Below are 72,089 nucleotides of genomic sequence, written 5' to 3' on the forward strand. Positions count from 1 at the left end.
TGATTTTACATTTTATCTAGTTAATTAAATATTCCACCATGTGAAATTAATGGAGCAAGGGAAATTTGCAGACTCCTAACCCTACATTGCGAATACGAGTAACTCAAATAGATGTATGTAGTCATGACCAGCACTGACCAGTACTGGGTGTTTGAGTCCCTACTGACCAGTACTTATTAGGTGAAGTAATTTGGACTTTTATAAGTGATATTAAGCAAGTTCCTAATTGCGTAGTCTTTTTGGTATTCTAGAGCAGATGTGGCTAATCATGTTTTCTGTACGTATTTCTTCACAAGGTACGTATTTCTTCAGTGCTCCATACTCAGACTCATTGTTAGTATTCTTAAAACTGAATCTTAGAGCATACACATACAGATGGTCGACCATATAATCATCACATGCATGATCCGGGGAAGTCAGGATCGAATTGGAAGAGGCCGGCTGGTCTGCATCGCTGATATATATTCTTGTTGGAAGATACATCGACACCAATCATTGATACCAAAGAAGAATTGTTCTTTCTATTCCATGGTTTTTTAAATTATATGACAATTTGGCATTTCAGACACTTGATGTTGTTGGAAGACATCATCAAAAGCTGTTTTAATAAGGAATATTAATGTAACCGACACACGCCAGATGATTAGATGTCCATTGGGTATAATTATATGCAAAAATATTTCATTATAAGACAGAAACATATGTTTATAATTCAATCAAATTCTGTGCATTTGAAAAGGCCCCACAAATTGCAACCACCAATTGCCACTGAGTCACCATCCATTGGCTTTGACATCCTGTCATATGACATTTGTCATGATGATGAGATAAAATGAGATGAGATGAGACAGTACGTGGTTTGAATAATGAGATGAGATGATATGAGATAATTTTAGATGAAAGTTAAATAAAATATTGTTAGAATATTATTTTTTAATATTATTATATTTTATAATTTGAAAATTTTGAATTTTTTATTATATTTTGTGAAAATTTGAAAAAATTGAAATGATGAGATAAGATGAGATGAAATATTTTCACTATCCAAACTGGCCTAACCAATTTTCTTCCACATTTCTGAATTTTTAGTTCCCTCTCATCCACAATCTCTGATCACAAGATTATGAGTATTTTGAAGTACTTTGGTTTGGCAATTTTCTATGAACTTTCACTGATCATTTTCCTGATCACCCCCACTAATTGCATGACCCATAAAACTGGTAATGATCTCCTCAAGATATTGAAGCATGTGCTGTCCCTTTTTCCTTGATCACTACCTCCACTAACTCCTTATAGATTGCTCCTTTTTTTCTATCATGCATAAGGTACTGAGGAGGGTCAACTCAGTAACCCAATTACTACTCCAAATTTAAACTCCAACCAAATGATAATGATTATGTTGGCATATAAGGAAGGAGAGGGAGAGAGGGAGGGAGGGAGAGAGAGAGAGAGAGAGAGAGAGAGAGAGAGAGAGAGAGAGAGAGAGAGAGAGAGTTTTTGTAAGACTTGCATGCATGCCTCTTTCTTAAGGAACAATTAACATTGATAGAGACCTAACCAGTTTAGAGGAATGAAAGGGTAATTTAAAATTCTCATCAGTTAAGGCAAACCACAGATAAAACATTTAAATTATATAATTGTTTTGGAAAGGAGGTCAATAAACTACTATTTGAAGTGAGTTATGACTTAATGAGCAGAAGGTGGCTTGCCTGGAAAGAGGAGTTTATGGTGGTGTTTCCACTATCATTTTTTTTTTTTTTTTATTGCTTTGAAATTCAAATCTTTCTATTACTAGTACTCTATGTAAGTCTGATTCAGGTCAATTCCCATATGCCTTTTGATTTGCCATTCCTCTGCTGGTTTCTTATCCTTTTCATGATGTTTTTAATTACTTGGCCGGTACTGTAGAAAAGATGATCCAACAGCTGAGCACGATCGAGGCTCCACATACTTCCCATTAGTGATAAAGTAGAAGTTCATTTGTTTATATTAATTAAACCATTTTGGTTCTCTTGTGCATTCATAGTGTTGGAGATCAAAATATCAATATTTATGTGAGTAATGCTATATACAGTCGTAGAATGTGTAAATACCGTACAATCACTTTAAAAAAGAGTGAGGTCCACTATTAAAAAATTAATTTTTATTTTTTTAATATAGGTCCTATCTATCATCTTTGTCTGTCTTATTTTCTAGAGATGGATGACCCCGGCCAGCTCGGGATCTTCATATATTATTATATTATAAAGCATCTTCTATTCCCTTTACTTGTTTTATCTTTCGGTGGCTTCTCCCTTATCAGCACATGTGGCTTCTCCCTTTTCTTTCGGTGGCTTCTCCCTTATCAGCACATGAATGCTGTACACATAGAGTATTCCACTTTATATATGAGATTTTTCATTTAGATTTTCAACAATTATGTTTGCAAGCCGACGTGAAGAATACACCGAGCCTTCATATCATCTATTTGGCAAGATTTAATTTGCAAAAAAAAGTTTAAAATTAAATTATTTTGCAAATCAAATCTTACGTACTATGCATGCAATGCAGATGTTGTATATATATATATATATTCTTCGTACCAGTAGAATTATAATAATTTTATTTTTATATATCCTTGGTTTATTTTTATGCACCCTTTGATTATAAAAGACTCCATCTTTCTAAAGTTCTTGAGGTTAAGCAATATCTCAAAATAATACTTTAAACTAGAATTTCATAAATTTTGCAGCTGAATTTCGTAGTTTTCACATTAAGTTTGTTATTGGTCTCTTTAGATTTTGGGCCTTTTTTGGCTTTTTCTATATGCTTTATTTTTTCTTTTTTTCTTTTTTTTTTTTTTTATAAAAGTGTTTGTTGGGTAGATTATGCAAGATCTCATGGAGGCAACCTAAGCCACAAGGCTCCAAGCTTTGAGCAAGTTTTGAAAGATATTGCGTGTAAAGAAGGTGACGGCAGAGAATAACATCTTTAATAGATGATTGTGTTTAGCATGCATGGAATACTCTATTGCCAAATAATATGATGAATCATACAAAGTTAAGCCAATATGGTCATGCAAAATATAATAACTATCAAATTATTAAGAAAAAACTATTCATCATTTCTTAGGTGCGGTTTGGATAGTGAGACGATATGTAATGATTTTTTTCATCAATCATTATTCACCACTCTACACTTTACGTCATATGAAAAATATTTTCATATCCTATAAAAAATATTCTTACACTCTATAAAAAAAAATTATAAATATAAAATATAAAATTGAATAGTAACTAATCCATAACATTTTTCTATATAAAAATAACGAAGAACTTTTTAATCGTTTGACTGATATCACGTTAAAAAAAGATAATTAATAGGACGATGAACGATAATATTTTTTATTAGGTAAGGTAGACACGTAGCCATTGTGCCTTTAACTCACCCTAAAGTAAGAAAAAATATACGTAATTTCTTGCTATTTATATAACTTCCATACATCATATTTTTTTTAATTTTTATTATTTTTTTCTTTTATCAAATATTTAATATATAAATAATTAATAGAATAATTAAATTAGTTTAGAAAGAATAAACAGAAAAAAAAATTAAAATTTTTTAAAAATATATAGTGTGTGAAGGTTGAGAAAATTGTGTAGCATTACTCCTAAAGTAAACCCAAACTCGGAGGTTTTCTTTTATGAAAATTGATAGATATATATTATATATTTATTGTTATAATTATATTTTAAATGTGAGATATTTTTTATAAAATAATGTATAAAAATAATATTATTTTATAAAAATACTCAAAATTTAAAATATGATTATATAAAAAGTAACTTTATACTCCATACTCTCATTATATTTTCATCCAACCATGTAAGATATAACATATTTATCATCATTAGATGATAAAAAAATTATTTAATAAAAAATTATTCAATAATGATAAATATGTCAAATCTTACAGAGTGATATAATAATATAATGTATAAAATTTTCCTCATATAAATGGTTATAAAAATAGTTATATGCGTATCATTATTCTTTTCTTTCACTGTTGGAATGCAAATGGGAGAAAGAAAAGAACCGAGCAAGCGAAATGCAAAACAAATATGTTCAGGATGAGAATGAAAATGGACAAAAGGTGATGAATAAACGGACAAAATGGGGATTGATTAGTAAGACAAATTATTATTTCTTAGAATTATCTTTCCAAATTAAGGAAAGTTTGAATTGTTCAAACAGGTATTTGAAACAAAAATGTATCTATTGAAAATAATTTAATTTTTATCAGTTATTATTCACTATCTTACACCCTACATTCTATGGAAAAAAAATTATCAAATATAGGATACAGAGATAAATAGTGACTAATGTATAACAAAATCCATTGAAAATAATAGGATATGTATCATGTGTGTCTCACATTGACTGTCCAAAAGTTTTACCATTCAAGAGCCAATTATAAAACTTTACTAGGGGTCGTTTGCAATCAAAATCCACTTCAATTCATCTCAATTTATTTCATCTCATCATTACAACTTTCTCAAATTTCTATAATAAATAATTTAATTTTTTTAAAATTCTAAAATAATTTTTTCAAATTCACACACAAAATATAATAAATAATTCAACTTTTATTCTACTATTCACAAACCATCTCAACATATCTTAACGCATCTCTGAATCCAAACCACTCTAAAAGAATTCTTAACAATTTTCTTTCACACATTATTTTTTTATAATTATTTAATGAGAAATATTTTAACTATAAAAAAATTTCATAAAAATAAATCTACAACTTGACGTTGTTTAATATAGTATATTAGATTATAAAATTATTTTATTATAAAATAGATCAAATATATTATATAAAATTACGTTAATTCATAAATTTACGTTATATGAAATTACGTTAATTCATAAATTTACTTTTATAAAATCTATTTACGACGGTAACACTTCCCTTTAAATTTTTATAAATCAAATATTTATCTTTAGATTTTACTCCCTAAAATTTGTAAAAAACAAAATTGTAGGAAAACCGCCCTTCCCTCTGCACTGTGCCTGTCGTTTTTGTTATATATATATTAAAAATTTAAAAACAGCAAAAAGTAAAGAAACAAAACAAGCATAGACCGTCTCTATCGCTCCCCCGAACTCTTTATTTTCTGTGTACAGAGGCTGCTCACTGCTAGGCCTGTCTATCGGCCAAATCTGGAGCAACCCATTTCATCTTCTTTTTTTCTTTTTCCTGCCATTTGAAGGGAAATATTCTGCACAGACAGTTTTCTTTCCTACTCTGTATTGAATATAAACTAATTCTATTTTCCTTGATTTATCATTCATGTACGTTAAATCTAGAGACTTGGGCCAAATCTGGCGAGACTCATTCGGTCACTGACTGTGGAGGAGTTTTCAAACAAGGTATACTCATGATGGGTTTTCTTTTGGAATTGTTTTTACTCTTTTTTTTTTTGAAATTATTTTCTGTGTTTTCACTGATCTGTCTGTCTCTTTTATGTGTGTTATTGGTTTAGTTGTAGTTGTTGATGTTATTGCTTTTTAGTTATATGGGGTTTTGATGTTTGATTGACAGATCTCTGTGGTCCAATATTTGCCTACCGAACATCATTTAATAATTTTAAATCAGAAATTTCTCTTCGAGTATAATGTTAAGAGTACGGTGAAAGATGTTCATGAGGAAAGATCACAACTTGTGCTTGGACTGCTTAAGGCATTGCGGGGAGAAATTTCCTTTTTGTTGCGAGAAATATGTTATTTTTATTTTCCGGTTATTGTTCCTAAAGGTAATAAAATCTGGTTTTTTGTTAACAGACTTATGTTTTTCTTAATTTCCTTTATGTGAAATACTTTCCCCTCCGAGCATGTACGTGGTCTCTGATTAGTTGTTTCAATTTGTTTATTATTTGTTTAGTTTTTTGTGTGTATGCATGCAATCTCTTGTTTGGTTAGTTGTCTGAATATGGTATTGTTCCTTCTGTTCATGACAACCTTCTCAGGATATCTGAAAAATATGTCCTGGGATGTTGAATTATTTGTAGATTGTCAGGAGCTGCAGGGTTTTTTTTCTCATGGTTCATCGTCTCTGTTTGCCTGGCTTGTAATAAATGATGTTTACATTTTGTTATCATTTTTTCTTCATGTAGAAGGTATGGAGGTAATTTAAATTTGTTAGAGAATGGAGATGAATCCATAGTTCATGTATTGTAGACACAAATTGCTTGTCATGTCTTAGGACACCCTATTAATTCTAGAAACTATGAATCTGAGATTTTGGTTACAAAAACTACTACCAAGGTTCAATTTCGCTTTTGATCTGTACTACCGAGATCCAAATATAAAGTTTTAACACCTTTGGTTATAGTTTTTATTTTTCAAAATTAATCCGAAGATTCAATCCTTTCATATTAATAAAGCATTGATGAGTTCCTAACATTTTTCATCTGTATGATCCACTCACCAAGAAAGAGGATAACAGGTTGTGGTTTTCTTAATCTAATACAAAATATTTGCTTGATGGGCTCTTGTGAGGGTGATGAATCACTAAATTTTCTTGTATGTGTGTGTGTGCTCTTAATGTTCTTCCCATCTTGTGACTTTTGAAAATGATTTATGGTGCCTTTCTGATTACATTTTATTTTGATATATTCTCAGATGCTCTGACTTATAGTGGTCCAGGGCTCCATGCCTCGGTCATATCTCTTCTTATATAATAATGTATTCTCAGGAGCCATGATTTATTACTTGTTTAATATCAAGAGGCGCTGATCTCATTTCCTGCATTACATAATTAATTTATTTTTCTTGGGCTCAGGTTGTTGCTTTTAACTCCTTTTGGTCATGGAGGGAGAATCATCGTGGATCAATCATCGCCTTGATGACATCTCTGAAGAGATTGGAGAGTTTGACGGCTGGGTTTGGATACAAAGTTAGTTTCAACTAATCTCATCTCATCTAATCACTACAATTTTCTTAAATTCCCACACAAAATATAATAAACAATTCAATTTTTTCAAATTTCAAAACAATAATAATATTAAAAAATAATATTTTAACAATATTTTATTCAACTTTTAGCTTTCATCTCAACTCATCTCATCTAAACTCACCATTCAAACCTCACCTCATTTTCAGAGCTTAATGATGAAGGCAATAACGAAACTACTGCAGTTTCTCTGGAGTTGATCCTGCCTGATGACCTGTTGGAACGGATCCTTGCCTATCTCCCGATTGCAAGCATTTTTAGAGCAGGTTGTGTGTGTAAAAGATGGAATGAGATTGTTAGTTCAAATAGGTTTCTATGGAACTTTTCACATGTACTATCACAAAAACCATGGTATTTTATGTTTACTGGCTCTGGTGAACCAAATGGTTATGCATATGATCCGATCCTTCGGAAGTGGTATGGCATTGAACTTCCCCACATCAGGGCACCCGATTGGTTCATTGCTTCATCATGCGGATTGGTTGGCTTCATGGACAATGACAGCAGACGCGAACTTTACATCTGTAACCCTATTACCAAGCGCCACAAGAAGCTTGAGGAGCCCCCAGGTTGGAAGTTTTCTGATTACATTGCCCTTGCAATCTCAGTGAACAGGATATCACATGGTTATCTCATCACAGTAGTGAAATCTAAGCAAGTCCCTGAAAATTTTTTCCAATGGGATATCTCAATTCATATTTATGATTCAGAAACGATTTTGTGGACAACCTCTTTGACAGAGGTTTTAACAGGTTGGAGAGGTGGTGATGAAAGTGTGATCTGCAATGATGTTTTGTACTTTTTGATTTACTCAACTGGGAGTGGTGCACCGGAAAATCGTCATGGCCTAGTGGCATACAATCTCTTTAGCCGCTCTTCCCATGGTTTATTGGATAGGTGTTTTATTCCAGTACCCTGTGCTCTTACATGTGGCCGCCTAATGAACCTAAAGGGAAAACTGGTGATGGTGGGAGGAATTGGCAAACAAGATCGGGCTGACATAATTAAGGGAATTGGCATCTGGGTTCTAAATGGGAGGGAGTGGCAAGAGATTGCACGTATGCCTCATAAGTTTTTCCAGGGATTTGGGGAGTTTGATGATGTTTTTGCTAGCAGTGGTACAGATGATCTCATATACATCCAGAGCTATGGAGCTCCAGCACTTCTTATCTTTGATATGAACCAGAAGCAATGGAAATGGTCGCAGAAGTGCCCTGTGACAAAGAGGTTCCCACTTCAGCTCTTTTCTGGTTTTTGCTTTGAGCCCAGACTTGAAATTGCTCCATAATTTGTTTCACTTTAGATTCATGTGGTGCTATTGATGAATGTGTCTTTGATTACAGTGGCTTTATTTTGTTTCCATTTACCTTCGCCTTCACATCGAGTCATTATGAAAATGTGTTTTGAAAAGTTATAGAGAATGTAAATGCAGATAAATCTGGCTCATTCATGATCATGGGAATATTATTATTTTTTTCTTTTTGCCTTCAGAAAAACCGCATAGATTAAAGTACTTCTTTGAGACCCTTTCTTACGATGTAGATTTATGGGCTTATCTTTTTATAAGAAGCATTGCTGTCACTTTCTGCTTCAATTTCCCTAAACTTATTCTTTTTATTTTTTCTTTAAACATACTGTTCAAGTGTTCTTCTTTCACATAGCTCAAAGGGGCGCTTCTGATAGTCCTTGGACTGAAGGAGGATCTCTTTCCATGCCCAAGGAAATTTCGAAGATGGTTCTCTTTTTCTTTTTCAGATTGGTAATTCTTCCTTCTCCATATCAAAATCTTTGGATTGGTACTTTTTTCTCTTTGACGAGCTTTGCTGTAATCCCAAGTTTTGAGATGAACTCCCATGCCAAATGGATAGACCATGACGGGATTGGCGAAGACAAGCTTATTTGGGCCCCTTTTAAAAATAAGATATTCAAGGTTCATTTGTCCCTATTCCCCATGATAACATCACCTTTCCTTGAAAGAGAATACGGCAGATTAAGGTCTCTTTGAGAGCTACATTTCTTGTCTAGGCAATCCTAAGAAAGATTCTCACCATGGACTATATGAGAAAAAGGCACAATGTGAAAGATGTATGAAAAATCAGTGGATCATCTTTTGCTTTATTGTGAGATTACTACTAATTTGTATTTAGGAGTGAATTTGGTCCAGTCTAGTCGGTCCATAAGAGTTGTTTAAGACCGGATCGGATCCTTTCAGTCCAAGATTTTCCCACCCTGGACCGAACCGAACAATCTTTGGAGTTGGACCGGACCGGTCCCTTTTAATCCAGTCAGTCTAGTCGGTTCGTCGGTCTGATCCAATACCAAATGGGCCAATCCTAACATCCTTTGTTTTTCGGCCTTATAGTGAAAATTCTAGTACGTTTTCAGTCCACTAACATTTTATCAAATTTAAGCTAAAAAATAGCAAAAAAGAACTTGAAAGGAAAATGAAAATTCACTACAAAAAATTAAAAATTGTCTATTTCCATTCAAACAACTGAAACAAGGTTATCAATTATAGACTCATAATAATAAATTTAAAAAAAATAGAGATAAAAAAATTTTAAAAAAAAAATCCCTAATCAGTAATCATCCAAATTGCAAACTCCGAATAAATAAATAAATAAAATAAAAATAAAGACAACTAGCCATAGGCCCATAACAATGTAACACAAACTCCAGTCCACAACTCCAAGAGTCCAAATAAAAGATAAAAAAAAATTAAAAAACCAAAAAAAGTAAAGTAAATGACACAAAAATTATTACAATTTACCACGCATCTAGGCTCTTAGCCATGGCCCACAACCCACCTACTAATAAGGCCGAACACAACTTTGTAAGGATGGATCACCAAACGGCAAATACTACTTGATCTCCTCGCAAGCTTTCAGCACCAAACGGAAACATTACTCCAAGTCTCGCTGTGGATCAAATAATTAATTAAGCAATATTCAACAAATCAATGCCTTCGTGTTCGTGCATTGTACATATTACATGATGCATGTACACTTGATCATATATATATATATGGCATTGAAGAATATCATAAACTATTAAATTCCAATATTCCAGACATTGAAGAATATCATAAACTTCAATCTACATTGTAGTATATTCTTCTGAAAATTAATTCAACAAATTATTGGGTGTAGACATTGGAGTAACAGATTTTCTAACTAACAGATTTTCAGCAACTACAGTCTACTGTGCAAGGTAAAATCTGAAATGATGTAAATATAGTAAGTTTTTTTTTTTTTTTAATTAAACCTCCTTTGTATTACTTATGAGATATCTGTATACAAACTTTCCTGTAAAACAATGCTTTGGATTTCTGGTGGAACACTCTCCATCAAGATTTTTTCCTCAACTATAGAAAGAGACATTTTTGCAAGCTTATGCGCAACTTGATTACAATCTCTAAACGTATGTTGTACTATCCAACTTGGTATGTTCTTCAATACTCCTTTCACATCTTCAACCATTTGACCAAACCATTCCCAACTTTCCTCTTCACTATTTACTGCCTTCACAACCATTAAGGCATCTCCCTCAAAAACAACTCTATCCATATGCAGATCTGCACATAGTTTCATTGCTCTCCACAGAGCTTTTGTCTCAGCAACTATTGGACTGTAGTAACCTCTCTTCGAACTGCACAGGGATACCATAACCTCCCCCTTATCATTCCTTGCAACAATACAAATTCCCATAATACCTTCCTTTTGATTCAAGCCAGCGTCCCAGTTAACTTTCACCTGATCACAACGTGGGGCCTTCCATTTGCTACCTCTTCTTCCTATTGCAGAAACCACGTCCATTCCCTTCACAGATACCTGAGCCATCTGGAAATCTTCTAGTGTTGCTGCAGCTTGTTCAAGAATTGCACCAGGGTTAGCAAACTTTTTTTCAAAGATAAGATTATTCCTTCTCAGCCATACCCCCCTCATCACCACTGTCACCAACTCCAGCTCCCCTTTGAGTAACTTTTTAAACCACATATCCCACAACTCAGTAAGTTGCAGCTCCTCACTCGACCATTTCTGCAAGGGACTCTTCTGTTCAGCCCAGACATCCATTGCTCCTCGACAACTCCATACAGCATGAGTTACAGACTCCATCTCTGATTCACACACAGGGCAGCAAGGATTGTCCACCACTTTCCTCTTAAACAAATTCCTTCTAGTTGGTAAACAATCATTTAGAGCTTTCCAAAGAAAAACTTTAACTACTCCCGGCACATTTAAGCTCCAAATCTTCTTCCAATCAAGCTTTGCCCCTTCTAACTGTTCCCATTTTTCCCTCCTCTTCCTTCCCACCTCTAAATAATAGGCACTTCTCACACTAAACAGCCCATCTTTTGTAGATCCCCAAATCTGTTTGTCAGGCATACCAGATTTACTCAAAGGCAAGCTGCACACAACCATGGCTTCATCCTCATTAAGAACCTCCCTTATCAGAACTTCCTTCCATTCCCCACAATTGGAGTCAATGAATTCACTAACTCTCGCCTCTCTGCTAAGAACAGCAACAGGAGATTGAATACAGTTAGTTAACAAAGTTGGAATCCATTTGTCACCCCAAACCTTTATATTCTATCCAGTACCAACTCTCCATACCAAACCTGCATTGAGAAGTTCCAAAGAGCTCCATAAACTCTTCCAGATCAGAAAAACCTGGAGAAGTTCCAAAGAGCTCCATAAACTCTTCCAGATCAGAAAAGGTCTGTGGCCTAACTTTGCATGCAGTAACTCAGAGTGTCTGAAGTACTTATCTTTCAGAACCAAAGCAGCCAATGACTGAGGATTTGTGAACAACCTCCAACATTGTTTGGCTAGCAGAGCAGAATTAAATCTTTCTAGCTCTCTAAACCCCAAACCCCCCTCAGCCTTTGACACACCCATTTTTGACCAACTTCTCCACTGAATTTTTTTGTCATTTTCCTTAAAACCCCACCAGTATTTTGCCATAACCGCTGCAACTTCCTTACAAAGTTTTCTAGGTAACTTGAAAACATTCATATAGTAATTAGGAACAGCTTGGATAATTGCTTTCAATAGAACCTCTTTCCCAGCAGGAGATAAAAACTTGTTCTTCCAGTTATTCACCTTCTACCACACCTTATCCTTTATACCTCTAAAGGAATTATATCGTGACCTGCCAACCATAATTGGCAGACCTAAATACTTCTCACAGTTTGTAATCAGTTTTGCCCCAAGTTCCTTTAACACACCTTCCCTCACAGTTGACTTTGCATTAGGACTGAAAAAAACAGTGGTCTTCTTCTTATTCAGACTTTGACCCAAGGCCTTCTCATATAACTCCAGGATACTCATAATTATCCTCCATTCAGACCAGCTTGCTTTACCAAAAATAATACAGTCGTCTGCAAACAAAAGGTGAGTCACTCTTGTACCACCCCTAGCCACGGCCACACCTTTTAAAACCTTCTGTTCCTCTGCCCGATTGAGCATAGCACTCAACCCCTCAGCACACAACAGAAAGAGGTAGGGAGAGAGTGGATCTCCCTGCCTCAGACCCCTTGTAGGCTTGATCAAATCACCCGGGCTCCCATTTGTCAAAACTGCATAGGATACAGTAGACACACAATCCATTATCAACATCACCCATTTCTCACAAAACCCCAACTTCCTCATAACCTCCCTAAGAAAAGACCACTCTACTTTGTCGTATGCCTTAGAAATATCAAGCTTTAGGGCCATACTTCCCACCTTATCCTTTTGCCTTGTTTTCATAGAATGCAAGACTTCATATGCAGCTATAATATTATCAATAATAAGCCTTTTACGGACAAAGGCACTTTGGTTTCTTGAGATAACATTCCCTAGCACTCTCTTCAACCTATTCGCAAGAAATTTTGCAATGACTTTATACATCACATTGCAGAGACTAATAGGTCTAAAATCATTTACTAATTTTGGCTCTTTAACCTTTGGGATAAGGGCAACAAAGGTATGATTCAGTCCACTATCCATCCTTCCCCCATTTAAAAAATTCAACGCAACCTCACACACATCATCCCCAACAATACCCCAATATGCCTGTAAAAAACATGCCCCATAACCATCAGGTCCTGGGGACTTTAGAGGGCCCATCATTTTTAAAGCTTCTAACACTTCCTCCCTTGTAAAAGACAGCTGCAGGTAATTGTTCATATCTTCAGTAACTCTGCCCTTTACAGCATTTAAACAAGAATCAATGATGCTGCTAGAAGGGGCAGCAGTAGTATATATCTCAGAAAAATGGGATCTAAAAGCATCAGCAATCCCTCTTTGATCCAATCTCAGATTTGACTTTGAATCCAACACAAACAAAATCCTGTTCTTTTTTCTTCTCTGGTTAGTTCTTATCTCCCATGCAATTTCTGTTTTGCTCGTTGCTTCCACTTCAAATCCTCTTGCTCTAATAAAGACCCCACATTTTTCTGAAGGGATCTGAGTACCTCTACATTCTGTGGCCCTTATTGATCCTGCACCTCTTGAATTCTTTTAGTGAGCATATCTATATCTCTTACTCTTTCTTTGTCTTTTCCCCTGAACCATCCCACTAGATCCCCCTGCAAGCCTCTAAAAGAACTTTAACTCTCTTTATAGGATCTGCAATTCTGCCCTCTCTGTTCCAACCTTGTCTTACCAGCTGCTCACAACCCTCTTCTTTTATCCAGCTTGCTTCAAACCTAAAAGGAAAAATCCTTCTACCTTGTCTTTCCACAATTCCCATTATAGATAATAGGATAGGTAAGTAATCAGAACTTCTCCCTGCAAGTCCCTCCACCCTAATCTCCTTAAACAAAGCCCTCCATAGGTTATTTGCCACACATCGGTCCAATCTTTCTTTAGTAAAAGAACTGTCAGTGTGTCTGTTGCTCCAGGTAAAGAAACCACCCTGACAACCCAAATCAAACAGACTGTTACTCTCTAAGGCCTCACGAAAATGGGTCATTTGACTCTCACATCTCTGGTTTCCCCCACATTTCTCTGCCTATGTAAGAACTTCATTAAAATCTCCAGCAACACACCAAGCAGCCTGGTTTGAAGGCCTTATTTTGTTCAGTAAATCCCACGAGAGCTTCCTTTTACTCACATCCGGGTGCCCATAAAATCCTGTAAAAAACCACTCACCCCTTTCCCCTTTCTTCCTTATCAAAACACTAATGTGCCATTGTGAGAAATTTACTAGCTCCACCTCCTCCTCATGCTTCCAAAACAAAGCTAATCCACCCCTTCTTCCCAATGGATCCACACTTACACAACCATCCATTTGTAACATTCCCTTCAACCTCTCCAACCTTCCTCCTTTCACCTTGGTTTCCATTAGGAAAACCACATCGGGCTGCTTGTTCTTCACCATGAGGTGAAGATCTTGAACTGTCCGAGGGTTCCCAAGCCCTCGGCAGTTCCAACTGATGATTTTCATAATGCCTAGTGGGGCTGCATCACAGCCACCACCTCACAGAGATCCTCCGCAGGCTCTGCACCCTCATTCATTCTTGCCTTCTCTCCTCCCACAACCATCGCCATTTCATCAACTTCATCAATCAAAAAACGTTTATAGTTAAGGTTCGAAAGACATACCAAACTAGCCTAATCCTTTTCCCTTGCTCTCCTTTTCCAGCTCCTTCTTCGCTCCTTAGACTGACCTTTGACATTTGAGGTTGGATCTACTTCTAGCAATTGATCAACCCGAGAAGAGTTGGAGTTCAAATTTGGAACTGAGTCCTCCCCCTCCTCTAGCCTTTTTGGACCAATCCTCCCACTAACATATGATTCTCCCCTATCCAAACTCTTCTCCTCCTCCTCCTCCTTTGCCTTAGTAATAACTTCCTTAGAGAAAATTATAGGCTCCCCCCCCTTCTTAAGTCCCTCCCCTTTCATACCATCCACCCTCTCCTCCTCTACCTCCTCAGAACTTTTTTCCTCTCGGTTAATGTTCCTCTTTCTCTTATTATGTTTTCTATTCACCACCCTTGCTCTCAACCAGGTCCCATGTTGTGCTCCTTCCCCATCCCCTCTCCCAGTACAACCATATTTCCCATGAACAATGCATCAACAACTGAAACACAGCTTTGGTAACTTTTCATATTGAAAAGGCACCCAGATCATTTCTCCCGAAATATTGACAATTCTTCCTCTGGCCAAAGGAGCCCTCAGATTGCACTCAATCTTCACTCTTAGATAACAACCCCATGCCATTCCATCATCATTTACATCAATTTCTCTCACCCTTCCAATCGAAGACCCAATCTGCTTCCCCATCCATTTATTCATGTATCCTAACGGCAGATTGTACATTTGAACCCAGAGTTCTGCAGAATCAAAGTCTATTAGATTTGTTTGAGTTTCCCCATCATAAACCTTTAGCACAAACAGTAAATTGTCAAAAAGCCAGGGGCACCCCTCCAGTACTCTCGCACTTGCTAGGGTAATAGCAAAGCAATTGAAACCAATCTCTTCAAAATCTAGAGGTTTCCCCACCCTCCATATCTTCTCCATTGTCGCCTTTACTATTTCTTTCCCGATCCTTCTCGTCGAACATATTTTCCCCACCAAACTTCTTTCTCCCCTTCTCCTGATACTCTCATCCTCCCCTCCATTTACTTCGATAGGAGTATTTTCTTCTTCATTAAGCCTTAGTCGACTCCAAACCTCCTCTATCTCCTCCATTTCTCCTCTGCAACCCACCGTAGTGAGTACTGACTCCGCCCTTTTCCTCCCACTGACGCAGGAAAAAAACAGACTAACAAACTCCACCTTCCAATCGCCCTTCAGCAAACGGTTGAGAGAGAAGACTTGTAAATATAGTAAGTTAGTAACTACATTTTATCCAACATTAATAAACATGTTAGTGGATATCTATCATTCTAGTCAGCAACTACATTTTATCCAATTTTCGGCCCTAGTCCTTATATATAGTAATATCAAAGCATATGACTTTAAAATGACATGAATTTCAGCTTGTTTTTCTTGGCCCATCCATAAAATTTCAAGTGTTCAGCAAATTAATTCAAGTCTTTGTAGTATATTCTTCTCACCTCATTAATCTGCATTAGGTGTAGACATTGTATTTAACGCCTCTATAGAGTTTTCAACCTCCCCAACAAGTTCTATGCATAAAAGATTAAAAAAAAATTATATAAATTTACATAACATATATATCATAAAAGATATAAAAGGAAGTAAATTTGTTATATACGCATATCTAGCTACTTCTCAAAATCCTTCACCTCATCCATTAAAGTCCAAAGACTGATTGGAGTAGAAGAAGAACAAAGCCAATTCTGTGCACAAATGAGACCCTCAACCATCATCGGAGTTAAACTACTTCGAAAATGATTAAGTACACAACTCACTATGCTAAATGCAGATCTAGAGGCCACTCTTGATACCGGCATTGCAAGTACATCGTGTGCAACTTTTGAAGATACACGATATCCAGCTGAATTAACTTTCTACCAATTTAGAATGTCAAAACTCGCATCTTGTTCCTCACAACTTTCAACTAGGTATTTATCAACCTCTAACTTGCTTTCCAAAGAGTTTTTTTACTGTAACCGTTGCTTAAATATTGTCAATCTCTGTGCCTTCCTATCTTCAAATCTACTAACTGTAGGATTTACATCTTCACATGAGAAACTTGTGCACTGCTGTTGTTGAACAGAATTGTTTTCTTCTTCATTTTCAACATATGCCTCATACATGCAGGCTAAAGCATTTTTCACCTTCCAACTCTAATCAGCCACTTTTGTTATATCATGGACATACATTGATTCCAATGCAAAGTCAAGATATCGCATATTATACTGAGGATCAAGGATTTTCCCAACATACAACAACATATTCATATTATCCATGTTGCCCCAATATTTGTAAAATTGTTTTCTCATATTTATGGTCATTAATCCCACCAAGGGGTTCCTTCTTCACCGGAAAAAGAGTTACAAGTTACATACTGACCCCCCGAAAAAAGTAAAGTTGCATCGTGAAATAGTTGAACAAACCTCACAAACAACATTACCTTCTCTCAATCGATATTATTAGGAGACCCTAACTTCTTCAACGTCCTCATATTCACCACATCATCGTCATCATCGTTGTCTCCAATATTACTAAGGAACCCCAAATTTTCTTCCTCCAACCGTTCAAAAGCTTTTCAAAAATTTCTAGCCCTCTCCAACATAAGATAGGTGGAGTCCCACCTAGTCGGTATATCTAGACAAACATAACTTTTGCATGTAATCTCTTCCAACTGTACACATTTCTTAAATGTACTCCACCTTTGAGAGAAAGATTTAGCATATTTCACAACACCTCTCACATTTGCAATAAACTCGTCAAATTCTTACAATCCCTTATAGACGATTAAGTTTAAGATGTGGGCACAACATCGAACATACAAGAATTCATGTTCCAAAACAGTGTCACTCATATATTTTGTTTTTTTTTTTCAAATAAGAAATTGCTCCTTTATTAGAACTTGTATTATCAAGAGTGATTGCTAGTACTTTCAGTCGTCCATAGTCATGCAAGCACATCCCTATGGCTATACCAAATGTATCACCCTTGTGATTTTCAACCAAAGAAAAAGAAAGAATTCTCTTGTGTAGATTCAAATCATCATCAATAAAGTGTGTGCAATGAGAAACATATAATTGAGATTTTGTACGGATGTCCATGTATCCATGGTGAGGGAAATTCGTTGCCCTTGAATATCACTTCTCAACTTATTTTTTCCCCTCATATACATACTAAAACAATCATTTGCAACCGTAATACGAAATGAAATCTCTACCCACTTAGGGCAAACAACAAGTATAAACTTCTTAAAACCACCCTCCCCTTCAACTAACACAAAGGGCAACTCATCAAGAATAATCATCTCTGCTAAGGCTTGTCTGCAAGCCTCAACACTAAATGCTATGGGCAAAAATCCCCCACTACCACTTCCTTCATCCGCCTTCCAACCTAGAGTAGTTTGGTACTTATCCGTCTTATTAAACGGATGTTTATTACATTTTTTTTCAATATGATACTTCATGGACTTTGTATCGTTGGTTTTCGTATCACATGCATACGATGCACCACATTAATTACACGCAGCCTTAGGTTTAGTTGGATTACCTTTTGGTATTCTTGTAAAGTAATGCCAAACCATTGACCTAGCTCTACCACTAAGTGGTCCACTAACACTCGATTTAGTATTTACATTGGGTGGGAGTGGAGGAATGCCCTGTGTTGACTCGTTCACGTCATCTGTAGTAGTCTTTTGAAATGGTTTCTTTTGTAGGGCAAGGGTCCATCTAAAAAAATAATCAAACAAAAATTAGATTAAATTTAAAGTCCAGATTCAAGAAGAAAATGAGAAAGTTCAGCCTAAGACGTGTGCTAGTGTGCATTTTGTGTGTGCTGGTGTTGTTGTGCTTGCTCATTAGTGATTCTTTCCATGTCTTTGTTGCCAGCAGAAAAATTAAAACATAACTAGGTAATAGTATTGTGGTAGTTTGAACAAACTTGTTAATGAATTTGACATCAATAATAATATGTTGAGCGGTTTGAAAGCAATTGCAAACGATTTTCTCTTTGACAAAGGGATGGGTTACTACCTTTTATATATCCAACCACTAGAAGAAAGCGATGGATTGATAATTAACACTGACCAGTTGTTGCAGTACTCATGAATATATATATATATATATATATAAAGTAATCAGACCAAAAATAAATAATAGTTACACATGAGACTAATAGTTACTATAGTTTTGGGTCATTTTGGGCCCAGAAATCAGAACATTCACTCGAGCGAGGTTTCAAGCACCTGTCGAGTGGACGTTTAGGGCAGACACTTACTCGAGCTGATTGTCGAGCGAGTGTCGAGCAAACTCACGGGTTGGCCTCCTGCTCGAGCTGACTGTTGAGGGGTGTCGAGCGAACTCACGAGTTGGCTTCTTGCTCGAGCCAAGGTCGAGCCACAATCGAGCAGGGTCAAGCTAGGGTCTAGCAACAGTCAAGCCAAGCATAAGGTCAAATTGAAGTACTAAACTATATCTCCTCCAAATCAATCCCATTAAACTATAGATTAATAAAACATATACACCAAAATTTAGGTAAGAACTTTAGAAACTTCATCCACAAGCATATATACCATATATAATATGTATATATAATTGATGAGATGAACTAATATGCGGTTCTCCTTGTGCTTGAAACTGAGAACATGCATGTATCCATTCAATTTGGTATTTGGTGCATGGTCTAACCAACAGGCACCAATCATGCAACAAGATAGAGCAAATGGATAAATGAGTTGTTAGTTGACAATATTCTGACTCACAAATCAAGATATGGGAATGAACAAATCTAACAATTTCTATACAAATTTATCAATGATTAATTATAATCACTACACTGTAAATATGTAAATCTATTCAAAGAGAAATTTCACTACATTAGGAGAAATTTGAGAAAAGAAAATGGGAGAATCAAGATCATACCTTAGGTCCTTAGGGGGCGGGGCTGCAATGATTTCGAAAAGGGGCTGGAGTCTACTTTGCTAAGGTTTTGCCGTTTGCATGATGACTGAGAACTGAGAAGGAGTATGAGAGAATGGGAGGGAACCAAGATTCCCCCCGCAGGGGTGGGGGGGGGGGGGGGGGGGGGGGGGGGGGGGGGGGGGGGGGGGGGCGGGGGGGGGGGCAGGGGTAATTATGTTGAAAATGCATTGTTAGGATTGAAAATAATTCTACACGGCATCATTTCAATAGACGGGTTTTTTAAAAAAATTGAGTTGATTCAGTTTTAATTTTGCTTCCCACTAGACCTAAACGTGCAGGTCTAATTTTACACTAAACCGGCATATATCGATTTTGATATTTGAATAACCGATACCGCATCAGTTACACCCCTAAATCGGTACTTTCGATTTTACCAGTTCCGGTCTAGTTCAATCCGATTTTTCTAGTATATTATATAATATATATTATAGTTATATTATAGACTATAGTGATATATTATAATATATAATGATATAGTATTAATATAACTACTAATACAATAGACTATAGTAATAATATATAGTTATTATTTAAGATTTTAAAATTTAATATTGTATTAATTAGTAATTTATCATATAATACAAAATTATTTTATATAATATATAAAAAAAAACATATAAAATATAAAAAATATTTTATACAATATAGAAAATTAAAATATATATATATATATATATGAATCTGTCCGGTGTTAGAAAAATGAAAATAGAAACTGAACCAATTTTGATCGGTTTTGAGAAAAATGAAACTGATACCAGACAAACCCACCGGTTCGGTTCGATCTGGTTTACCAATTCTTTTTTTCACCTCTAGCCATGAGAAAATATTGGTTCAAGTAAATATATTCCAGCAGAATCTAATATTTGGCATTGTGATTTATTTATTGTCATTGCAAAGCTTAATCTAATAGAGAATTGTGTTCTTTTAAATAGAAAGACATTACTTCCATTTATATCTGGCAAGAATGAAATTCTAGGTATAAAAACCCTTTCCGCATTGATGGCCAACTGAAATTTCCGCATCAATGATATTAAAACTAAAGTTGCAACAATTTTTTTTTTGTATAAATAAAAAATTATATATATCAAAAGGAGAAACCAAATACACTGAATGTATACAAGAAAACACCTTGCCCAAAATGACCCAAAAAGTCCGTGAAAAAACAATCCAAAATACACCAGACCCGACCTCAACCCCTTATTTCCCGTAGAACTAAAATTGCAACAAATTAACCGTGTACCATGGCATAAACCTTTAGAAGAATTTATATTTCTAAATAACATGATAGGACATATTTCTTAAGCAATAATTCGTGTGGTGGAAGACAAAACTGTGCCTCATTCAGCATTACAGGCAAAAATTAAAAAAAAAAAAAAAAAAAAAAAAAAAAAAAAAAAAAAAAAAAAAAAAAAAAAAAAAAAAAAAAAAAGAACACTCGATGGACAAGTCTGGACATGACCCGAATTTCCTCCCCATGAGCAAGGAGGAAAACTAGAAGAAAACAAAGCTGTAGTCAATAAGACAAGGCGAGAATCAGCCTGACCACAGAAAGGTTTGAAGTCGGTTAATTTGGCACCATTGGTAAACAACCTGGTCCAAATTGATGTACATCCTGCACCATTTGTTAACCCTCTTTTGATCAACATGAAACTGGTAGAAAGGACACCCTTACTGTCTCATCCATAGATTTCAGCAGCCTTGCCTACATGAGGATTATGACCTTTACTCCAAGCATGACTAAAACCTTGAGATCAAACTCCAAGTACCTTACCAGGCCTTGAAAATGTCAACCAAAGCTCACGGATGGATGCTCACATAATTATCTCTTCCAAGCTGTCTACCTCCTAATTATATAGGCTTCTAGAACAAAGGAAAAATAAAATCTCATTGTTCTTAGTAGTATTTACCTCATATGGTACAATGCACCTAGCTATTGTCATCACTGCTTAATTCAGATTCATCATCTTCTTCTCCATAAAGAGTTTCATCAACTTCTTCACCCTGATCTTCACTTTCATTTATTTGGCTATCATATGCCGAAATCCGAGTTTTGTTCTGCAAAGCCCTGTCAATCTGTAAAAAGAGTATGAACGGTGAACTTAAAAACCAACAAATTCATAAGATAATAATGCATTAACGAGAGGATGCGAAGTTAAAAACCTGTGCCATCACAAGTTGCAAACGACCCGATAATTGTAATAAAGGTTGGATGGCAGCACCTCTGGGTTTAGTAATCTGCATGAAGAAAAACATGATTTAAACATGTCATCCAATGTATGACAACTTTAGATCAAAGCTTGCTTCTGAAAAGATATTTTTACTCCCCCACGTTAAGACATTAAATAATCAGATCCAGAGAGTATGATCGCCCATTGATCAATGACCCCACATTTTTATCTTTATTCCCATTCAGCGAAGTTATAGAAATGAAATTTTTTTATGAATCTTATGGCATATCAAATATCCTAATTAAATCAAACATTAATTAGGAAAAAAAGGCTTATCCTTGGGCCTTTCTAACACCTTATAATCCTCCCCTTCTACAACCATCCATCAAATTCAATTTGTACCACAAAACTGTAGATGAAGACATATCTAGATGTATAATCAAATGTCTATAATATAAGCACAAGCACAAGGTTGTGATCAGAGAAAACATGACTGATCCACTATTTCATATTTATAAAATTAAACTCCAAAAAACTAGGAAGAAATTCACAGCATTTCACCTTGTATAAGGAGTTGAGTATCTGGCTTGTCGGCTCCTGAGACATAACATGATGACTGTGATTCAAAAGTATATGATATATCCATGGAAGGGCATACTTTCCACTGCATGTCCTGTTAAGACAACAAGAATATTCTTATCATCTGGAAAAATGGCAATTTGAATCTCAATAAATATCAAAATTACCTGGTGAGAAAGAGTTCAAAATAGAAGAGGCTGAAGAGCTAAGAGGTGAAGAAACCAAACGGATAGGTAATGAAGAGTCAATGCTACAATAAGATGAATAGTCCTTTTTTTATTACTGGAAAGTAATAATAAAGTGATAGAAGAGTTAAGTGGCAGGAAAGCCAAAGAGACAAGAAATGGGTATTATAAGATGAAAAGTCTTTTTTTTTCTCTCAATTGAATTAGTAATCATAAATGGTAAGAAACCTTTCATCTTCAAACCTTTTTATTTTAAATATTAATATAAAAAAATCGAGAAGATTAATTGTGGTACAATACAATGAAAGGCCTTTTTAGTATGTTAAGGGTTGGGATAGATCAATAAGATAAAATAAAAAATAAAATCAAGAATGAGTTGGCTCAGTAGAATACAAAGAAGATGCTTCAGAAATTATATGGTTAATAGATTTCTACATAAAACCGATTAAAATATATTTACAACACCATCAATAGAAGAGAAAGGACTAACCTAAATTGCCACTTGGACACGAACACTTGCAGTAACTTGTATGCATCACTAGGGTCCATAGATAGAACAGATGCCCTTATCTGGTAGAGGAAACATATAAAGAGTAAATAACAATGGCTGATGGTTTCCCCTTTGTTTACAGGGGATGAGGAGTATGTGTTGTTGAGTGGGGAGACAATGATATTTAGTTTCTGACTTGATAAAAAAAAAAAACAATAGAAATCAAACAAACCTTCTTCGGTGGCATTTCAGATTCAAGATTAACACCCTTGAATGTTGCAAAATCAACCGTACAGTCTAATGTTAGGTCATCTCCATTACTAAGTATCCCTAATGATCTCAGCTTGTCCTCCATGCAAAATGCTTCAGTTTCCACTTCTACTTCATCCATGTCATCTGCACAGACCAGCAGGCATATAGGGCCAAGCAGGAGTACCATTAAAAAAACTTTCTTTTACTCTTCTAAAAGGAAAAGTTGGTAACAAGCAGCATATATCGGTCACAGACCGATGAAATAGAAAGACATATGCCACTTTATCGTTTCCTTTTCTAAAGAGGAAACCCATATTTTGGCCAAAGGCCACTTGGTCCATGGCCATTGCCAGAAGTTCAGTTGAAATCACACCAACCGCAATTTTACCAAATAGAGTAGATTATGCTGAAATATAGAGGAAATTTCACTTTAAGAAAGTTTAACTTCATGATTTACATCATAACCTGTGAAAAATATAGAAAATTCCACATTAAACCCTTGTGCAAACATGCATCGATTGGCATTACTTCCACAACCCACCCAATATGGCAAAACCACATACAACATCAGGCTGTGAAACACTAAAGGCTCTTTACCAATAGTCATAGATAGTGAGAGATCGCTGCAATGGAAAACCCAAACCCATTTCCATGCCCATGCTTTTGTCTGGTGGCTACTCCTCCCTTTAGTCTGCATATATCCTTTCCTCCACTTTTTATCTGTAAGAGGCGAGCTTTTTTCCATCCAAAGAGATTTGTGTGGATGATTTACCAGAGTATATTATTCAAAACCACTCAAATTTAACCTTTAGTGGACGAGAAATTGTTCAAATTATCAGAAGAACAAGCACTTCCTAAAGAGTCATTAAAAGAATGTCCTGGCCCCAAACTGATAAATTAAAAATCAATTTATAAACCATATGAGAGACTAGTATAAGGCAAAAATATAAAATGTTACAAGATTCTGGAAAGTATATTAGACATACCTTCACTCTCTACAAGCTTGACTTGACTGTTACTGCCACTCGAATGAGCCGTTACCTCATCAGGCTCAACAATCATATTTGTATATGTTTTCTTTTTTTCATGAGAATAAATCTTCGGAATAGGAAGTACGGCATCCTCCGCATTTGCGCGGTCTAATGCAGTAACTGTTTTATCACCAAACAAGTTTTTAAAATCAACACAATAAAATGTAACTAATGAAGGAACTAATATCAAAGCAGATCACTAAGCATATGAGAAATGATTTGTACAAGCCCCAAATAGACAAGCCCTTGAAAAAAAGTGGACCCCACCTTAAAAAAGTTTTAAAAAACTATTCTTTATTAGTGGGACCCACTTTTTTACAAAGGGCTTGTATGGGGCTTGTCCCTAGCATTACTCGTTAAGCACATACACTGTTATACTTGGTGAAAATAGACAATATACATCGCATATGTGCATTATCCAACACCAAAAATAAAGGAAAATAAAATAAATGCAAGCAAACTGTAGGAATTAAAAACGAAAATAAAGCACTAATAGTAAATTCAGTCACAACATGGTGGCTACACTAAAAGAGTTTCCATGTGAACCAATATAGTCAGACCATCTACAATAATTTTCGAAGCAATAGCTTAGCTTCTGTTGAGCCACTCCATCAATTCCGGAATTAAATAACAGTAAATTTAAAGAATTTGAAAGGTCATGGAATTTTAAATGTAATGGACAATTATTTTTGTTTCATCTATAACATTTCATCTTCTTTCCTATTTATAAATTCATTAAAAGTGGTAATTGAAGAAGTCAACATTCGAACAAGTTCACAATCAGGTTATAAACAAAATTAAAAATATAATGGAGTTAAAAGTCAACAATTTATTCCCACACATCGTGCAGGTGTGACTATTTTAATAATCTTCAAACTTCATTATGGAAAATGAAAGATAAGGAGGAGCAACTAAAAAGTTTCATATAAGATTATTGTGCAACTGGATTTATCAAAGCAAGAAAACACTCAATCCCAAGGACCTACTTTATTTTATCTATTATATATCAATTGTTTTCATTTTCTTTTCAAGAAACATCATGACTTTGCATTAACAATAAATAGAACAGGGAATATTTTTCATTACGGACTCATACCTCTATTTTGAAAATCTAATCCTTTCTTAGATTTGATGCGAGATTGACTAATTGGTAGAAGAACCCCATCATTGGAGATATTCAACCTTATATCTGAGCCAGAATGCACTAAAATCTTCTGAAAGGATGGCTTTACTGGCAACCCATAAGCAACAAAGATCTGCCCAGACATAGGTTTGGTAATGGCTTGTAATTTTGCAGCAAATATTGTAGGTAATGCACCCTTATGATTTATAGATAGCATGTCCTCAAAAGACAATGAGACTTTTGTGGGCTTGTTATTGCGTAGCTCCTCAATGTTCTGACCGAACCAAAGATAACAAACCCCAGCTTCTGAAATAGCCAAAACATATAGACCTGCACCACTGGCTTCCCCATTATCAATGCACCTGCTGTCAAGTACTACAGCAGGGTGCTCCATTGCAAGAACACAGCTCGCTGACTGCTTTTTGCTGCCACTTATCCTCCATACTGCTATATATCTTTCACCAACAGCAGAGGAGAGAATGTACTTCCCATCTTCAGAAAAAATCATACAGCGAACAGCCCCCTATGAAGAGTTAAGAAATAAGATCAGAAAGTTGGAAAAGATAACCACACAGACTAAATATTCACTCATCTAAAGAGAATAGGAAAAAAGTGTTGACACAACAAGAATATAGAACTGCATCAGACTTACAGGATGCCCAGAAAACTTCTGCATCTTTTTGTAATCAGAACTATTGAAAATCTTCAACTGTGCAGATGCAGTTGCTAATATCTTCCCATCTGAGGAATTTGCATCCAAGGTGACAATGTCAGAGGATTAATAAGTACACAATAATTTATTTCTACCTAACACATGGAAAGTATTCTCCCTGAACACTCAGCAGTTACTTCATTTATGTTTAACGTTCTACAATTTCTTTTGTTGTTGTTGTTATTATTATTATTGCCATCATCAGAGTTATGCTAGATGCTATCCCCACTCTTATCCAACTATACTGATGCGGCACTACGTACGACGCTTAAATCAATTCTTGTTTTTTAAAATATATATTCAAAAGTTGATAGGAAATGTCACATCAACATAGTTGGATGAGAGTAGGATGATGGTATAGTATATAGCATTTTTTCTTATAATATTATTATTGCTATTACAACCACTACCATGTAGCCAGACAAGATATTTCATATGACACGTGGTCTCGTCTAAAGGGGCTCTAGTTCATACAGCACAACCTCCAATACCAAATGATTGAATAAGACCTGACTGAATCCCCTAGATTAAAGCATCACTGACCATCTGAATTTTTTAATGTCATATTCACTACACAGTTGACTATATATTCACTTAACCACAGCACCACATTCTAACCATACAACTGCATTATTCCAGATAAAATACTTCGGTAAGATTTTTTTTTTTTTTTTGATAATTAAAATACTTCTGTAAGATATTTATGTGCACATACAACATTACTGTTCTCAGTACAATGTGTTAACTCACCACCACTTTAAGGCAAGAGTACCACCAATATGTAAAGAATATTTACCTGACGAAACAGATATACGGGAAATTGCCTTTGTAGAAGCTCTGAACTTCTGCAACAGGTTTCCCGACAGAGAATCAATTTCACATAACATGCCATCAGCACCTGCAGTATAAATACAGGAACCATTCGTAGGAGATGAAATGGCATTAACACCCCTGCACATGAGCGAGAGAGAGAGAGAGGAGGGAAGGAGAGGAGTGGATTAGGTCCACCAAATATAGATAAAAACATTACAGCTAAACTAAAATCATTCATTGTTAATTTCTTCCGTAATTAATTACATATTAAAAGATTCTTATCGCATGCCATAATAAATAACTATTCATATCACATATTTAAGATCTTTTCTGGTGTTCCCTTGAAAATCTAGTCTTTGACCGCAGAACTTTCACCACATTACCAACGTCGTGTTTCTACAAACAGTTTCTAGTTATATTCATTTTCCATTCATTTTCCTATGAATAAAATCTCTTGATTACCTATATAAAAAAAAAAAAACTACGTGTACCTGTTGTATACACCCTGTGTACTTAGATGGAACCTCTGTGCTCACTAATAGAATCATCTTACCATCAACAAAAAAAGTATCTCTTTAGAGACTTACAACTATCAAGAGAATGTTCCAAAACATAGGATGTCTGCCTTGTAATTTATTTGTCAGTTATGTCGACAGTGCTGGTATCAACAACCAAGTCTACTGATATCAGCAACAGCTCCAGCATATTACCCAGTTTTGGGGGTCTGTCTAGGCCTTGGTCAACCAAGGTCCTATGGATCAAGGAAAGAGGTGAAGTGATTAAGAAAAGAAGAAAGAATGTGAAACAGCATTCAATATTTGTCAAAAAACAAAAGAAAAAAAAAAGATGGAATGCGGTCTACTCTAATCGTGGGTTACAACAGAAGCCAGCTAATCTAAACGCGGGGCTTCAAAGATAAAGCTGTCATGATTTAAAGATAGATGGGAAAAAATTATAGCTCACTTATAAATCTAATATGATCGTACAACATATGCAGTAGCATATCAAATCATGGCGCAAATAAACTTTATCATTAATCAAGTATGTGATTTTCACGATAAACTCACCCAGGGTGGCAGTCGCTAATTCTCCATTTCAATTGACCAGCAGAGACATCCAGTGCTAAAATATCACCACTACCTGTTCCTAAGACTAACAACGAGTAACCAAGCTTCCTTTTTCTCTTTCTGTCCAAAGATAACCACCTCATGCATGTATAATCAACTGAAAGGTGCCCTCTTTCATGTCTTGTTAATATATTTATCTCATCAGTTGAGGTGATGTCTGAGAATTCAGTCTGTATCTGGCCCTTCAAAGTTTCCCAGATCTTAATTCGACCATCTCCAGAGCTTATGGCAAAGAAGTCTAAAGAAGGACTAAATGATGTCAACAAATCTCTGATATTTGATGATCCCATAACCCTGAAATGTGCACTTAACTTATCAGTTGCACTTAACTTATCAGTTTACCTTACTATGGAACAACTAAGCAAGCTTTAAAGCAAATAATTCCAAGATCCCTTTTCTTCAATTTGGTCGCTAAATTAGAATAGGGAAAAAACAGCACATTTCGGTAAAAAAAAAAAAAAAAAAGAAATGGTGAAAAACATAGTAATAACCATCGAACATTCTAAAGTTATCATCTTCGGGTTCATAAAAACAACCAAAGTATGCACACATGAATTTTTTTTCCTTGGGGTAGGTAGGGCATAACTTACGCACATCAGAGAAAAAAAGTACAAGCAAGCGAACCCACAAACATGGACGTAAAAACAAGTTCAAAGTGAAATATAAATTCAATAGTAAATATTTTCAAGGACTCGTTAACTGATACCTAAAGACAGTGCTCTACAGGGGTAACCTTAGGCTTACAAAAAGATGAGCTTCCAATGTTTACCGACTTAGAGTCGTCTTTACAGCTTAAACCCCCTTAAAACCCGTTGATCCTACAAGTACCACGTATTGACAAATTTTACAAATGGATAGTTTATGATCATTGATTCCAAACTTCCAATGTTCAAAACTTCAAAGTTCAAACAACAAAATAAACTAATGAATCATGATTTAATGAACCCGTCAGAGAGAGAGAGAAAGAGAAACCGTGGCTGCGGCGGACAATCTTCTCAGACTATTAGAAAGTTTTGTACTAGGATTTGTAACAAAAAAAAAAAACCCAAATGTTATCAACGATTCAGAAATTTGAAGAAATTCCTAAGAAACAAACAGAGAGAGAGACAGACAGAGACAGATAAAAAAGAACAGGAGAAGTGCGTGTTGTTCTTCGTGGACGACGGCTGGAGACAGATGCGAGAGTGGCGGTCGAGACTGACGGTTTTGGTTGGTGTAGAAGGCACTGTCACACGACGTTCCTGAGGTGAAGAAATCTACGGAGGAAGATGAAGTATGATAACTGGGGAGTTAGACGAGAAGGAAGCTGAGTTCCGAAGTCAGTTAGGGTTAATTGGTCGTATGGGCCTTGGCCCAAGATTTAATAAAGAGCCCGTAGTGGCGCACTGCCTAGCAAGAAGTTCCCTAGAGTTAGCTGAGGACTCAATCCATGTAGAGGACTATCTTCATTGTATTCACAATCATCTCTCTTGAGATATTTATATGAAGTATCTTTTTCTCAAAAAAAAATAAAGAGCCCGTTTGAATGTTAGTCCGTAGTTAATATTGAGTTGTTTATGGGCCTGCAAGCCCATCACGACTATTGTCTTTCATCTAGTAATTAGTAACAGTCAGGTTGTTTTTGGGATTCTTCCATTTCCGTTAGTACCTATTTCACTATAGCTCTAGTACGAGTTTGTTATATCAGATTTTATAATACAGAAACACTTTGGAACGGAAGAACCTTTCTCTTGCGTTTAACGGCATATTTTAATGACAAATTAACAATCCACATAGAAGACTCATGCGCCGCATCATAGGGTAGTAAAATAAAAATAAGAAATAATTAATAAATTTGTCCTTTTCTTCTGAAAACACAAATCACTACCTTCAAACCTTTACACCCACCCACAGCACCGCACACCGTACGAACTTCATACCGGTGCACGAGCTCCAGACCAGCACAACCTTCAGGCCGGCCAACTCTCTCCCTCTCTCGAGGCTCTTGCTTTTTTTTCTCCAATATATTCCACTGTCACATACTATGGGGATAATAGTTTAGCTTACTTTAGTTTAGTTGCAGTCTGCCAGATATATGAATGGTGTAAAAAAAATTGAAATCTGGAACTATGAGAACACCCAAGTGCAGCATCACAGATAAAATTAGAAGAAACAAGTTCAGAGGAAAAAACTCAAGCACAACATCCAATTGCGGCATCAAAACAACTATGAGAAAAACTATATGAAGGGTAAAAAAAATTGAAATCTGGAACTATGAGAACACCCAAGTATTGCATCATGGTTCTACACGTAGAGAGAGAGAGGGGGGGGGCTAGGGTTTGTGAATGTGGGAAGGAGAGGGAAGGTGAGAGAGAGAGAGAGAGAGAGAGGGTGGGTGGGTTTCGGTTTCGACAGACCCTGGGATTTTTTTTTTCCTCTGTAACGCACCCTACTATTAGAAAGATGTGTATCCTACTTGTCATGTTACCGTTGGTTGCTGTTATTTGGATAATAACAGATATACATGTTTGAAGTTATTCTCTTTATAATATTCCTATTTGCTCTCTATAACTATTATTTCCTCTCTCTCTCTCTCTCTCTCTCTCTCTCTCAACTTTTTGGAGAAGCCTACCCTCGAAGCAAGGCAACCCATTCTTTTTCCTGTATTCACCTACATCATCGTCCATCACAGAATCACAGTGTTACAAGTGTTATCTAGAAACCCGTTCTCGAGTAACATGTAAGCAAAGGAAGCAAAAAAATGGCAGAAGGTACCCACCTAAATCAAGTACAAGAAGGTCTTACATCACTCAAACAATTCACAGAATCACAACTAAGAAATTTGGAGACTGAAATGTTGGCACTCAGAAGGTAATCAAACTCTATCATGTAGCAGGACCATGGAGTTGCAACGGAAGCACAGTGGCTGGACTTAGGGAGAATCATCTTCAGAAGGCCAGAATTAGCAGATGGTACATGTTGAACAAGGAGGTGAGCCTCCTCCACGCTTGGTAAGGCTTGATTTTCCAACCTTTAATGGTGATGACCCGAATGGATAGATATATAAAACAAAATATTTTTTTCATACTATAATACCCTACCCTAACATAAACTGAAGCTGGCCTCTTTCCATATAGAGAGTCAAGCCTTAGTTTGGTTCTAGGATGTTGAGGAATTAGGGGGTTTGAGGGATTGAGAGGGTTTTACGAAGGCTTTATTGGTAAGGTTTGGGCCATCTTCATACGATGACCCCATGGAAGCCTTAACGAGGCTGAAACAGACCGAATTTGTAGAAGAATATAAGTCAAATTTTGAGTCACTGTTAAATAGACTCAAGGGATGTTGGAAGGGTATAAACTGAGCTGTTTTCTTAGTGGGCTCAAGGATGAGATAAGGCTAACTATGAGGATGTTACATCCTAATAATTTGTTGACAGAATACAGTCTTGCAAAGATTCAAAAGGAGAATGTGGAAATCAATAGAAAATTTCATAACACTCATGACACTGGGATCTTGAAATTACCCTTTGCAGCAACAAATAACAATGTTAGATTTGGTTCTAAGGCTATTGTCCCTGTGCAAAAGATCAAACTGCATCAAATGAAAGAGATAAGTGATAAGGGTCTATACTATTACTGCAATTCCAAGTGGAATCTAGGTCACAAGTGCCAATAGCCTAAATTCTTTTTGATAGATGAGGTAGAGGAGGAGCCAGTTGATGTTCCCTTATCAGTGGAGGAAAATGAAAGTGATGAAATACTAGATTTGACCACCAATCCAGCCCAGCTTGAAATTGCCCTTAATGCACTTATTGGGTCTCTAAGCCCTAAAACCATGAAAATTAAAGGGAGGTTGGGAAGTCAACAGATAGTGGTGCTGGTCGACACTGGCAACACTCACCAATCGCTAAAAATGGGGTTTTGAATGTGAATCATGGGGAGAAGGTGAGAGTTAAGGTGGCCAATGGTAAACTTGTGGGTTGTGAAGGGAAAGGTGCTGCTGTGAGAATTAAAATGCAGGCTCATACTTTCACCATAGATTCTTATGTACTGGTGCTGGTGGGATGTGATATGGTGTTAGGGGTATAATGGCTACGTGAGTTGGGACCTATATTGTGGAATTTAAGGAATTGTCAATGCAATTCCAGTATAAGGGGCAGGAAGTTTGTTTACAAGGATTATGTCCTTCCAATTTAATTGAAGAGGGAAATTTAAATAAGAATCACGCTGGAAAAAAAGGGGTGTGTTATTACAACTAGTTGGAATGAAAGAAGAGAGGTTGTCTGGGAGTATTCCTATAGCTGTACAACAGTTACTTGATCGATATAAGGAAGTTTTTTGGGAACTAAAAGGGTTAGTCCTACCTCGAATCCAAGACCACACTATTACCCTTTACCCAAATACCAAGCCTGTTTCAGTGAGGCCTTATCCTTACCCTTACTTCCAAAAAGATGAGATCGAAAAAAATTGTAAAGGAGTTATTGAGCTCAAGGGTAATAAGACACAGTACCAACCCCTATTCCTCCCCGATGTTACTTGTGAGAAAGGTGGATGGGACATGGAGAATGTGTGTAGATTACCGAGCCCTGAACAGTGTGACAGTTAAAGATAAATTTCCAATTTTAGTTGTGGAGGAGTTGGTGGATGAGCTCAGTGAGTCTAAGTTTTTCTCTAAGCTGGACCTATGCTCGGGTTACCACCAAATCCGGGTTAAGTTTGAAGATATTCATAAAATAGCTTTTATGACTCATGAAGGACACTATGAGTTACATGTCATGCATTTCGGATTAACAAATGCACCATCTACCTTTCAAAGTTCAATGAACGACATTTTTAAACCCTACTTGAGAAAGTTTTTGTTGGTGTTTTTTTTATAATATTCTAGTGTACAATAGCTCACTGCAAGAGCACATAAAGCATCTAAGGGTGACTCTAGAGGCGTTGAGACATCATGGTTTGCTTGTCAAAATGTCAAAGTGCAGATTTGCCACCTTAGAAATAGCTTACTTGGAGCATGTGATTTCAGGTGATGGAGTTAAGGCTGACCTAGACAATATGCAGGTAGTGGAAGATTGGCCATTTCCTACCTCATTGAAGTCTCTAAAGAGGGTTCCTTGGGCTCATGTGGTATTATAGAAGGTTTATTAAGGGTTATGGCAGTCTTGCAGCCCCCTTACTCACTTGTTAAAAAAGGATCAGTTTGTGTGGAGTGAAGAAGCTAAAGAGGCATTCCAAAACCTAAAGAAGGCAGTGACCCAGCCCCCAGTGCTAATTTTTCCAAATTTTTCTCTACCCTTCACAATAGAGCGTAATGCATCAGGAAGTGCTATAGGGGTTGTTCTTATGAAAAATAAAAAATAAAAATTCTACAGTAAGGCCTTGATGGGAAGGGTGTTAGCTTTGTCAACTTATGAAAAAGAGTAATATGCATTGGTGATAACAATGCAGAAGTGGAGACCATCACCAAAGTCTTAAATATCTGCTGGAGTAGAATGTAGGCACCCCCATACAACATAAGTGGGTGGCTAAATTCCTAGGTTATGATTAATTAGTAGAATACAAAAATGGGAAGGACAATACAGTGGCTGATGTATTATCCAGGAGATCAAAAGGGGAGTCTACTAAGGAAGAAATTGTTATAAATGCTATTTCCTTGCCAACTTTAGATTGGTTAGAGGAGATTAAACATGGGTATCATGTAGACCCAAAAGTGCAAGACTTACTACTGAGATTCCAAAAGGGAGACTTACCCTCCACTTATGCAGTGAGGAATGAGTTGTTCTATAAAAGCAGGTTAGTGATTGCTGAAGATTAGGCATTCAGGCAAAGGCTTCTACATCTATTGCACACTAGTCTTATTGAGGATCATTCAGGCTATGATAAAACCTTGCACAGGGCCAAGAAGGATTTTCATTGGTAGGGTATGAAGTCAGATGTTAAACAGATGATTAGGAATTGTGACATTTTCCAGAGTGTAAAACCAGATCAATCCAAACCTAGTGGTTTGCTGCAGCCACTACCCACTCCCCTATAGCCATGGTCACAAATTACTATGGACTTCATCGAGGGCTTACCTTCATCCCAAGGGCTAAATTGTGTATGGGTTGTAATGGATAGGTTCACGAAATATGCACATTTTACACCTCTAGCCCATCCCTTCACTACAAAAACAGTAGCCCAATTGTTCACTCAAAATATTTTGAAGTTGCATGGAATGCCCCAGTCAATCGTTTCTGATAGGGACAACACATTTACCAGCCTTTTCTGGCAGGAATTATTTAAGATTTAAGGGGTTGAGCTAGCCTTTAGTACTGCCTATCATCCTCAGACGGATGGGCAATCAGAGGCAATAAATAAAATATTGGAGAATTACCTAAGGTGCTTTACTGGAGATTGGCCTAAGGATTGGGCCTATTGGGTTCCCTTAGCTGAGTACTGGTACAATACTTGTCAAAATTCTTCAAACCATGTAATCCCATTTGAAGCCCTTTATGGCTATTCCCCACCTAGATTGTTGAACTACACCCCTGGGCTAGCTAAAATCGAGATTGTGAATGAAAACCTAAGAGCTAGAGATCAGATGTTGCAATTATTGAAGCAGAATTTACAAAGATCACAAGACTGAATGAAAAAAATATGCGGATCTAAAACGTAAAGAACAGATTTTTCAAGTGGGAGATTGGGTGTACTTACGCCTTTAGGCATACTGACAGACATCTATGGCTCTCTGCCGCGGCATCAAACTAGCACCACGGTTCCACAGGCCTTTTCAAGTTATAGATTCCAGCTGCCAAATACCACCACCATTCACCCTGTTTTTCACGTCTCTCAGTTGAAGAAGAAGCTTAGGAGATAGATCGTGGACATCCCAACCATTCCTTTAATGGATTCCGACAGATTACTCAAGCCTAAGCCTAAAATGGTGCTGGATCGAAGGATTTGCAAGGTCAAGAATCTTCCTCAAACTAAGATTTTGGTGCAATGGCAAGGAGGCAGATCATGGCCATCCCAACCATTCCTTCAATGGATTCCGATAGATTACTCAAGCCTAAGCCTAAAAGGGTGCTGGATCGAAGGATTTGCAAGGTCAAGAATCTTCCTCAAACTGAGATTTTGGTGCAATGGCAAGGTATGTCTGAAGACGATGCGACATGGGAACTGTATGAAGCTATCAAGCTCTCCTTCGCGCATCTTGTGGGCAAGGTGCTCTAAATGGGGTGGCTTTGTCAAATGGTGTTCCTGAGGTGAAGAAATCTACGAAGGAAGATGAAGTATGAGAACTGAGGAGTTAGACAAGAAGGAAGCTGAGTTCTGAAATTAGTTAGGGTAATTGGTCGTATGGGCCTAGGGCCAAGATTTAATAAAGAGCCTGTTTGAATGTTAGTTCGTAGTTAATATTGAGTTGTTTATGGGTTAATTTCATGGGCCTGCGAGCCCATCATTAGTATTGTCTTTTATCTAGTAATTAGTAACAATCGGGTTGTTTTTGGAATTCTTCTCTTTCCGTTAGTACCTATTTCACTATAGTCCTAGTACGGGTTTGTTATACCAGATTTTGTAATATTCCTATTTTCTCTCTCTAATTGTTCTTTCCCCTCTCTCTCTCTAAACTTTTTGGAGAAGCCTACCCTTAAAGCAAGGCAACCCATTCTTTTCCCTGTATTCACCTACATCATCGTCCATTACAGAATCACAATGTTATAGACACGGAGCAGAGATCCGAGAGAAGACACGACGCTTCACTGACGGAGAGGCTGGCGGTTTTTCTTTCTTTGAGTAGCCGTAGCTTCATATAGAGAGAAGTGATAGCATCGTAGGAGATGAGATGGGGAAAGGGAGAGACTTTTGTGGGAAAGATGGCGTTGACGATGGGTTTTTGTGAGAAGCCGAAAGAGACGGAGAGAAAGGAGAAAAAAGGAATAAATGGGTAGGGTTTCTTAAGTTGGTGTCGGTGATGGAGGTTTGTGAGAAGCAGAAAGAGAGAAACGGACAGAGAGAAAGGAGAAGAAGAAAATAAATAGGTAAGGTTTTTTTGCTATAAATGTAGTCGTATGGACTGAAGGGTTAGGCCTTTGTGACAAAGTTTTAAATTTCGTACTGTACCGGCCGGTACGGCCGAAATTTTTCGTTTCGGCCGTCCGGCCGGTACAGGTATTATATCTGTTCCGTACCGGTTAAAATTCCGGCCGGTACTGGCCATTTCGGACTGAATTTCGGCCTGTATCGGCCTATATTTCGGCCGGTACCGGCCGATATTTCGGCCTGTATGTTTTTTTTTTTTTTCATTTTTTCAAATTACAAATTTATTTTTTAACCCCTAATTTAGACTAGACTATTTATAATTTTTATATATATGTATTTATATATAATTTATTTATATATAGACTATTATTTTAAAATATAATTTTTATATATATTTATATATATAATTTATTTATATATCGATTATCCCGAAACGCTATTCCGAAACGGTACTGGTATCGAAATATTTCGTTCCAGTGCTTTGACCGGTACGACGTCCGGTACGGTATTCAAAACATTGCTTTGTGATGTTAAATTTAGGGGTGGTTGGGCTTCTGATGTTAAATTTTGGGCTTTGTATATACACAAAAATACTGCTTTAAAATTGCACCTATCTAAATAAATTATCATAAAAAGTATTAAGTGTTAATAAAATTCTTGTGAAAAATACTGGAGTCTTAAAAAATTAAACATTAATCTTTAATGGCATGTTTCTTCTTCTTTTATATTCTGTGAAATTATTGAATTTATCTGTTAAATTTAAGTATTTCGCATTACATTGCTCTCAATTCTAACTATTTTATATGTAATTAATAACAAATTTATAAATAAAAAAGTGAATATGTTTTATTAATGTTTAAAAAAATGTTTATGAAAAATTTGTGCATAAATTAAGTTGATAAATTTTTTTTCCTTCTAAATTTATGAAATTAACTATTTCTCAAGTTATGCAATCATGAAACTTAGACTGTAGTTTTTAAATTTAAATTTATGATGTTATATAAACGGCTTCACATAGAGTATTATGTGAAATTTAGGGAGAATTTGACTTTTGATGTTAAATTTTTGCCTTTCTATGTAGAAATTATAAATATTGCTTTAAAAATTTATCATCTAAATAAGTTATGATAAAATAAAAAATACTAAGTGTTAATATATTATTTGTTATATTTTAATAAATTATTGAATTTATTTGTTATATTTTAGTATTTTGCATTATATTACTCTGGCTTCTAATTATTTTACATGTAATTTTTAATATTAACTCTTCATAAAATTGTAATAACAAAACTAAATCTTAAAAAACTTGATTAAAATTCTGAAGAGCCTTTTTTTTCCCTTGAGTTTTCAGTTTAATATTCATATTATTAAAATGTTTAAAAACTTCAGACTATTGTTTCTAAATTTTAAAGTATGATCTGATATATTTATTTTATAAGTAACAAATAGACAATATGTGAATTAAACTAAAATTCTTTCTTGTTTGTTTTTAAATAAATAGTAATTATTCATAAAACTTTGCTAAAAATAAAATCTTTAATAAAGTTATAATATTGTAGAACATTTTATTTCCTCTTATTTGTGATTATTTATATATTATTTTCCACTTTCATTAATGATTGTTATTTAAGAAATATCAATATACAATTATTTTCTTCTTTTCTTCTAATAAGTTTTTTTTTTTTAATAGATCTTGTGCTTCTGTTGCTATTTCACTTCTCCTCATTCAGTTTATTGATAATTTCTTTTGCTTTCGCTGTTCTTTTATTTATCCTCTACTTTCAGGTATGTTCTATTCTTTTTCATATGAAAAATTTGTATTCTATTTGTTTTGTAACAACGTTATTATATGTTTCAATTGTCATTAATCTTTTATTAGTTCATTTATATATTCTGTAGGAATTTCTTCCAATCTAAATGTTTGTTCTCTATTGTTTACATATAAATGGTTGTAGTATTCTTTATGTATTATATTTTCATATATATATATATATATATCGATGTATAATTATATATTTGATACATTCTTAATTATTTGTTAGATTATTCTCCCAATCGACGCCAAATTTTTAACCACGTCCATAACTTCATGGCAAATGGTAAGATGACATAATTAGATGAATAAATACACTTAAGTATCATTAACAATGTTTTTCTTAGTTTTTATATAACTTTGTTTATAAATAAAATTTGAAGAATCTGGAAAAAATTCAGTAAAAGAAAATTGGTATACTGCTCAATCAGAGGAGAAAAAAGAGAAGATTCGTCGAAAAAGAAGAGACAAATATGTGGAGTTCAAAATACTTCGAGATCATAAAATTCAAAGAGGAGCACAATTTGAGCATAGTTTATCTTCTGATTCACAAAGCAATGAAATTCTTTGTACAAGAAGTAATTGGGTCTTCTTCGAACATCAACTCCTCTAAATATAATCTCAACACTGGTGCATGTCATCTAACGAGGATGATAGTTAAAATGACATCAAAATTTGTTCGGGGTAAATTAAAATTTCACAACTTCTTCAATCCATTCATAACTCTATATTAAATACTCATTCAAAAAGTATAAAATTTGTTTAAATTTCTTTATTTACTATTTCATTTGTTCTTCTTTTATCTCATAGAAAGACCAGATGAACAAGCCGTTCGTTTTAGGTAGATATTACGGACTATACAAGTTGAGCCAGATTATCTACCATTAGTGCCATCGTGTAAATATTGTGGAGCAAAAAGATTTCATCACGAACCAAACAATTTATGTTATGCTGATAGAACAATATCCTTAGCTCCCAACTACATTCCTAACCAACTTTATCAGTTGTACACTTCTAGTTCAAATGAATCCAAACATTTTTGTACATATGTGCGCACATACAATAACAAGTTCGCTTTCACATCATTTGGAGTAAAGTTCAATAGAAATTTATATAGAAGAAATAAGGGAATTTACACGTTCAGAGTTCAAGGATAAATCTATCATTACATTAATGATTTGATCCCTGAAGATGGACGTCCTACATATTTGCAGTTGTATTTTTATGACTCTAAACATGAATTAGGAAATCGTGTTAACGATGTAGAAAGATTAGATCCATCTGTTATTGCTGAACTGATGACTATACTTAATGTTAATCCATACTACCATTTTTTCCGAAGTTTGAGCAACATTTCAAATTTAGAAAATCATATCATTCATATAAGATTAGATACTGATTTAGATCAATATGTTTATAACACTCCATCAGTATCCCTACTTGCTGCTATTTGGATTGAATCTGATAATTCTGAAAAACAAAAGGTCGAAATATTTTGGTCTTTAGCCACACAGGTGGAAGTCATATTGTTCAATATTATTTTGGTTGTTATGATCTACTTCAATATCCATTATTATTTCTTTTTGAGGATTTGGGTTGGCATCAAGGAATCGAAAAGGTAAAAAAAGGAACAACATTATTATTAAATGCTCAAACATCAAGATCAACTAATCTCCAACAATCACATAATGCAGACGGACTACTTATAAGCGAAAAAAAAGGTCAAGATAACTTTTATTCTTTTACCTTCCTTATCTTTAAATTTTATAATTTCATATTTCTAATTTTTTCTTCCATAATTTTTGTAGTCTTGAAGAAGAAAAAGAAATAACAAACAGTTTCATGCCATGAATACCATTGTTTCAAATTACAAATTAAAGAACAGAACAAATAATTTCTGTTATTATTTGGTCGTTTGTTGCAACAATTTATGGTTGATATGTACATTAGGACTGAAACATCAAGATTAGATTATTTTCGTTCAAAACAACAAGAAATCAGATCAGATGTATATCAGAGTATTATCGATAGTATTTCAATTAGAGAAATTGATGCCTCAAACATTGGAAAGCGTATTATCTTACCTTCATCTTTTATTGGAGGTCCGAGAGATATGTGCAAAAAATATATAGAAGCAATGACATCAGTTCAATATTTTGGAAAGCCTGGTATTTTCTTAATTATGACATGCAATCCAAGTTGTAAAGAAACCTTAGACGAATTGGATCCACACAAAAAGGCTCAAAATCGTCCTGATCTAATTGCATGCATCTTTAGAGCAAAATTAGAAGATTTAAAAAATAACTTATTCAAACGAAATATTTTTGGTAAAGTTACAACATATGTTTATACAATTGAACATCATAAAAGAGGCTTACCACATGTTCATTTCCTAATTATATTATAAAAAGATTGGAGAATTTACGCCCCTAAATCTTTTGATGAAATTGTTTCTGCATAAATAAATGAAAAGACAAAAAATTTACATTTATATAAAAGTGTTGTTAAACATATGATGCATGGTCTTTGTGAAATAATGAATCCAACTAATATATGTATGAAGAAAAATGGTACTTGCAAAAATCAACATCCAAAAGAATTTACATTTAAAACAACTGTTGAAAATGATTATTTCCCATTATATAAACGTTCTAATGATAGATTCATTGTCAAAATTAGAGGAAAAGATTTAGATAATCATTGGGTTGTACCATATAATTCATATCTTGTTTCGAAATTTAATTGCCACATTAATGTAGAAATTTGTTATACAATTAAAGCTATTAAATATTTGTATAAATACATTTATAAAGGACATGATTGTGTTGTTTTCAATTTATTTAAGCAACAAGATAATTGACAAATAGATGAAATCGAACAATTTCAATCAAGTAGATAGATTAGTCCACCTGAATCTATGTGGAGAATACATGGTTTCACACTTAATGAAATGTATCCTTCAATTTATAGTCTACATCTCCATCTTGAATATCAACATTTAGTAGCTTTCTATGTGGATGAAAACTCAAACAATGTTTTAAATTCATATTTGTCAACAAAATTGATGCTAACTAAATTTGTTTTTAAGAAATCAAATTGATTAAAATGCAAGGAAATTATTATACAGAAAATTTTCTGAAAATTTTGTTTAGAATCAACAGTAGAAAATTTGGACTCCAAGAAAAATGAAAAGCATTACAGACTGAATTGTTACTGCAAATCCATTTGAAGGTGAAATATATTACTTGCAAATATTACTGAATCACATCAGAGGGCCAATATCATTTCAAGATTTGAAAACAGTTAATGGTGTTGTTGTTCCAACATATCGTGAAGCAGCTAATTTACATGGTTTATTGAATAGAGATAGTAGTTTACAAGATTGCTTACAAGAAGTTTGTCTGTACAAACTACCAAGCAATTTAAGGCATCTTTTTGCAGCAATTTTTGTATTTTGTAATCCTACAAATCCCAAACAACTTTGGGAACAATTTGAAAAGGAAATGTCTATTCATTTTCAATTGCCAAATGCAACACCATCATCTGTAAAAAAAAAAAAAAAAATAGTCTTACAAAACATCTCTTCAACACTTGAATTGATGGGAAACAACATAAATATGTATCATTTTATTCCCACTGATATATTTCTCGATCATGATGAATTTGCTTATAAAGAAATTGATGATGAATTCATTGTTACAATTCCAGAATAATATCTTTTTGCATCAAAATATCTCAATCCTGAATAGAAAGATACATACAATTTAATCCTCCAAACTTTACTCTCAAATGAATCAGCTGCATTTTTCATTGATGGCCCTGTTGGCACATGGAAAACATTTCTATATAAATAATTTCTTACTCAAATTAGATCAAAACACGTGATAGCACTTGCAACTGCATCATCTGGTGTTGTTGTATCAATTTTACCTAGAGGTCGAACAACACATTCACGCTTTAAGATTCTATTATATGTAGACAAAAACAACATATGTAATGTGACCAAACAAGGAGGCCTTGCTAAACTACTACTTCTTGCGAAATTAATTATATGGGACAAAATACCTATGTCTACAGAGCAAGATTAGATCTTGATTTCTCCCATTACTTAATTGAAGTTGGCAATGGTACTGCACCAATTACTATTGATGAGAAGGTCAAGCTTTCCAAAGAAATGTTTGTTTTTGGATATCTTCATAATTACTCAGACAATTTGATTCAAATGACAAATCGAGCCGTATTAACACCAAAGACTCATTCAATTAATGAAATAAAAGCTATACTCATTGAAAAATTCCTCGGTGAGGTGGTGTGATATTACAATTTTAATAAAATAGTTGTTGCATCTAAACAATGTGTTATTGAAGATTTCTTAAACACTTTAACACCAAACAAGACAAAACTATTGGTATATATAATTTAGTCGAATATCTCACTTACATGGCAAAATCTATGTCATTAAAAATAATAAGAAGTGCATGAAATGGTCTTTGAGACTTATAACTTATTTAAGGATATAGGATGGAATAGACAAGTTCATCAATTTTAATAAAAAATAAATATAAAATTTGTATTTACCATTAATTTGTTTTAATCTTTGAATGTAAACATAATGTATAAAATACTTACAAAACATGGATAATCCAATTCTTTAGTTTTTTGAGCTAATACTTGGGATATGTTTGGGGTTAGTATTGTTCATCTGGGTTCCGGCCCGGGAATCCGAGTATACTCAGACCGGAACCCAAGTTTCAAAATCTGGCTGGAACCTGGACGGAGTTAGCTCGGGTCAAACCCAAGTCGAAACCTGGATTGAAACTAGTTTTTACAGGTTCCAGGTTGCACTTTTTTTTTTTAAAAAAAAATCAAACTCTACATGTTATGATTTTTTTTAATTTTTTTAAATCAAAACCTACATGTACCTTGACCACAATAAAAAGTCATGTGGAGAGAGTAAAAAAAACTATAAAATGGATGATTCATTAGATATAATATGCATTTTCCTTTTGAGTTTCTGTCCATTTAGTTGTTAGAAATGAATAAAAAAAATGAAACATCAAAGCATTCAAACCAAAAAAAAATGGGTTCCGGGTTATAAACCCGGTACTCAGATCGGGTGTACTGGGAATTTTTTGTATGGGTACCGACCTGGATTTGTTCTGGGCCAGAACCCGTAACCAGAATCCGGTTATTCAAGTTCCGAATCGAGTCGGAAAAAAACTCGGCCTGGATGAATAGGCCAATTTGGGGTTGCGCTAAGAGGTTTAAAAAGTGTTTAAATAGTCTTAAAATCACTTTAATAATAAACATGGGTTGCTTGGTTGACACATATTAAAGTACTTTTTAATATAAAAAGTTAAAAAATGCATTTAAGGAAAAACATCAAATTCTCTTCAAACATACTTTTTTGGAAGGTAGTTTCAGTTTTAAAAAAAAACTGTCAATAGGTAAAAATATCCATATAACTTTTACATAATTACAAGTTTGTGCTTGTCTTATGCATAATTGTATTGCCATTCAACTTATGCATCATTGTAGGGATTGTTTTCATTATATATACTTATTGAAAATTTTATTAGATTATTTTCCTCTCTTTTGATTATAAAATCTGATTTCTATGAAGGATATGATTATGATCTTTAAGAAATCAAATGACTTTTTTTGTCATTTCTACCTGAAAAAATAATTTTTAAAATTGTTTATAAGCAAATGTAACATTTTGAAAATACTTTAGACATATGGTTCTTAAACAATAAATAACTTTTTAATAATAACGGTTATTATTTAAGCTCTACAGCTATAAGCCTTGAGCTAAAAGTAATATTATCCATGACAATCCTAAACTTGCATGCAATGTATATTTTTTTCCTCTCTCTACTCTTGATAGTTAATTTTATTACAGCTGTTATGGGCTGCGCATGAATAGGATTCGTTTTGTCCATTTTGTAATGAATAAGATTCCTCTCTCTATTCTTTTTGAGAATAGCTACAATTATAAAGAGATTTTATAAAAATAAATTTACATACTGATATGATTTCATATGATACGCTAGATATACTTTAGAATAAAAGTAACTTTATAATATAACATATCACTTTTCTAATAGCCTATTAATTATTAGTATTACAACTATATATGGGAAACTAAACTTATTACGTGAATTTGTTACGTCTATCACGGAGAGAATTAGATGGCCTTGCTCATTTTGTCCATCTTGTCTAGCACGACTGAACTGTAGATTTGTATGGATATTTTTTAGAGAAATGCTTGGCTTACACTAACATGTCTTAATGTGATCTATCAGGTAATAAAGTTTTTTTTATTATTATTATAAGATAGAATTTAATGTATTATATTAAATAAAATTAGCAAGTTCTTAATGTGATCATTAAATAAGGTAAAACTTTTTTAGTATAAATAGACTTGGTATTTCTCTTTAGCTCTTTTTAAGGAGATTGGCTATCACAATGAATTCAAAATGAGCCATAATTAATGAAGTCAAAATGGCCTAGTATGAAAGTCCATCAGACGATACAAACCGAGAGGGGGCGAAATTATTAACACATTTCGTAGAAGAGAAATGCATTTGGAATATAGCACGAAACAACAACACAAACCAGGTGATCTATTTTGCCCAACATCAAAGCCAGACTTCATTGTTTTATGAGAGTGTCTTTATTTGAAGAAGCAGAAAGAAACAGTACATGAACTCCTCTCCCAAAAGCATAGACTACAGACAGACGCACAAAAGCCAGAATTATTATCACGCAGCTGGCTATATCCAGGCCATTACAGACAGACGCACAAAAGCATAAACTACACCATCAAGCAGAGGTAGATATCTTTAAGAGATTGCTTGTTGAAGATCGATCAGCAATACTCATTTAAGAAAAATATAAAAGCGATAATTAAGCATAGGCATCGGGGTTTTGGAGCAAGTAGGCTTCCGCAACTTTGTACATGCCCAGGACCTTTTCCTTGCCAGCCTTGATTTCCTCTTCCGTGAACAAAATGTCACCCTTGGTATGATAGTTTGTTGTCATCTTATTTTTACTGCCACCCTCTGGCGTTGGTTCAAATTGGACCTCATGAACAATGAATTCCAGCTTCTCCGCCAACGCATCACCTTCGATTACTGTATACTTGTAGTAGTAGCTCTCTTCGTTTACCTCATCAATTCGATTCTTAATGGAGCTGATAGGGCTACCTGCATCATCATCATCATCATCAAGAGTATTCATCTTTAATGTTTAATTGTAAGGATACATGAGTAATATTATATATTTACCAGCTAGCTTGCTTAATAATTAATACCTTCAGCGAAATTGACCTGTCTGATGCTACCGGGCCCTCCATTGCCTTGAATGAAATCAATGCTCTTGATAGCTTGAGGCATGAGTTTTGGGATGAGGTTGTGAGAATCAAGGACCAAGGCTTTGAACAATCTGGATGGAGGGATTGGGGAAGTTAAGTCGTCTGTATAAGTGATTACACCCATGATATGCTGGCTAGATGATTGAAAGTAGGAAGGCCTTTGGACTCTTAAGGTAGATGGGTTTTAATTACGAGTATAGAGCTTGATCTATCTTCAACTAATTGGTAAGGAAAATGTAGCATGGAAAGGGTCTATTTATAGGTCGAAGTCATGACAGTCGTAGTACTCTTGTTCCTGAATTTGTTTGTTTTTGGTTATTATAGGGCAATCGGTGCCTGGAATACTGCATTTGATTAATAATATATAATGTATTGGGGCGTCATTCTCGAAGTAAGATAAGAGACGGCCTATATATATATATATATATATATATATTATATGCACTTCCAATCTCCTTGTCCACCTTAACTGCATGCATTATATTAATTATATTAATATATGAGTAATGCTATATATAGTTGTAGAGTGTACAAGTGTCGTATAGTTATTTTAAAAAAGAGTAAGATCTATTATTAAAAAATTAATTTCTTTTCATGTAGATCTCGTATTTATTTATTTTTTTCAAAATGATTGTACGACATGTACACACTCACGACTGCAAGTATTATTTCTCTTAATACATATACAAAAGGACAATAGTATGGATCTCAACATCGTATCTAAATTAAACACCCTTTTAGTTCGGGATTATTTTTCTTTTTCCATCTCCTTTATCATCATGTTAAGGTCGATTATTAATGATTGTGCAATTCCAAAAAAAATTATTTTATATGGATTTCCTGAAAGATGGTATACAAAAAATCAAATTTTGATATCATATTATTAAATGATTAAAATTGAATTAATTTCTTTCTAATCTATTTAAGTTTATGAAATAAGTGAGTATTTAAACTAACTTCACATTTCACAGTATTTTAATTAAATATTGACGTGTTAGATTTACTAAAAAAAATAAATATTACCCACACATATTATTAATTGGTAACAATAAGTTCTCTCTCCTGTGCGTAATACGTATATCATGTAAACTTCGCATCGGACAGTACTACATGATATTATATTATTAATTGTAAACTAAGCCTGGGAGAGAATATTAATATGAGATGCACCATTTTGTTTATAGGTAAGGCTACTATGCCGGCCAGCGTTAGACGCTGGGCGTGCCGCCCCCTTTTTTTTTTTTTTTACATTTTTTTAATATCTTTAAATATTTTTAAAAAATAAAAAAATACACTAATATACTTAAAATTATTTCCTTAATTACTAAGTTAAAAAAAAAGAAAAAAACAAATTTGACCAATGGTCAACTAGAGCAGCGGTCAAACTAGGGATGCAGAGTATCTTTTCCCTTTGCGTTTATATTAGCATGTTGGGTTCTTTTATATATATATATATATATATATATATATATATAGGACGTCACCATCTCGATGAAAATCTCAAGAAGTCAATTTGGACATTGTGATATTAAGCTAGCCCTAAAATATATTTCCTAGCCTGATCCTATATATATATATATATATTAAGGATAGACATTAGCTTTGATGTTATAGTCATGAGCAATGCTTGATCAGATAATAATTATGCCTCACATTCCTATACCACTTTCAATTAATTAAATTAGGTTAGTACGTAGAGTATATTTTTATAAAGATAAGTATTATAGTTATAAAGAGATTTTATAAAAGTAAATTTTGAAATTAATATGACTTCATGATATGATACAACGTTAGATTTTCTTTATAATTTTCTTTATAATAAAATAATTTTATAATTTAATTATACGTACCACACAAAATTATGTCAGTTTATAAATTTAATTTTATGATATTTTTATGTGATTAAATCTACAGTTGTTTTTTGTGTTACCGTGTCGTTGATTACACGTAGAGCACAACATAATCAGAACTGAACTCACATGAATCACATAATTTACTCTCTCTCTCTCTCTTTCTCTGAAGAACAAGTAGCCAAAAGGTACCCATAACTTGGTTAAGATCATCAGAAAATAAATAATAAAGATTGCCTTTTTCATGCGTAGATTATGCATGATAATATATGTCAGTAGCTTCCACAAAGAACCAGCTAATTATTAATGATGATTAATTAAGGATTTGTTTGGATAATGAGATGAGATAAGATGATATGAATTAAGATAGTTTTAGATGAATTAAATAAAATATTGTTAAAATATTATTTTCTAATATTATTATTAGGAGAACAGCTTTGGAGCGGTACCATCCGCTCTTTAGGTGAAATCAGCATCCAATAAAAAATTGCCACATCAATAATGTAGTAAAATATTATATGGAGACACCCCATTAGATTTTTTTCCCAAAATTTTCTAAACCTATTTTCACTCGATCATTTCACCCAGCCATCAGACGTTCCCACCCCATCCAGACGCTGCCGATTGCCCTTTTATAGTCTCCACTAGTCGTCGCCACCAGACGCCGCCATCCAATCCGAAGCCAATCAGTTTCACACAGCGCAGTCAACCACCACGCAGTCCATCGCCACCCACAAAAGAAAATCCTGAAATCGAAAACAACATAAAGAAAATCTTCTGGGAAAAAGTAGGAACTGACGGCAACGGATCAATGCAAAATACTGAAAAATATCCATCTTTCAATTTCAACTACTCCTATTGGATTCAGACCTATAGGAACCCAATATCCTTCAAATAAATGCATGCCCACAAGATTCTCAAGCACAAGATGTTCATTTTATTGGTGGCTTTTCAACCATTTTTGGCTCTGGTTCACAGTTCACACCTTCGTCTGATTATGAAATGAAAGTTCATTAGAGTTAATCCTTGAGTTACCATACAAAAATGAATGAAAAGTACTCGAAAGGTACTTCTACACCATCCAACTTAATTCTGCACCATCCACAAAAAGAGCACTAAATTAAAAGATCATAAAATTAATAAAAGAAAAATTTTCATAGTTATATGACCAGAGGTACTTCTCTATCTCCATATATATGATCTTATTCTAGTTTTAGGAACAGTTGATCACCATTTTCACACATGAGAGTCCTGCATGCATTGAGTATTTGATGAGAGAGAGAGAGAGAGAGAGAGAGAGAGAGAGAGAGAGGAGAAGGAGGAAGAGATGAGGTATGGAGAGAGACAAGCTTTCGTTCGATTGGGAGAGACGAGCTTTGGTGTGATTGGGTTTCGAAGAGGGAGAGACGAGCTTTGGTGCGGTGGCGTCCCATTCCTTTAGTAATGGATGGGCTACATGGCCTTATTCTATTGGAGGTTGTTCTCAGTTCTACATCAGATGTACCGATCATAAGATATTCTCTATTATTATTTTAAGATTTAAAAAAGTTAAATTGTTTATTATATTTTATGTGATAATTTGAAAAAATTATAATGATGAAATGAGATAAGATCGTTTCTCTATCCAAACAAGCCCTAAGAGAATTAGCTAGCTAGGTTGGCTTCTAATTTCATATTGCATGCATTAGAAAAACTTGCCGGCCGATAGTTAAGTGGTCGGGTAATTTCTTTTCTTCTTTATTTTTTTTAAAGATTGTATTAATTTTGATTTTTTATTATGTTGTTACATACATACGTCAAGAAATTAACTAAAAATTAGATGGAGGTCTCAAATTTTAAATATTACAAAACTCGAATCTTAAAATTTTACAATTGAAAATTTAGGACATATAATGTAAAAGTAAAAAAAAAAAAAAACAATAATCAACGACTGGTGATTTATTTTAGACAGCTAGCGGTTTGGCAAAGTTTTTAAAGGAAAATGATAGTATGACCATGAATTTGTCACCTCATTTTGACTGTTCATATATTTAATTTTCTTTAAAATTTTTTTTCTTGTTTAATTGTTAAAGAAGTGACTTTTAATATATCAGTGTATTTTTTGTTTCTAAAATATTTAAAGATGTTTAAAAATGTGAAAAAATTAAAATGTACAATTTGTACTAGTGAGCATGTCCAGCTTAATTTGAAGCTGTGCGACACACTAGCAGCACCCTTTAAAGAAAAGTACCAAGACCTCGTTGTTACATAAATAAGATGAAATGAGATAAAAAAATTTGTGAATAATAGTGAGAAAATTTGTAAATAGTAATAAAATAGTTTGAGTTGAAATGCTTTACGGGGTTTTGAGAAATGAGAGAGAAAAAGTTGAATAAAAATACAACAACGTTAAATTATTGTTCTAATATTATTTTTAATTTTATTTTTGTTTTGAAATTTAAAAAAATTGAATTATTTTTTGTGTTTTGTTTAAAAGTTTGAAAAAATTGTAATGATTAGATAAAAAAATTAAAAAGTTAAAATTTGAAATTAAAAACTGTTTATTTAAATGTTGAGATGGAATTAAATGTAATGAGACTATTTGGGAAATCAAACGGAAACTAAGGTAGGTTTGGAGGGTGAGAAGATAATTTTATGTTTTATTTTGAAGTTTAAAATATTATGTTTTAATATTATTATTGTTTTGAGATTTGAAAAAGGTGTATTGAGATTTTAAAAAGTTGAATTGTTTATTATATTTTGTATAGAGATTTGAAAAAATGTGTAATGATGAGATGAGATGAGATGAGAATTTTGTGTTTTATTTTTGTTACCAAACCTGCCTTAAGTATACTTGTAGAATTTTTTATTTAATGTTTTTAATTGAGAATATTTTTGTAAAATAATAGTATTTTTATAAATTACTTTATAACAATACTTCTTATCTTAAAACTGAATTATATAAAAGATTCGTGAAAATCTTTTATAAATGATACGAACTGTACTTACGTGTGAATCGAAGCTAGTTTTAATATTATGTTGATATCGTAATATTGGAAATTAAGGATGCTGTCAGCGGCCGCCCGCTAGTTGAAATTTTTGGATTTATTTTAAATATTTTTTTTACAATTTTAATTATTAAGAAAAAATACGCAACTTCACTGATAGTCATTTTTCTTAAGAGAAAAAATATTTATAATTATGAATTGTGCAACCGTCGTGTAATCGTTTTGAAAAAAATGAATAAAACAGGAGACCTACATAAAAAAATTAATTTTTTAATAGTGAACTCTACTCTTTTTCAAATCGATTAAGCGACGTTTACGTACTTTACAATTATATATAGAATTACTCTACTCCACAAAGCAAAAAGAGATATAGAAATCACAGTACTGCTTAAGCAACACATGATGATGATCATGCATATATGATAATGAAAGAAATTCAGAAATTAAGCATAGGCTTCAGGATTGGCCAAGAGATATGCTTCCACAGCCTTGTAAACAGCCATGGCCTTTTACACGCGCCATTGCCGTTGGTGGCGGTCTTTTGCCGATGTATCGGGTCTTCTAGTTGCTATTCTCCTATGTTTTTGTTTTCCCTAACCAGCAATCAAGACGATGTGATCGTGATAGTCTCCTACAATTGGACTAGATCAACAAAACGCAGTGCACTTCTCTTGACTATGGCATTTAGTCGTAGGTTTATAGTTTGTTTATCAAACTATGTTAAAACCGCTTTTGAGCGGCATCCCCTTGTGAGACTGGGTTGGAGTCAAGCTTTTGACTTACCCCGTTTTTATTTTATTTTATTTTTATTTTGGTGCTGATTTTTGTTTGTTTTGAAAATATTGTTGGGGACTCCCACCCCACTGAATCTTGTATCCTTGTAACTGCTTAGTTTATCTATGCTATGTTTAACTTGTTCAAAAAAAAAAATAGCCATGGCCTTTTGTCTGCCTGCCTTCACTTCCTCTTCATTGATCTGGACCTTTGCATCCCCCACAAAAAATATATATAGCGTTACTATTCATAAGCCTACACACTATAAACCATAATTTTTTTTAAAAAAAAAATTCAATTTTTTTTTTAAATTGTTTTTTGATTTTATTCTTTTTAAAACATTTGAATTCTTCTACTTATCATCCATATATCACACATTTAGTAAGAGACAAAAATTTTAAAAATCATAAAAAAGATGGTGTGTAGTGTATGAAACTTATGAATATAATTTTTCAAATATATATATATATATATATATAAATATCTCTTTTACGTGTGTGCAACTTGAACTTTACCTTTAGGTAGGCCTACACATCGACTTGCCCAAACCAGATTTGGGACCGACCCAACCCAACCACAGGAAAAGGTCCCACCAACCTGTAACTTTTGGATCGGGTCGAACCCGTTCTTCTTCTCTGATTTGGATCATTCACCTTCATTTGCAGACCCAAGCATTCCAACCAGATTTCTCTCCCAACCAGAAAAGTCTTTCATTTTCACAACCACTCTGATTCCATCAACCAACCAAATGCACTCTTGCACCGTCTCCTTCGCGTTTGCCGGCAGTGCCTTCTTCATGATCAGGCTCACGTTCGCAATTGACAAGAACCGGTCCTGCTCCCTTGGTGACAACTCATTGGCCGATGCGTTTCCAGCTCTTTCACTGCCTCCTTTAGACTCGTTGTCTGAGTCTTCCATTGAACCTTAAGGTTTTTATTGCTGCAGTGCTATGCAACTCTTGTGAGGCACATACTCTTTCTACTCAAAGCAGAGGAAGAGGAACCCATTCAATGTCATTTAACAATGTTATTTATGTGATGCTCATTATAGATCGTGCTCAGTTATAGCCATTTCGGGACGAAATCAGTTTCTTGTTTTTTGGGAGGGGGGGTTGGTTTGTAATTTTGAGATCTTGCGAAAGCTTTCGGATTGAGTGTATTACACCATAGAAGCAGTTAAAAATGATGTCGAGATTACATTTCTTCAGCTTTGTGCCACCGCAAGATTAGGAGACCCCACCAACACCATTTTGGGACGAAAGCAATTGAGGGGATTGTTTGTAATCTAGGATTTTGAGAGAATTGAAGTCTAAAGGTAAGAAAGTCGGTCGGTTTAACACTTGAAATCCAAACCTGCCATTTATCAGGTTTGTGAATCGAGCATTTAACAACCTGGCAAATTCCGATTCGGGTCGGGTCGAGTCGAGTCACTCGGGCAACTCGGTTTGCCGGGTCATATGCATAGGCCTACCTTTAGGATCTAGAGAGAAGGAAATAAACTTATAAATAGACTCCATAATATTTTATAAAATGTCGGAGTGAATTTTCCAAATAGCATTAGATGCCCAATAAAATGCTATAAAACACATTCATATGTTTATCTTTCTCTTGCTCTATGCCCAATAGTTCAAAAACTAAGGATCTGTATCCAAATTTGTAAAAGGTTTGAAACGGACAGTAAAGAGTCAGGAAGCTTAGGTACAAGAAGACATCATTCTTTAATAGCCGGAAAAGGTGGTGACAGCCGTGCCATCATATTATTTCTTTCATGACCCAGGTTAACCAATGTGGCGGCAGGTTACCAGGCAACCATTAAATTTGACACCCTTGCCATATTACATCCTGTGATGGAGTTCAAGATCTCGCACCTTCACCATTGTCCCACCACCGATCTAAAGGGGTTGGGTGCCCATCTCTAGTGTGTGTTCCTTCTCTTGTTTCACCAAGTGAGGGAAAGGAGATCTACATATATATAAATATATATATATTCTTTTTTTTGGTTTCAGAGATCCATATTTTAGAGGACAGATCGAGTCCTTTTCTAACAGACAATTCTAATAAGAGTACAAAAACTTCTAGGCAGCACCAAATTAAGAAATCTGATCAAATAAGTTTAAAGTAAAACTGATACAGAGATGCCAGAAAATCATAAATCATGTAGTGCTAAAACAAGCGCAAATCACTTTCTTGCCCTTTCCGTTCTAAGCAGTACAGATCCTTCTAGGAATGACAGAACTGATTGCCATAAAGTTCAAGAAAGAACGTACCCATTTCAAGAAATATTTTCCTAATCGCCTCCTAGAGGATAATGAAGGCTTGGATTTGAAACACTGGACTCTAGAACACAACTGTATCAAGCATAGTTCCCAGAGTTTGAATTATATTTGACGACATCAAGTTTGAGACATGTTCTTCAAGGTGCTTCTTTGCGTCCTGCCTTCCCACATTTGCTATGGCAAGCTTTTCTGGTGGCAGCTCATCTTCCTCCTGCACTGCCTTGTTGTATTTAATAGCTAAGTTTAGCATCTCCTGCACATGCCAAAACAAAAATCATAATCAGATAATAGTAGACTATATATCAAGTATCAGTACATATATATCAATCAAAATCCGCTCTCATCAAAGGTTGGGGAGGTCAAAATCAGCTCATTTCTGAAAGTCATTCCCACCGCAAGAATGCTGTGCCAATGCCAATGTAGCAAACCAATTTGTTTTTCCTAAAACATAGCCGCCACTTCCTTTAAATCACTGATTCAGTATCAATAAACACACCGTTTATGGGTACAGGTTAGCATATGCAACAGCAGGGGGTGTACAAGGTAATCATATTTCCCATGGACAAAGTCCAGAACTCCTAAGCCAGAACAAGTTTTTTTTTATTGCCACCAGGTGTCCGGGACAAAGCCTGACTAACTGTAGGGGTGCACAAGCTCTCGGCAAGGAATTTTACGGAAGTGTATCTCACGTAATTCAAGGAAAACTTCAAACCAGAACAAGTAACACATAAATATGGCCTGTGGTAGGATAGTATTATAGCAGGCATGTGGGGAAGACAGCATGGCAAGGACCTTTTCTGTCTATACCCTTCCAAGGTTAAAAACAAGATATTAGTATATTTGTTAAAGTATTATGCAATATTTTATGGGAAGTGCTTTTGATGAATAAAGTGTCAACCTTGCTCTACAATAAAGAGAAAATTGAACTCTGATAATCCACGACATCATTTTGCATTTATTTATTATAAATGTAATTCATTATGTAAAAGAATAGTTAAAAAATGAATAAATTATGCAAAAAATACATAAATAAATTTGGTATCATATAAATTGTCTAATGCGGAAATGATTTCTGATAAGCCAACAAGTTAATGTTAACAAATTGTCAGCAATCACTACTCCTATGCATCCATACATTAATTTCAGGAATTTTAGTTTTTTTTAAGAGATAAATAATAATGGTAAAAGAGAAATAGTAATGAATAGGAGATTTTAAAGGGTTGGTATTTTTCTGATCAGATGCCTTTGGAAATTTGAGAGATGGAGAGTGTATGAATCATGATTTGGTTTAACAAGTCACAGATGGATTTCAGGAGAGTCCAAGGAAAATTAAATCTGGAAAAACGGGGGGGAAAAATAAGCAAAGAGAGAGATATGCTAATGGGTGTTGTTGTGTGGTCAAGAGAGGGAAAATTCCTTCTGTCTTGTCTTCTTTCTTAATAATTGACATGTTCTATATCTTCTCTCATTTTTTTCTCACTTACAATAAATACATAATAAAAAAATTCATGTTTGAACTTTAAGCCCACCAGAAATGGAGCCAAAAAACAAACTTTAATGTGGCCTTTTGTACACATGCTTTGGTTTTGGTAAGTGAAACACTTTGAAGTTAAGCACACTTTTACCAACACCATTCCTTAGGACCTTCACTTACCTGAACGGTCTGCTCATTAGTTTTTGAATGGGTGTCAAATCGCTTAAGTGTTAAGCCATCAGTCCATTTCTTCTTGTGAAGATTAAGCAACATCTTCTCCTCAAGTTCGTTCTTCCTGTAATTAATTGCTATTGAGTAATAATGCCGATTCAACCCATGGATCAATGCCTGAAAATAGAATGCATCAAAGTAGGTCAAAAGCCTGAATTGTAAAAGAACAGCCAGATTACTAGTTCAGCACTCACTTGGATGGATGGTTTGTTAAGATGCCCAAGGTTGGACGTTGTCTGTCGTGGCTCTTGGCCAAGCATCATAGTTTGTGGATTAATCAGACGAAATGCATCAATCACTACTTTCCCTTTCACACTCTGAATTGGATCCACAACCACAGCCACAGCTCGTTGATTTAAAGCTTCAAAACTCTGCAGAAGATAACAAATTTGAGCATATCAAGTGTTGTGATGAGGATGATAATGAAAGACAAGCTAACTCCATCCAATAAAACAAATGGAAAAAAAAGAAAGAAAAAAGAAAAATAGACGTGAAATGTTGCTAGTCCAGTATCCTTTTTTTTTGTTAAGTAGCTCCTAATCAATGTGTTAAAAACCTAACTATTGCGAGAGAACTGGAAGGTAGAAATTTCAAGGTGCAGATATCTGACCAAAGGATCAACTGAGGTCAGAGCTAGACATCATAGATTTTTTTTTTATTAGTATTCAAGATAATAATTACTTAAAGTAACTTATCAAAAATTAATAATTACTTAAAGTAAAACCAAATACAATTGTACTTCATCCTGAATAATCAATTTAGTTCAGCATTGAAACAATATTACTCCAAAAAGTAACCATTAATATCAACTTTGCCACAACATCTCTTACTTAAGCTAAAGCCACCATTAAGAAAATATCGCCATTTTGAACAAAAAAGGTGTGCTCCACACATTCATCCTCCTAGGAATGTTGCTTAACCAAAGCCACCCATTTCCATTTATCCATCCTCTCCTTGTATCAAAGAAAAGTCTAACTACCAATCATGCCGCTGCCACCCCCCCCCCCCCCCCAAAAAAAAAAAAAAAAAAAAAACTACATATCTAATTTGAAATCAATAGCATTGGAAGGAAAAGGCTCGGCCAAGGGGGGAAGAGGTGTGGGGAGTTTCCAGGAAGGGAGAGGTAGCACCAGCTGATGGAGCTAAGAGATGTGACAATGAAAGGGGAGGTAATATGTGGGAGTTAGGATTTTGCCCAATGGAGCGAGGGAGAACCAAAGGGCGGGGAAAACAATTAAAGAACCAGTAAGGTAGAGCAGTGGTGGAGGGAGGAGAGAGAGAGGAAGAGGGCTAGGAAGGGAGTCATGGTCGAGTGGATGTTTTAGGCAATAGGTCGCAGTCGAACAGGTCCAACAGTCCATTTTATAAAACAATTATTATAGTTGTAAATTGAAAATTGAAAATTTTTCTTTAAAAAAACTCATCAATGAAGGTAAATTTTCATGAGTCAAAACAATCCTTTGGAATCTTCAATACCATCCTTGCAAGCAGATTAACATAGAAATTGTCTCAAAGTCTTCTAAAAAAGTTAACCTGACAACTTATAAAAAAAAAAGTTAACCTGACAAACACTATAACAAAAAAACATGCATTTTTCTATAACTTGAGAAAGGGCAGGGGGAAGGCCAAAGAATACACAATAAGTGAGAAGCGATTAGCACAAAAAGTTAAAGGGAACTGCTGATGTACAAAACTTTTTAGCAGAGAAAAAATACGACATTTTATTTTATTTTTTTATAAGTGAGAAAAAATAAGACATTTAGATGGTCTTTTCATAATCGAGATAAACATGCCCTTGCTTTTATTAAAACATACAACTTTTTCTGTCACAAAATGTTTATTGCTGCTATAAAGAATAAAATTTCAATATAGGTTAGAGTAAGTAACAACCCAAGGAAAGCTTAAGTCACATCTGACCCCATATTCCAAAAACACCAGCAAGGTTACAATTGGAATTGCTAGTAATAATTATATCGCAAAAAAAAGAAAATCCTCCTAGTCAATGTGCGATCTCATTCACCATCCTCCCACACTAAATCCAAGGTGTTACAGAGTATAAAATGGAAGTTAAAAGAACATAAATAAACTTAAGAAAACAAGAAAAAGAAATGCAAAAGATAAAACCGCACAACCTGCTGTGTATTAATGTCGACTCCAGAGAGCCAACATCCAAATCCAGGATGCGAATGGTACCACCCAACAACCATCTCTGGCCTGGAATACCAAGCAAAAGAAAAGTAAGAAAGTCAGAAAAACAAAACACAAGTGAAATAAAGAAAGGATATCATCTGTATAAGCATGTTAAACACGGAAGCTTTGATATCAGAACTCAAAATCTAAAGCAAAAACCTGATTTTGGAATTGGAAGAATTCATACAAATATCCCAACAGAGCTCCTTAACATACTTTCCGTCAATTACTCTTGTAAACATGATACCTCTAGTTGATTAGTTTGAAAGGTTGTGGGAGTGAAGTCTATAAACTTCTAATCTCTCAGCCTTTTCCAGTTTATACTAATCTTTTTGCAAGTCAAGATCATGGCAATGGTATTTAAGATGTATAAGTTCCATAGTTGGAGACATGATCAGCCAAGAACGAGTGCTAGAAAACCACTAAAAAGAAAATCCATGAAGCAAGCACAGATCCCCTAGCAATCCCCAAACATTATGTAAACGGGGGTTTTTACACAAACCATTTGTCTTTTAAATATTTTTAATTGAATTTCGAAATTTTTCTTAAAAAATTAAGTATCAATGACGATTCAACACCCAGTCCCATAAGAAACAAAAATCACAATGGCCACCGTCATTTTCTTTTGTACTCCACGCATAAGAAACATAGTAACAATCAAGCACATGTCAAGTCATACGCACAATTAATTGGAATAATCCGATTTTCAATATGTACGTCTAAATACTACACAGGCTATCAAAAATCAAATACCGTCCGGTCTGTTTAAGCATATCAAGCATGTTAGTCTGGAAGACGTGATCAACGGCCTCAACGCTAACCCCAGTACCGCTCTGTGGCATTGCAAAGACATCCACAACACGAACAGTGTACTCATCCACAAACTCTCCCAGCATTAAACCCATCACCTCCATGGGAACACCAGCTCTTCCTATCATTCACATCCAATCCAAAATTATTAAAAATGCAACAACAAATAGACCTTAAATATCCCAAATAGGCCCAAAAGCTAAAGCTAATTCCGTCGAAACCCTAGAATTGAAAATCAGAAATCCCAGGCGTTTAGATTCCACTTCAAAAAAAAAAAAAAAACAACCGCGAGAAAAGAACAAAAGCCTAATGTACTCCGATTGGAGTTTTGAACCAATCAAGATTACGGAAAATATAAATTAAATCCGAAATAAAATCCAAGAAAAAAATGAGAGAGAGAGATGTACCGTGCTTGAGCATTTTGAGGAGGGCGAGGGAAGAGATATAGACCTGCTCGGACGAATCGAGGGTGGGAGAGTCCGGCGGCGGGTGCCCCAAAGCACCGCCTGCACCGGCGAACATTCGCTGCAATCTCTCCATGCCGGACATATCCGATCTTTCCGGTTTCTTTCTGAGCAAGAATTCGGCTTGCTTCGGGATAATTTTTCCGGACACAGCGAACTGAAGTGCAGAAAGGAGCTAAGCTAATTATATTTACCGGACTGGGCCGGGGCCCATTATAGACCCCTGATTTTGAGCAGAAAGGACCGACTTGGGCTGACCCCGAAGCCTACCATTATAAGCCCACACTAATCCTTGATGATCCACATGCTTCCTATCATAAAACTTTCTTTTAAAATGGATTATGTATGTGTATATGCATGTCGGAATGAAAAATGATTTTTATACAATTATTTTATAATTTATTTTTTATCTACTCTTTTTTTTCAATATTCATCAATTTTGAGTTGGCGATCGATTTTGACATATCTAAATATTTTTCTGAAAGATTTATTAGTTGGTCTGAAAAAAAGAGCATTTTTTTGTTAAAGATTTCACTATTCCTAAGGTCCCGTCACCGACGAAAAAACCTATTGTTTTCTGTTTTTTAAGGATAGTCATAGGGTTATTATCTTATTACTATCTATTTATTACTCAAGTACATTTTAAATTTTTTTATTTTTTTTTATCATTTTCTTTTAAGTATTTTTTAACATCCTTAATCATTAAGAAAAAATTTAAAAAATATATAATTTTACTAATATTCACTTTCTTAATTCGTTTTTTAAAGGAAAAAACTCTAAGCCGGTCGGCTGAACACTCAATTTTCACACCGGTCTATAAAATTTTTCCACGTAGGACATACAACAAATCTCCAACTACATATACCAGATTCTTCCTTATTTTCCAAATCTCCATCTAAAATTTAGCCATGATGTCACATGTCACCCAGTTTTCACGCCTGCCAATGGACGTCAGAGATCTACAAGAATATGACTATAAAAGATCTCCACCCTTCCCTTACACATCATGATCAGCTGCCTTTGCTTTGGTCTTTACTTTGGACATATAGAGATGCAAAAGTACAGGCCAATAGCATAAAACAATAGAACTTCTGTTTGATTTATTATGCTTGAGAATGATAAAGGAATACTGTTTCGAAATCTGTCAGTTTATTAGCAAAATCTGTGATCTGGTGGGTCATGTCTTCCTTTCTAAGGAAGACATTCACGTTCGTCCGCTCATCTCATCACGTCCTCCCTAATTTGTCAATTGTCATGTCTCCCTTTCTCTTGTTTGCCATTCCTATATATTGTCTTTCAGTCAAATCCATTTCTTTGAAGGGAAAAGAATAGGAACATGGGTAAAACAGTGAAGCACTCAAAGATTGAAGTTCGAAGAGAGATGGAGAGAAAGAGTGGGTAATGGGCCTGCGGAAGGAAAACTAAAGATGGAAAGCAAAGGAAAAAGTGTGGAGAGAGAAGCCGAAAAGCAAGGATTAATGGTGAAAAAGTTGAAACGCCGTATGTTGGTAGGGAAAAGAGGTGGCCCTTCTACTCCACCACCAACATGGAGGCTTGAGTTTTCATCTCACAAGAATGATGACGCTACTAATATTCGAGAATTCCTCACCTTTCCCAACACCGCCGCATCAATCTCTGCGAGAAAACTCGGTGCAAACCTCTGGGAGATACAGCCCCACCGAAACGTCCGCCTCCTACTCGCTAAAATGAGCAAAGGTGGTGCTGGGCTTCGTTGCCGCCACCACAGGGACAAGGGGTTTGAAATTTCCAAAGACGTGGTTGACCCTTCTGATAGCTCCACTGACTCGGTACAACTTTACCTATATTGCTTTGCCTTTCTCGTTTATTGGTTGCTTAACATTAATGAGCATTATCGTTTAGGGGAGTTGTTGTCTTTCTGGTTTTGTGGGTGGGGTATTTTTACCTGTTTGTCCTGTGTTCTTCGGTTACCATTTTTCAGCAATTGTAGTTGTTGATATCTTGCTTCCTGGGCTTAGAATACCAGTAGTTTTGGTAACAGAATTTTGGAATTGCTTCTACCTATGGGGAAAAAGTATTTGAAAATTTTATTTGGTTACTTGGAATCGAAAGCATTTGTATGGGTGAAATGAGTCTAATTGAAAAACGTTTTACATCTGGGATAACATTATGTTGAAGGAAGGATCATGAGGCAGCAACGTAGACAGAATTTGTGAACACCTATGGAAGAGAGTTGTGATCTGATTATTATTTGGAAGGTTCCCATGTTTTTGCTTCCTCATGTTTTTATAACTGAGTAGTGAGTACTGATTTTTACCCTCCTTTTGCAGCTTACAAATGCAAGTCACTTGAGGAGGAATCTTGCTGCATCAATTGTGCAAGAGCATCGACCAGTTCAAAGGAGCAATCGTGCCCTGCAGCCTGTATCTCCGGCAAGTTATGGTAGCTCGTTCGAGGTAAGAATGTATTCTGCCTAACCATCCACAATTATCTTTGGTTAGTCTTTTTTTCCCTTTTTTTCAGTTGGTAAATGAGATGGCTTGTGAGTTAGTAATATTGTAAAATCATAAACTTGCTAAATGACATGTTGGTGATATTTCAAACATTTTGTGTACAAGTCTTGGCAAGTTACAGGTATTACAGATATAGTAGCATAACTTTGAAAATATAATATTGATCCTACAACTTGTAAACACTTTGTTTCTGAAGACAAGTGCCCTTGAGATACAAACGGTGTTGTAAAAGGACCATAAGAATAAAATTTTATTTGGTAAACAATGTCACTAGAACAAGGAACTTCAAGCAGGCATATGCCCCATACCTTTCAGGCAGTATGTGGAATTGAACAAGTTAGTTTGCTAATTAAACACAAATATAGGCATTTTTCTGCCGTTGTTAAACTTTCTCACAGAAGCCGCTGTTAATGTTGTATAGAAACCTTCCTTTTCACACAATATTCCAGATAAAGTCATGCAACTTTCTAGTTTACGTTATATTGCAGAATTTACTTACTAGCAATATGCCCTCTGATTCCATCAATACTTATATTACCCATTTCCTCTCATTCTTGAGAAATTAAAGACCCTATTTTCACAGATTCTGTAACATAAGATACATGGTGATAAGGAGCATGACTGGAATATAATTGACTAATTAGTCACCAATCAAAGAAAATTGATTAATTACTCATGAAACGGTACAAGAGATGCGACTGTATTACTTGATGACTTTTAACTTCCTTTGTGCAATTGCAGTTTCTGCCATGAGAATGCCAGCCACGTACCTTGTGATTTAGATTCATTAATTTCACTGTCGTTACTCTCCTGCCTCAAAATTTTTCCTTAGATACCCAATGTTATGTTGGCATGATGAATTCAGAAAACCTTTGGTTTTCACAGGTGGCACGTTATAAGCCTGCAGTCACTCCCCCAAGTTCTTTGGACTTAAAGTCTAGAATGGTCGAATCAGATTATGGCATTAAAACATCCACAGAGTTACTCAAGGTGCTCAATCGGATTTGGAGTCTTGAAGAACAACACACATCCAATATATCATTGGTGAAAGCACTGAAAATGGAACTATTCCATTCCAGAGCAAGAATTAAAGAATTGCTGGAAGAGAAGGAATTAGGTAGGCATGGAATGGGCGACTTGATTAAACGAGTAGCAGAGGATAAACTTGATCGGAAGAATAAGGAGCAAGACCAGACCAAAGCTGCAATTGAAGCAATAAAACATAAGCTAGAAGATGAGAAGAAGTCAAGAAAGCATTCAGAAGGCCTGCACCGAAAGCTAGCTCAAGAGCTTTCTGAATTGAAACAATCTTTTTCTAATGCATTGAGAGAGCTTCAAAGAGAGAGAGAAGCACGGATTCTGTTGGAAAACTTGTGTGACGAGTTTGCCAAAGGAATAAGAGATTATGAACAAAAACTCCGGCCCTTGAACCACAAGACTGAGAAGTATGGGGTTGGTAGGGAAAACCCTGACAGATTAATCCTCCATATTTCAGAAGCATGGCTTGATGAACGGATGCAAATGAAGCTTGAGGAAGCTCAAAACGATTTTGCAGAAAAGAGTACCATCCTGGACAAATTAGGGTCTGATATAGAAAGCTTTCTTCAAGCTAAACAGTCCAATGAATTAAGGACTAATGGGAACTTGCCCCCATTGGAGCCAAAGACCATGCGCCGGCATTCATTAGAGTCCTTTCCTTTGAATGATACTGTTAGTGCACCTCAAAAAACAGCTGATGAAGAAGATTTCTCTACTGTTGATGATTCACATTACTTTGAGCAAAACAAGGGTACCAGTAGAAAGCAAAGCAAAGGCAGCTCGAAACAAAAGGAGATTAATGCTTCAGATAGCCATCACAAAGAGAGAATGAAATCAAATTCTATAAGAAAACAGGTTGAGATGGGAGGAGAAAAGAAAAATGTAATAAACTATCCTGAGAAATCTGGAATGAGTGAGGCTACCCGGGAAGATCTACAAGAAAGACACAGTAAACGAGTAGGGATCGGTGGACTGAACTCAGATCATGTTCCGAATAACTTGATTCGAAATTATTCCTTGTCATTGGAGGGTGAGAAGATTGATCCCCCAAGTAATTGCAGAGAAGATTCTTGTGTTTGGTCGGTATTAACAAGCAATACAAGTCCAGCACAACAATGGATGTCAAAGTTAAAAACCCCAGATTTTGAAAAATCTGAATCTTCACTGAGATGGCCTCGGGGCTTGAAGGAGAATACATTGATGGCAAAACTACTTGAAGCGAGGTTAGAGACAAAGCAATCTCGATCAAAACTTTCTAAAGGTTCATTCAACTGAATGGTAAATTTGTCTGTATAAAAAGAATTTTCTGATTGATGATAGTTGCTTTGTGAATATTTTGCCTAGAGATCCTCTTACTAAAGGGGGAGTATTTGTAGAGCAATACATCTGGAAAAATAGGCGGCATACATGTATTTTTCTTGCTATAATAGAGTTACTTTTATACATGGCAATGGTATTCTTCACATGGTTACAGTGATCGACAAGGAGAATTCAGCCAACCAAGTTTCGGTTAAAATTGATTCAACTAGTTGTTGCACTAACGTGTAATATCCAAGACTTGATTAAAATTCAAGACAGCTTTATGAAAGAAACCAGGCTTGGCGACATTCTTCAAAGATGGTCTTGAAATTTTAGCCTCGTCTCGTCCTAAAATTTGTAGCACAATGTATATGGAAAAAGGCAGCATATTTGTTACTCTTGCTATAATAGAGTTACTTCTATACATGATGGCAGTTGAAACCCTCATATGGTTATACTGATCAACTAAGAGAATTCAGCTAACCTTTGTGTGTCTCTCAATCTAAGTAAGAACAGTTTTTGAGAGGGATGGAATATGCAAATAATATTTCTTCCTCTTTTTTCATTTTGTTTTTATGTTTTTATGTTGTTCTTGTTTTTGTTTTCTGTTTTTTGCTTAAATGGAGAGATACAATGTGAAGATTGAAAAAGAGGGAGACTGAAGACAGAAAATTAGTTTGAAAGAGGGAGAGTGGTTATAGTTGTTAATGACAAAAATATAGGTTTTGACTCATGCAATTAGATGAACAGTAGGAAACTAACTGATCAAATCTTTTCTTTTCTGAAGGGGAAGAAAAAGATAGACGATATATAGAATATTTGAGAAAAGAATACAATGCCGGAAAAACTTTTATTTTTACCTTCACTGTTATGAACACCAACAAATTTATATATCATTGACAGCATTAAAGATGTATATAGAAGCTAGCAATGCCAATTATAATTTACTGTCATAAAAAATAAACTCCGGCAAAGACAATTAATTAGAGAAACGTCGAGAATTATCGATAAACTGGCATTTATTTTTGGTGATATTGAACTTTCAATTTAAAATTCTAACACTAGTACTATGTTGTAGAGTTTATATATATACTCCCTCTACTAGGTTAGGTATACATGTATGTATGTATGCTTCAATTGGCTTGATGGATGGACATTTAAGCCTAGTCGGGAGTTACAAATTGGACAGGCTATATCTAGGTCAATTGTGGTAAAGCAGTGGGAAAATTGCATCAAATCTGAGATTTACCGCTAGAGGTAACATCCCTTCCACTATGCACTTAGATCTAGATTGCTAGCACTTGTATCAGAGCTAAGATGGTTGTTCCCGATTTATGTTATGATCTGCGACTTGTGATTTTTTTAGTGAAATATTTTCAAAAAAATCTCTTTTTTCCTCTCGGTAACCATGGCTGTCTAAGAGTCACTGCAACAAGAGGAGCTAGGTGTCACTTTTGAGTGTTGTGCACGTCGGCACAGCACACAAGCAACTGGCGGCAGCCCCTAACTCAAATTGGCAAAGCGCACAAGGTGCTACATGGACACTACAAGAGTTGCAAAAATCACCACGATGTTGCGTGAGTCGACAGTCTGCAACGCCCACATAAGGTGCTTGAGCACCAAAGGCGCTACATGCATGCACTTGATCCACGAGGTTCAGCAAACGAACACATCACAGAACAAGAAATTATGAGCCTTTGTTTTGCCCAAAGAGGTGTGCACTAAGGGTGGGCAACGAGTAGGGGTGAGCACCGACCTAGTTGAAGTCAGATTCCCCGCAATCAGTTTTTTTTTTTTTTATTTTGAACTTAGTGATTAAGTGTTTAATAATTTTAAAATTCTTTTTTTTTGTGTTTAATAATTTTAAAATTCTTTTTTTTACATCATTTTTTAAGACTTTTAAATATTTTTAAAAAAAGAAAAAAATTCACAATATTATTAAGCAATATTTTCTTAATCACTAAGTCGAAAAAAAAAAACAACCCAATCGGGCAAAAAACATCGGGAGCCCAAAATGGGACTCCCTAGCATATCTCATTATACATTAGTATTACATGTTATTATGCTAATGTCTAACTTATTTCTAACTTAATTATATACTCGACTTCCTAGTGTCTAATTATATATTATTATACTTTAGTAAATTAATATAATTTATTATACTAGACTTATTTTAATACTAGCGTTTGACATATTTCATGCAAGAGGTTTTCAGATATCACATCATATCATAACAAAGTATTGAACTTATTCAAATTACAATAGATTCAAATCATCTTTATATAATCATGCGCAAATTTTCATATTCACAAATTTTTATACAATTGAGAACTTAATGTTAAAAATAGCTCATGTCCACACCAATCATAATAGAAAATATTTTTCTTTTCTTATATGAATTTCATGATTAATGCAGATAAATGACTAATGTTGTTATCAGGTTTCTTTTCATAACAAAGTATGTATGTTTTTCATAAAATCAACCCTAATCAATTTCTTTTTATGGAAAGTCTAGTATAGGAGTCTTGCTTACTTGACTCTTCAACTTTTCTAAATATCCTCACAATTGCAACAATCAAAATTGTTCGTTACCTGACATAATTAATACATGCTATAAATTAATACAAAATAAACTAGTGTATCTAAAATAAACGACACAACTAAACAACTCTACAACAATAATATCCACAGTTCCAGTTCTTCTAACCCAGATACTACTAAACCATAAAGTGACTTTCCGAACATCTCCTATTTAAGGCATTTACACTTAAATTCTCTTTTCAACCTAATCTACTACAAAATATTATAGTGATATTCTGCCCCAATTAAAATCAGTCCAACTTAAAAATCTAACCCATCAAAAAATCGGCTCACTTAAGATATTTTTTTGAAATAATATAAAACCAAGCCCAACTTAAAATACATGCGTAACTTAATAATCTCTTAACATAAAACCCTCCAATATACATCTAGCACAAAACCAAAAGCCTATGTGAATAACCAGTAAATAAGGTTATAGAATGAAATATATATATATATATATGTTATATGGCCCCCTTTTTATTTGAGAGCAACAAACAAGCGAGAGAGAAAAAGGTGTTGGAGGTAGAGGTTTACCGAGAGAGGAACGATGTCGTGTGATGGCAGATTTGGGTGATTGGAGTTGAGAATCGTGGTGGCTGGCTGATAAGCTTTTTCTGAGCGTGGCGGTGGAATCTAGAGAGAGGATTGAGAGAAAATCGAGAGAAAGCCTTACCAAGGGAGAGGCAGAAGGCTACACTGGCACTAAAAATTGCCTTCTTGCGTGGCAGGGTGTGACGAGTTTAGGTGGTTATGGGTGAAAAATTTGGGTTGGATCCGAGTGGTGCGATGTTGGTGGTTCTCGTTGTTGGAGTTACTTTTGTTATCCCCGTCGGTTTTGTGGTGATCTCTTTCCTAATTTGGTTTTTTTTAATGTGAAATAATGGCTTGGAAAGGCTGGTGACTTGCTTAATGTGTGGTGGCGGTAAGGCTCACGATGGTATTGTCATGATTAAGGCTTGCAGAGGGTTAAATTGGTTGAGTTGTTGCGGGGGTGGATTGCGGTGGTCTGTGCTTGTTGGCTCTTGGTTTAATTGTTGGATGTGGTGTTGAATATAAACTAAAGTGGCGTGAGGAGATGTGGCACGGAGAGATAGAAAGAAATTTGAAATGTGATGTGAATGGGAGAGGAAATATCTGGGAAGAGAGAAAAATGAGGGAGAAAAATTTGGGGGGAAAGAGGAAATCATCGGGGGCAAGGGGCAAAAGAGAGGGAAAGAAGAAGGGCGTTACATACGAAAACGACACTGTTTCACATGCGGGTTGGGCTTCTTCGGGGGCTTGGGCGAGGTTTGGGCCTGGGTCTTACAATATATATGAGTCTGACTTCATGGTTGTGTGAAAGTCTTTTATTTATAAAAATTGAGTCTCTTGGTAGGAAGTTTTTTGGAAAGTTACTACATATGTGATTGCACATAGGAAAAATGATTCCAAAACCTCACTTGAGACTTGTGGTTTAATTGTTTATAGTTGACCATGTGATTTATTTCTCTCATGGTATTGCCTGTTGTGCACATGATAGTGATATGTTTCATGATTATGTGCATGACTGTGAGCGTTTAGTTGGCACACACATCCACCATGTTTTTAGGAGCTATGGTGAAAATGTATGTTCACAGGCTTAAATAGGTTCATGCACATAAGCAATCATCTCTGGTGCTTAGGTAGCAAGCAAAAATGAGACATTGTGCCTTTTGATGTTCATGTAGCATAAGCATAAAGAGATGGTTAACACAACACACACACACACGCATATTTCGCCTTAGTTTAGCTAAGATAGGATCTTTATATATTTGTTAAAATTGTGCATGGATAGCCCACGATTCGTGTAACCTGTGTTTAGCGAAATGTATGACCCTCTTTGATGCTTTAGATAGTGAGCAAATTGATGGACTTGAGTTTGGTGTTGAGATAATGAGTAGACTAAAATCTGTACAATGTATTGAGGCTAGACACACTTTTTTGGAAAGAGAATTCCACCATAGTATGTAGTTCATATTACTTGTGCTTTTACAACCAAATAGTAGAGGTAAATAAAAGGATCCGACCTTATCACCGTGTGAGTCCTCTAGATCTTCATTGATGACCTTAATGTATTTATACCTTTTGGTAACCTTTGACCATGTCACAAGATTAAGGTTTTAATATTTGGTACTTTGGCATATTGTCTATGACTATGAATAATGCGGTCTAAAAACACATTGCTGGAGAAGTGAGTAGATTAAGACTGAATGATATGAAGGTGAATGAAAGACTATTTGATAACAGGTCGATATTGTTTGTACTCGATGCCGACAAGTTGTGTTTGGGACACTTCCATCCTCCACTTAGGATTTAACAGAGATTCAAGATTCGGGACATGCAACATAAGGTTATGTACACCCATTCAAAACAAATAATATGTAATGCACCTAGCATTCATCTAGCCAATAATATGCAATAATTGTAGCAGAAAATCTGTTCAATTATAAAATGTACCAAAATAAACTAAAACCCCAAAATACTTTTCATAACATTAAACATAAATGTTGGATTATCCATCAAAAGGCATAGCCTCAAACTAAAATGATACTGTACTAGAGTAGGAACTCCTTAGTTACAAACGTCTGCATAGCCTCCAATCTAAAGGTTGAGCCATTCACGCATCTTGGCTATCAATAGCAAATAACATTAAAAAATTGGAAGATGATCTCCATAATATCCTCTAGGTCCAGTTCCCCATTAATCGATTTTGTTCAGGCTTGATCATTCATCTTTATGATGACTTGACACAACTTCTACCATTCTGGGTGAGAATGAAAGTTATAACTATCATAGTGAAGTTTTCGCAAATCTCACCAAATTATACAACTAATCTAGAACAGTTTACAAAATATGTACAATAATTAACATGATGTATATATATGATTTACATGAACTTGCTTTTTTAAAAATAAACACCATCCTCTTCGGAACTTCATATTTCGTGACATGCTTGTTTTCATAAAAATAACTTCATTCCTTCTTGTTCTTAGTCTTAAAGAGGAACGTTTCCTCTTATTGTTTACCACACCACAACACAGGTTCTTAGACTAATTGTGAATACGTCATACAAATATACTTAAACAGAGCAAAATGCCTACGTTATGAGTTTTTTTATTTATTTATATACACACCTACCAGTACTAGGAGCTTTTTACTTCGCTCCCCAAAATCTTTTGATCACATCTGATGTCCATTGATAATTTTTTGTCAACCCAGGAGATTTCACTCCATTTTACACTTCAGAGTGGATATGAGAATTCCACTAGGGTAGTTCCTCATGCTTGACTCATGCTTCATGACAGATGTCATTATAATATAACATGAATGTTTAGATATCAATGGAAACTCAAAATAATAACATGGATTATTAACATGACATTTATTATTGAATATATTAACATAAATCAGGAGTAAGTTAGAAGCTAACTTACAGACTGCTTTTAGCACAAAAAATTTTTCACAACTGAAATAATGCCACACTAAAGTTAGGGACCATTTAATATACCATAATAACTCATCATCCACTTCTAAACTTCTAAAAACAACAATTTGTAAAATAACCCCTTCAATTTTTGAAAATTGCAATTTGACCCCTAAATTTTTGAAAATTGCATTTTGACCCCAGAAACTACAAAGATTCACAAACTTACATGTAATTCTATTCTAAATATTTTTCTAGCCTTAAAATATGATTATCACAAAACCAATTTTAGAAACTCCAAAAATCTGAAATTTCTAACTTGCACATTTCACTATATGAGAATTAAGCCTAAACCCATGCTTGAAAACCTCAAGTATTCTCAGAAGGGTAATGTTATTCATCATCCCAATTCTCATCATCATCTCACCATTCCATGATGTGACATTAGATGATTAAAAACTATTTATTATATTTCACTTGTGAACCAATTAACTAATGCCACATCTTGGGATGATGAGAAAATGCTAATAAAAATGATGATGAATAGATTTACTTTTCTCATAACACCTCACTACTATTCATTATTTTATTATTACTTTTCAGTACTATTTAATATTCTATGATTACTTTTTCACTACTATTAACAGAATACCTAAGAATACTTCACTACCCAAACACAACCTAAAACATATCTTTATGAACATATTTACTTGCTAATACCACTTCAAAATGTTCAGATTTGAATAAAACCACAATTAGAACAAACTTTATCAATATTCTTCAAAATTATGACTGATGGTCATTGCCTTCTGTGTTCCCAGTGTGTATTACAACTTAGCACTACAAAGTAAGCCGAAATTAATTTTCGGTCTGCACATTTCCAAAAATTAATCTAACAAGTTTTAAAACTAAGCATTTACATAAAACTAAAATATACATGTAAAAGAAGCCATATGATACAAAAACTAGTCTTGGCCGAGACATGAGCATAGCACAATTTTGCATATATACAAATCTCTATCTATAAGTTCCTTAAATATAAACTCATAACTATGCAATAATATTCTCTTGTTACAAACTCAAACATAAGTTGTTCCAATCATTCAAGTCATAAAATTTTCGAATTGGAAGGAAACAACATCAAATACAAACTTATACTTAAGAACATCATTCCAAGAACCATTTGTGGTGTGCTTTTTTCTAATGTACATTAAGTTCTAAGATCTTCAAGATGACTGAAGATTATAAAAATACTATTGTCAAATAACAATTCCTCTAAAAGTTCCTAGACAATAAAATCACACAAGTCATATACATAAACCAAAGTCCAATTTAGATATGCAACTAACATTGTGCTACAATCAACTTCTAATATCTTAAATCTTAAGGTTTATTATACAACTGAACACATACTCGTTTTATAAGCCTAAACAGAGACTATACTCACCATACCAATCCTATAACTTCAATATTTGCAACTCACAAACTCAAGTTATCAACACTCGTAAGATACTAACCGATATCATTTTTACTAACCTTATGATTTAGGTAACTTCCGTTATGATAAACTCAAAGTAATGATCATAAATCATAGAAACCCAATCAAGTTATTGACCTATCAAAACTGAACTCACTATGCAAAACCTATAGCTACTCGACTATCTCATATTAAAATTTCAAATCCATAACATAACAGTTCATAGCTTATGTGGTAACTGAAAATGAGCCTTACTCAATCTTCACAAAATCAACTATTTTACTTAAAGAAAATAATGCTCGTGCATAAGCTAACATGTTCTTAGCTTGCATACCAAAAATAGAAGAGAAAGTAATGAGGAAAAGGGCTTACCGAAACTTGCACTTGGAGAAAAACTTGCTCTCTTTTACCCTCTCTCACACAGTTTCTACTTGGTGAAAAACTTGAAATGTTTAGCTTGTGTAAGTGAAGAAGACCAAATGAGAGGGAATGAAATGTGGACGTAGGAAACAAAATGGACTAGAGATGAGGGGCTAATGGTTTGATACAGTGCAGGGCATGGAGCTGATGACTTGTGGTGTTGGTGAAGTGTTAAGCTTGTGTAAGAAAAAGTAAAACAAATAAAAAACTAGGTGAGCTGCGAATTGAATGAGAGAAATCAGAGGGGTTGGCTGAACAATTTAAATACAAGGGCAGGGAATGAGACTGTGAAGGGCATGCTAAGCATGGCTTCAGATAGGTTGCTTGCAAAATTAAACTTGCGTGTGTGGGAGAAAACATGTAACCGATTGCGATGTGTTGGGCGGTTTGTGAAATGAAAATTCAAAGTGTGGGGAGGGGCTGGTCAGTTTGGTACAAGGGTTGTAGGTGGAAGGGCATGGTGTTTGTAAGAGAGGTAAGGTCTTGTAAGAAAGCATGTCATTCACTTGTTTTAAACACAAGTATACTAAATTTTTACATGATTTTTAAGCTTGACATGTGTAAATGAAGACCAAATGGAGGTGGTGTAAATGAAGACCAAATGGAGGTGGTGATGGTGCCATGTGTAAAGTGAGGTTCCCTAGAGTTTTTTAGCTGACTTGGGTGTCTTACATGACATGGTAACAACTGGTTGATGACATGGCATACTAGATGATGTGGTCCTATCCCATTGGCTCATTTGGCATTCAAAAATCACGAAAATTCTAATTGCACCACAAAATTTTAAAAATTCTAACGAATCTAATGGTGCAATTCTTTGTTTCAAATTATGACCCTAAGTATCTCAAAAAATCCAAATAGCTACACATTCTCTTTACGGATCATAAATTCAACTTTGCTTTCAAATCGATATCCTAACTAGTTTTAATCCATAGATTTTTCCTTTAGTTTTCATGGCACAACCAATTGTCCAATTTAAAGAAACTCTCTTAGTCTAATTTCTTTCGGGACATTACAATATTGCTTCTTGGAAGTTCCAACATAGCTGTGGGTATG

At 34.8% G+C, this 72,089-nt stretch overlaps 5 protein-coding genes across 12 annotated transcripts; 2 read left to right on the top strand and 3 right to left on the bottom strand.

Moving 5' to 3' along the window:
• Positions 1–5,112: 5,112 nt before the first annotated feature.
• LOC109004161 (F-box/kelch-repeat protein At3g61590-like) lies at positions 5,113–8,474 on the top strand. 2 transcript variants are annotated; one of them, XM_018982622.2, is made up of 4 exons: positions 5,120–5,415; positions 5,588–5,798; positions 6,827–6,940; positions 7,147–8,474. In XM_018982622.2, exons 3-4 carry the CDS (start codon positions 6,853–6,855, stop codon positions 8,283–8,285), a joined length of 1,227 nt encoding a protein of 408 aa, XP_018838167.1. In that variant the 5' UTR covers positions 5,120–5,415; positions 5,588–5,798; positions 6,827–6,852; the 3' UTR covers positions 8,286–8,474. The 2 variants fall into 2 exon arrangements, with proteins under 2 accessions (XP_018838165.1, XP_018838167.1); XM_018982620.2 differs by lacking the exon at positions 5,588–5,798 and having other exon boundaries at positions 5,113–5,415.
• Positions 8,475–9,635: 1,161 nt separating this feature from the next.
• Positions 9,636–29,336, bottom strand: LOC109004159 (WD repeat-containing protein 43-like). 7 transcript variants are annotated; one of them, XM_035692249.1, is made up of 12 exons: positions 29,152–29,335; positions 27,980–28,333; positions 26,896–27,050; positions 26,040–26,128; positions 25,361–25,910; positions 24,220–24,384; positions 23,214–23,377; positions 22,982–23,061; positions 22,289–22,400; positions 21,720–21,794; positions 21,467–21,632; positions 9,636–9,915 (listed from the first exon to the last, which is right to left on the bottom strand). In XM_035692249.1, exons 2-11 carry the CDS (start codon positions 28,327–28,329, stop codon positions 21,486–21,488), a joined length of 1,887 nt encoding a protein of 628 aa, XP_035548142.1. In that variant the 5' UTR covers positions 28,330–28,333; positions 29,152–29,335; the 3' UTR covers positions 9,636–9,915; positions 21,467–21,485. The 7 variants fall into 7 exon arrangements, with proteins under 7 accessions (XP_035548142.1, XP_035548141.1, XP_035548140.1 ...); XM_035692248.1 differs by lacking the exon at positions 9,636–9,915 and adding an exon at positions 20,780–21,256; XM_035692247.1 differs by lacking the exon at positions 9,636–9,915 and adding an exon at positions 20,780–21,261.
• A 15,145-nt stretch (positions 29,337–44,481) lies between these two features.
• On the bottom strand, positions 44,482–45,454 carry LOC109004157 (major allergen Pru ar 1-like). The gene is made up of 2 exons (XM_018982607.2): positions 45,168–45,454; positions 44,482–45,060 (listed from the first exon to the last, which is right to left on the bottom strand). Exons 1-2 carry the CDS (start codon positions 45,349–45,351, stop codon positions 44,762–44,764), a joined length of 483 nt encoding a protein of 160 aa, XP_018838152.2. The 5' UTR covers positions 45,352–45,454; the 3' UTR covers positions 44,482–44,761.
• Positions 45,455–52,910: 7,456 nt separating this feature from the next.
• On the bottom strand, positions 52,911–58,449 carry LOC109004156 (26S proteasome non-ATPase regulatory subunit 14 homolog). The gene is made up of 6 exons (XM_018982606.2): positions 58,226–58,449; positions 57,762–57,939; positions 56,951–57,032; positions 55,013–55,189; positions 54,768–54,935; positions 52,911–53,366 (listed from the first exon to the last, which is right to left on the bottom strand). The coding sequence occupies exons 1-6, from the start codon at positions 58,365–58,367 to the stop codon at positions 53,175–53,177; spliced, it is 939 nt and encodes a 312-aa protein (XP_018838151.1). The 5' UTR covers positions 58,368–58,449; the 3' UTR covers positions 52,911–53,174.
• A 955-nt stretch (positions 58,450–59,404) lies between these two features.
• LOC109004155 (uncharacterized protein At5g41620-like) lies at positions 59,405–63,261 on the top strand. Its single transcript, XM_018982605.2, has 3 exons — positions 59,405–60,090; positions 60,592–60,717; positions 61,660–63,261. The coding sequence occupies exons 1-3, from the start codon at positions 59,710–59,712 to the stop codon at positions 63,085–63,087; spliced, it is 1,935 nt and encodes a 644-aa protein (XP_018838150.1). The 5' UTR covers positions 59,405–59,709; the 3' UTR covers positions 63,088–63,261.
• The last annotated feature ends 8,828 nt before the right edge of the window (positions 63,262–72,089 follow it).

This window comes from Juglans regia, chromosome 7, assembly GCF_001411555.2.
Source record: "Juglans regia cultivar Chandler chromosome 7, Walnut 2.0, whole genome shotgun sequence".
Taxonomy (NCBI): domain Eukaryota; kingdom Viridiplantae; phylum Streptophyta; class Magnoliopsida; order Fagales; family Juglandaceae; genus Juglans; species Juglans regia.

What these genes read in the sequence shown, in the direction of transcription:
- LOC109004161 (XM_018982620.2), top strand. Translation starts at nt 6,853, where the DNA reads ATGGAGGGAGAATCATCGTGGATCAATCATCGCCTTGATGACATCTCT. An exon ending in CGGCTGGGTTTGGATACAAA is followed by an intron (nt 6,941 to 7,146) that starts GTTAGTTTCAAC and finishes CCTCATTTTCAG; the next exon opens with AGCTTAATGATGAAGGCAAT.
- LOC109004159 (XM_035692249.1), bottom strand. Translation starts at nt 28,329, where the DNA reads ATGGGATCATCAAATATCAGAGATTTGTTGACATCATTTAGTCCTTCT. An exon ending in CCGTATATCTGTTTCGTCAG is followed by an intron (nt 26,129 to 26,895) that starts GTAAATATTCTT and finishes CAAATTCCTCAG; the next exon opens with ATGGGAAGATATTAGCAACT. An exon ending in GTGTCCAAGTGGCAATTTAG is followed by an intron (nt 22,401 to 22,981) that starts GTTAGTCCTTTC and finishes TTGTCTTAACAG; the next exon opens with GACATGCAGTGGAAAGTATG.
- LOC109004157 (XM_018982607.2), bottom strand. Translation starts at nt 45,351, where the DNA reads ATGGGTGTAATCACTTATACAGACGACTTAACTTCCCCAATCCCTCCA. An exon ending in ACAGGTCAATTTCGCTGAAG is followed by an intron (nt 45,061 to 45,167) that starts GTATTAATTATT and finishes ATGATGATGCAG; the next exon opens with GTAGCCCTATCAGCTCCATT.
- LOC109004156 (XM_018982606.2), bottom strand. Translation starts at nt 58,367, where the DNA reads ATGTCCGGCATGGAGAGATTGCAGCGAATGTTCGCCGGTGCAGGCGGT. An exon ending in TCGACATTAATACACAGCAG is followed by an intron (nt 55,190 to 56,950) that starts GTTGTGCGGTTT and finishes TATCTTCTGCAG; the next exon opens with AGTTTTGAAGCTTTAAATCA. An exon ending in CTAATGAGCAGACCGTTCAG is followed by an intron (nt 53,367 to 54,767) that starts GTAAGTGAAGGT and finishes TGGCATGTGCAG; the next exon opens with GAGATGCTAAACTTAGCTAT.
- LOC109004155 (XM_018982605.2), top strand. Translation starts at nt 59,710, where the DNA reads ATGGAAAGCAAAGGAAAAAGTGTGGAGAGAGAAGCCGAAAAGCAAGGA. An exon ending in CTGATAGCTCCACTGACTCG is followed by an intron (nt 60,091 to 60,591) that starts GTACAACTTTAC and finishes CTCCTTTTGCAG; the next exon opens with CTTACAAATGCAAGTCACTT. An exon ending in GTTATGGTAGCTCGTTCGAG is followed by an intron (nt 60,718 to 61,659) that starts GTAAGAATGTAT and finishes TGGTTTTCACAG; the next exon opens with GTGGCACGTTATAAGCCTGC.